General features: G+C 37.5%; 4 protein-coding genes across 8 annotated transcripts; 3 read left to right on the top strand and 1 right to left on the bottom strand.

Moving 5' to 3' along the window:
- Nucleotides 1-9,440: 9,440 nt before the first annotated feature.
- Nucleotides 9,441-12,003, top strand: zgc:162730 (uncharacterized protein LOC564559 homolog). Its single transcript, XM_055029037.1, has 2 exons — nt 9,441-9,573; nt 9,741-12,003. Exons 1-2 carry the CDS (start codon nt 9,541-9,543, stop codon nt 10,953-10,955), a joined length of 1,248 nt encoding a protein of 415 aa, XP_054885012.1. The 5' UTR covers nt 9,441-9,540; the 3' UTR covers nt 10,956-12,003.
- A 20,320-nt stretch (nt 12,004-32,323) lies between these two features.
- On the top strand, nt 32,324-38,142 carry zgc:114130 (uncharacterized protein LOC570332 homolog). The gene is made up of 2 exons (XM_055027760.1): nt 32,324-32,489; nt 35,350-38,142. The coding sequence occupies exons 1-2, from the start codon at nt 32,436-32,438 to the stop codon at nt 36,586-36,588; spliced, it is 1,293 nt and encodes a 430-aa protein (XP_054883735.1). The 5' UTR covers nt 32,324-32,435; the 3' UTR covers nt 36,589-38,142.
- A 7,183-nt stretch (nt 38,143-45,325) lies between these two features.
- Nucleotides 45,326-49,181, bottom strand: trappc6bl (trafficking protein particle complex subunit 6B, like). 3 transcript variants are annotated; one of them, XM_055027720.1, is made up of 7 exons: nt 49,159-49,181; nt 48,586-48,682; nt 48,203-48,270; nt 47,988-48,105; nt 47,581-47,664; nt 47,337-47,430; nt 45,326-46,076 (listed from the first exon to the last, which is right to left on the bottom strand). In XM_055027720.1, the coding sequence occupies exons 2-7, from the start codon at nt 48,679-48,681 to the stop codon at nt 46,045-46,047; spliced, it is 492 nt and encodes a 163-aa protein (XP_054883695.1). In that variant the 5' UTR covers nt 48,682; nt 49,159-49,181; the 3' UTR covers nt 45,326-46,044. The 3 variants fall into 3 exon arrangements, with proteins under 3 accessions (XP_054883695.1, XP_054883694.1, XP_054883693.1); XM_055027719.1 differs by lacking the exon at nt 49,159-49,181 and adding an exon at nt 48,946-49,126 and having other exon boundaries at nt 48,586-48,693; XM_055027718.1 differs by lacking the exon at nt 49,159-49,181 and adding an exon at nt 48,946-49,125.
- A 103-nt stretch (nt 49,182-49,284) lies between these two features.
- Nucleotides 49,285-52,127, top strand: bloc1s3 (biogenesis of lysosomal organelles complex-1, subunit 3). 3 transcript variants are annotated; one of them, XM_055028599.1, is made up of 5 exons: nt 49,285-49,348; nt 49,490-49,608; nt 49,679-49,865; nt 50,662-50,765; nt 51,590-52,127. In XM_055028599.1, the coding sequence occupies exons 2-5, from the start codon at nt 49,492-49,494 to the stop codon at nt 51,770-51,772; spliced, it is 591 nt and encodes a 196-aa protein (XP_054884574.1). In that variant the 5' UTR covers nt 49,285-49,348; nt 49,490-49,491; the 3' UTR covers nt 51,773-52,127. The 3 variants fall into 3 exon arrangements, with proteins under 3 accessions (XP_054884574.1, XP_054884576.1, XP_054884573.1); XM_055028601.1 differs by having other exon boundaries at nt 49,300-49,608; nt 50,665-50,765; XM_055028598.1 differs by having other exon boundaries at nt 49,301-49,608.
- Nucleotides 52,128-72,089: the final 19,962 nt, after the last annotated feature.

The raw sequence follows: 72,089 nt of genomic DNA on the forward strand, positions 1-72,089 counted from the left end.
TTGTCAGATCTTACAACAGATTCCCAAAATATGTCGTGTCTGTGTCATTTTAGGACATAGCTTTGTAACCCTCGCCCTGCTCCGAACTTTCCACAACATTCCCCCTGTTTTCTTTGGTCTTCGTGATGCTGTTTGTTCACAAATGTCTTCACAGAACATCTGGATTTATACTGAGATGAAATTACACATGGACAGTCGCTACAGTTTTACTAAACTGGTTACTTTATTATTATTATTATTATTTTATTTTATTTTGTTATTTTTTTTTGTCATTTTGAGCTAGGTTTTTATTAGGTGGTACCAGAATAAGAGAAGCTTAATAAACATTAACAAAAATTATTTGTAAAAACAATCTTAGAATCACGTGTCATTTTTCTTCCACTTCACAACTGCTGTCTTGTTAGTCTATCACATAAAAACATTAGAAAAAAAAATACAATTACATTTCTGGTTGAAACAAAACAAAACATTGCAATGCTTTGAATAATTTTTCCAGTCACTGCATCAGAAATTACTTTGATACACAGAGATTTGAAACTCACAGTTTCCAAGTTTCAAAATTTATATATATATTTTTTATTTCTCTTCCAAAATAAGACAAAACCTGAACCACGAGTTTGCCCTGGTCACTGAAAATGTCATATTCAACTCTTTACCAAATGGGAAATCCCCTCCATTTTTTTTAAATTCAGGATACCAGTCACAGAATTTGAAACGTAAGATTACATTTTACCCAGAGCTATTGCCGGATCTTTACAAACACTCTAAATATACCTTGCTGCCTGACAACTGCATGCATTGTAACACAACTCATAATTTTCTCCTGCAAAAAGTGCTTGAGTGTGTTTTTCTTTGGCTAGAGTTCTATTGCCAAATGTGCATTCATTCACACAACCCGATTATTTTCGTCTTTTTATGTTAGTATCTTCAAAAACGAACTTTCCCCTCTGTACATAAAAACAATTATTTTCCACCGCACTACTTGGGGTTACATTCAAGTAAATGACCCGTTATTTAATTTTTTTCTTTTGTGTCTGCTTGTTCTTGAGAGTGAACAAATAATTAATGTGTGAAAATTTATATGGAGCACAGATCAGAAATGGTTAATTTAGTTGTGACTTTATGTTTTCAGAACAGAGGAACATATGCACAAATTATGGGTTTTGCTTCTTTCTGGAAAACCACCACTTCTCACTGCCAGAGAAAAAGTCTTTTTGGTAAGCAGTGGTTTGAACCTTGGATTTCTCCTGTGTATGCGATTTGTATACAGTCCCTTTTTCACTGTTATGTACACTGATGCTAACTGAGAGGCCAGCAGGGCTTTCCATTTGGTTCTCCGTTCGTTTGTGATTTCCTGGAAAAGGCGTTAATATGTTTTTGGAATAATTTTGGTAGTCCGACATCTCCAGGCAATTCATCTCTGTTACAAGTTTTCTCCATTTGTGGATCAAAGCTCTGACTGTGGTTCACTCTGGTCCCAATGACTGTAACCTCCATACAGGCTCTAATCTTGCTGATCTGTTCCTGAATCTTCATCAATCAGAGAATTGTGTGTCACTTCTTTAGTTATGTTTTGCGTACTTCATCTTGCTGAGTGATGGTTCCATTAAAGTCATGACTTGATCCAACAGGCCTTGTATTATTTGGATTAAGCAAGATGTAACAAGAGAGTAATTACTTCTTCCCTTACAGCCATGCTGGTTAGAATAGTCTTGTTTCCCTAAAAATATAAATCATCATTTGAAAATAAATTTTCTCAAATGAAAATGTGATTGGTTCAATTTTCACTTATGCCAGTACATTAAAAGACTGGCATTTATTTATATTGTTAGCAAATAATTTTGTATGTCACTACACTACATTACATTTTCATTTGCGTTGTTGTCACCATGGTGCCTTGTAAGGAAAAGCTAAAAAAACAAGTTCAACCAGTTGAGCCACACTCTAATCTCAGTCACATGCTAAGTGACCTCTCTATCTTGTTTATGGAAACGTTTGACATTTTCAATGGGCCACTATTGAAGAACTGCATCATTCTGGTATTATTATTCTTCAGAAATGTTTTCAAAAGACATTTGTGATATTTACATTTCAAAATGTTAGTTGAAAAACATAAAATCTTTTATATGCCCCTTTCACCCTCTACATTTCTGCAGTAGTAGTAATTTGTTTATTTCTGTCATTCTTCCCCTTGGGTTTTCACCTATAGGATCAACTCAGTTTTGAAGTATCAGTGTGACACTATTATGTTGTATGAATCTAATGCTGCAAGTTGAATAGGGTTCACAAAAGACATGTCATCATGAATAAAAAAAATCTACTGTCACGTTATTGAAGCAGCAACTTCAGTAACAGCCAAAAAAGTCAGTTCAGTGTGAGGGGAACAAAGAATTGCTGTTGTGCCCAAAAGTCAATACTTTGTCAAACTAAAGTTGTATGGATGGAAAGCAATTATTTCTAATATTAGGGAAAGCCTTTGACACTGAAAAAAAATACTTTGAAAAAATCCCAACCCAAAATTACGTTGAGTATAACATGTTTCCTCTGATTATAAGAAAAATGAAAACAACTACGATGACAAAATCTGCTCATGTTTCTTATTATACAGACTACGGAAATATCTGATTTTGACTGCAACTGACAGCTGAAGGTTGTGATAAACTTGTAACCACGAGTTGTAATGTGTTTTTGTCGGCATGGTTCCGGTTAAAAGGTAAAACCACAATTACAGGACAGTTCCTGGAAGCATTGATTGGAAAGGATATTTGAACAGGATCATTAAATAAATGTGAGTAGACATGATCGAGTTCTAGAAAAACAGCCCACTCATTAAATACTACTATAATACATGAGCAGGAAATAACCCAGTAATCCTCTGAGAATAAGAGATTAAAATTAGTCATCAGTCATTAGTAATCAGACATCTGCCTGTTGAGCAACAGCTGCATGAATTGCCACGAAACCAGAGTTCAGAATAGATTTGGTTAATATGTATTTCCATTCAAGAAACACAAACACATTCAGTTCAATTCAAGATTAATTTATTGACTCATAAGGAAATTAAATAGCAATAACCAAAAAAGATAATATGGAAAAGTTAGTCATATTAAGTAAGTTAAAATTATTTTTGAAAAGTTTATTCACTTAAAAACTCAATTCACCAAGTGAAACACATATGATGTTGTAAAGCTTTTATTTCTGTTAATTATGATGTTTGTTGCTGATGGCAAATGAAAACACAACATAGAATATATAGAATATTCCATTAGATTAATATTTTTATGCATTTTTAAGCATTAATAAGGGCTTAATGATCTAAACAAGACTTAAAGATTATTTTAACATGTGCAATTAATTTCATGACACTCAATAGGATTCCTATTTCAATTTATTGAATATTGATATATTTAAGTGAACTCTTCGCAGCTGAAGCTACAGCATTTTTTAAAGAAAAGGATTGCATTTAATTAATTTTGTTGAAGCTTATTAACATACGTTCTGGGAATACATTAAATTGTTATATTTATGTCCAGAAATAAAAAAACATGTCTCTTTATAGATTTTGTGAACATGTAAATTTGCCTTCAACACATGTAAAATTGAAGTCCTTCTTAAGTTAATAATGAATGTCTGAGCAATATGATGACATGAAGTAGTCTGCAGCTCATACTGAAAACTGGCCACCTGTTAATGATCCTACACAGAAGCCTCCGTTTCGGCCATGTCTCATATAAATGTGCCAGGAGTCTGGAGAGGAGGGTACTTTCCCCCACTCCTAATGTCAACACAGGCGTCTCACTTAAAGCATTGACTCACTTTCCCTATTCTGCAACAAGAATACCATTTGTTCTTCAGTCTTCCCTGAGTTTCTGTTCTCGACTCATTCAGTGAAGTCAAAGATATTAGCAGCTCAGGCTTATCATATTTCTGACATCTTTATTAGCTTGACAAACCTGCTGTGCAGCTGTTGCTAAGTGACTGTTTAACCTGTGCTCATTTCGTGGTTCGGTGTTTGGCATATCACCATAGCAACGCGATGCAGGGTATGGTTAAATATTTGCCGAGTGTTAGTTAATGTAGACACAGGCTGGCCAAACTGTATTTACCAAGGTCTTCAGGTGAGAGTTTTGAAGGAGTTGAAAAACCAAAAGGAACCTGAAAGGTCAACTTTAACACTGTCAATGAGTCTAAAAACTGCATAACTTGATGTGAATTGTAAATATATAATAGCAGGAGTACAAAAAAATAAAAAATAAGAAAAAACAATGTTTGAACTATTGCTTAGTGAAATTAACAGCAGCATAAATTTTGTTTTGGCAAGAAAGGAAACCTCCAGGGCTGTTGAGTGTCTTCTTCAGTGTTGACTGAACCTACCTGTCATCGAGAGCCATGTGATGATGACTTGGCAGTTTGGACCCAGTAATGAGTCAGAGTCCTAAAAAGTTTCCCAGAGTTCCCCTCATATAGGTTCCCGTAAAGGTTTGTAGAGAAGTCTCAGGATAGAGTTTAATTTTAGATTTGTCAAAAATGTCATGTGTTGTTTTTTTTGTTTTTTATACTTTCTCTTTTTTTTTTTTACTTTCCTAACAGTTAAAATGATCCATGATTCCAGCAGATTTAGATTTTATTTTCATTCAATTGAGAAAATAAAGCTTTGTTCCTCACATTTACTCTTTCCTTACAACCACATCACCAACACTCAGGGCAATTACCAATAAAATTAGGGAATTGTTGAATATTATGCATGTCCAGGAGCTAAGTTTCCTTAATTTTTTATTAACTAAGAAATATTCTGTCCATATGCACATTTTAAAGATTACATAAGTTATTAGACATGAATGTTATGAGTTATTAAACTTAAAATAGAATAAATTCTAAAGTCATATGATCAATACAAAAGAAAAGTAACCAGTCTGTTGTGATCGTCTCTGCCCTGTAGAATCATTTGAAATCAGTTTTATAGGATGAAATCCTTAGTCTTACTGCACTATAACGTACATATTTATTTGGATGTACACTATATAGCCAATTTGATTTATTGTTTTCATAATAACACATGTACACATATGAATGCAAGGTCAATCTGAGCAATCGGCCATGCATATGACTGCAAGAAAAAAAATATTTCAAGCATTTAAGCAGAAGTATCTACCTTTTGACCTTTTTCCACTTCCCATTGCTGGGTCTGGGAACATATGGTAGTAATAAGATGTGGGAGATGGCATCAAAGCTTTCTGCATAATATATCAGCTGCTGCTGGTAAATGTAAAATGCGCTGCATCACTTACCAGAAGTGAAAAGAACTTAAACCTAGGCCAAAGTTTAAAAAACAGGATATGAAATTTGGCAACCTTGACCTTACTTTATAAGCAGTTGGGATGATCTAACCAGAGATAAGTTCAAATGGTGTTGAACCTGTCTGGTATATTTTTAACCCAGATTTTTAGGTATTTGAGTCAATTTTGTGTAAGAGCAGGTACTACGTGATCAAAGAGGGTGAACAAAGGCCTTTTGGTTAATGATCCAACCATCTTGTTTTATCAATGTGTACAGTCAGAGTACACTGATAAACGTCCATGAAAATTGGGTACATTTTGAAACCCAGTTAGAAAGTCTGCATCAAATGATAATATTTCTTCTTATTCATTTATGTTTGAGGGTAAATAGATATATACATATATTTTCAGTTTTATTTTGAAAACCTGCATTATTTTTGTTTCATTCAATCAACAGCAGAAAAGAAAGTCTAAGAAAAAAATCATTTCTCGTCATTTAATGTTGGATCTAAATATATATTAATCTTTTTGCTGAGAATAATAATAAAAATCTTAAATTAAAAAATAAAAAATCCCAGATAAGTAACAGGATTGCATTGTATCTCATTTCTCCAATTAAACATTTTTACGGACCAGCTCAGGCCTCTCATCATGCCCTGACCTGTCACAAGACTTTGCTGTGTAGAAACTGAGATGTCATCCAAGAAAAAGCCCTGTGGAAAACTTGGAAATTGAGAACCCTGTCACTTAGTCACAAGGAAAGAAAAACCTCACACTGAGCAACTTGCAAGTTGCTCAGTCACCGTCACCAAGAAAACTCTCTTTAGCTTACATTTCTCCGCATAGACTCTGTGAGTGCCACTCCCTTTTTCAGAGCGACTCCCTGCAACTGTACCAAAAGACGTAGCAAAACCAAGCAGATCAAACTAACCACACCAACATGTAAACACACATACACACATATGAATGTAATTTTGCTTCCTAAGTATCCCTGCCAATTTTCTGGCTTGGTGAGGGGGGGGGAATGCTTCTAAAGAAGGGGTCAGATTTTTCCGCACACTGTTGACAGGCTCATCTAATCCGTCAAGCTTATAATAAACAACGTTATTTATATCTGGCCGAAGATATTATTAGCTGAACATGAGAAGCTAGTCTGGTCCCGGCCATGATGTCAGTGCATCATCATGTTAAGGTGAAGAGCATGTGAAGTCGTTTCATGTATGTAATTTTCTATTTAGTTACTAGTCCATAAACTGTTGATCCGTTGAAAAACTTAAGACATAACAAAATAGTTGTGTTTGAACAAAGTGCTGTGATTAGTCCCTGGGAGTTTAACGATGCAGAAAATCAGGGTTCAGTACGTACTTTGATACTAAATTCACAACTCAGTTTGTCATCAAACCCCTTTAAGGAGCACATTTAAAACATGAACCCTAACCCTGTTACTAAGACTGATAGTTTGATTTGTAATACTATCAGTACGTATAAGTACTACTATAAATAGTTTGAAGACGGTTGTTACAGCTTTGATCTGACTTGTTAGCACAGGGATACGTTAAATAGTACAATCATGGTTTCCTCTTCAACTTTTTTGTTGTTTTTGCTTCATATAAGGTCATGTATGATTACATACAGATGTATTATAAAAGTGTTAGACATAAAGATATCTACATAGTTTATCCTTGCTAAACAATAACATTATAAAAATATAACAACTTTGTTCCATGCATCATTGGTTGACGAGGACTTATAATATTACAAAGCCTTTCTACATCTGGATCCAAGACCTTGTTGCTGCAAGGCAACAGGGCTACTAACTTTAATAAAGTTTAGTAGAGCTAGACTTGAATAATAGTTCGGATATGATATGGATAAGATGCTGCATGTAATGTTCTCTGATGACATATTCAAGAAAGTAGATGATGAGTCTTCATAGCAGAATTACTTTGTTCTTTTAATTTAAACATATACTACATTTGCTCCTAGGTTATTTTTTTCCAGTTATATCAAAATTGTTTCTTTTGGTTCTGCATTTAAGAAACTGTTAGCTAAAATTATATCCCATAATTCCTCGCTTCTTCTCAAACCAGAAGATGGCATCTGACAATATGACAATAGATAGGTGTCAAAGATAAAAAGTAAGGTAAAAACTGGTTGCACTAATAAGACATGTACATTAATCTGGCTGCAGTTTCACACGTTTCTACCATTTTATCATTATTAGTGACTTATACACTTGCACAACATTGCTTCGAATATACGTGCCGTCATTGCCAGGATTCAAGATGACTCATGAAAGCGGGTGACACATGCAAGAGAAGCAGCAGTGCGGAGAAAAAAAAAAACATTTTAATTATTTGTTATGAAATTAGTAAAACTGGAGGAAACTGACAGCTCCATTTTTGTGTAATTTATTTAGATTTTGTGTGGCCTCACACAGCTGTAGTTGTGTGCTTGATACATCCAGTGTTGTAGCAGAACAATGACAAAACTGTTAGCATTTCCTGTCAGCCTGGGATTTCCATTTTATTTAAGAATTACCTGATTAATAACTTTGGAAGACTTAAAAAAAATGTGACAATGTGTATTTATTATAATGTGTATTTATTGTAGTTACAGAAAAGTGTAAATAACATTTGTCGTCAACATCAGGTAAATGCAGAGTACAGCCTAAAATTATTCACCCTGATTTGAAATAGCATTTTGATTTGAAGTAGCATTTTAATGTTAGTAACATGTTTCTTCTAACTGGAAGCTATTTTATTTATTTGGAGTCAAACAGTCTGAGTCTTGAATATGACAGTCAGTGCAGGCAGATAAAGATGTGTTTATTTTAAATTGATAATTGAGAGGTGTATGAAATGAAATGACCTAGTAATACTTAATAAAGCATAGACAAAGCTTCTTTTTCTGAAAATCCTGATTCACCTTTTAAATTGTCTTCTCTTTTGAGAAAGATATCTCATTTCCTACGAGAAACAAAATTAATCAGAGTAAAAAATAAAATAGAAATACAGGGGTACAAATAATTTTTAGCTTTACTGCTCAAAGTAGAGTAAATCTGTTCAAGTACTGTGTGGACAGTTTGTATGATTTTTTTCTGTAGAAATGACACTTTTACAAAACATCTGAAAGCACAGTGTTTGTGGTAAATACATCAATTGTTTTGTCACACTAAAACTCAAAGACTGACATGTTTCCACTTTGGGACATTAGCTTCAAAGCGAGACGTTTCCGTGTAAACAACTGAATATCTCTTATGTCAAAGAAAGGGTTTTTGTCAAGAAGGCTGGAGAAAAATCGATTAATATGTTGTTTTGTATTGTATTTGATTAGATTCTAAAACCAAGTCATTTACTTTATGTTTCAAACCTAGTAATAAAAATAAGCTTACAACAGCACTAATTGGTTTAAAACATAAATATCCTTAGCCACCAGTGTTCAAGAATTCTCTGATTAGATTTTACTCTCTTTTTTTGGTCTTTGCTGATATTTTTTCATTTGCTCCGATCTTGTTTTCTACCGCAGGTTTCTCCCTTTGACCAATCTGCACCTTAATTTGCGGCACTGATGTAATCATCACTGAAACCAGAAGACATAGTGGGGGTGCATGTTCTGGTAAACTGAAATGTACAGTAATACATTCTGCTTTCTATGAGACAAAAAAAAAAACTCTTAGAAACTATACATTGTGTGATCATTTATCACACTTCCCGACAGTATAGTATTAGTCACTGGAACGAGGTCGAATACTGTAAACATATAATTAGGTTTATGTATACAGAAAGATTCTATTTCAATTATTTTGGCATTTTCTTGAAGATTGAATGCTTCAGATTTCTAAATGGCTCACAGAGTTGGGAGGGATTTATCTTCCTTCAGGGACTTTGTGCGTGAGAACATAAGCACATTTGGTTTGCTCTGTGCCCTAAAGCAGACTGTCTTCGAGAGCTATGTAAATAAGCCACTTCGGCTTCACATGCCTACAAAACTGAAACATTTCACACAGCTGGCTAAAAATACTCAGTTCTCCTCTGTCTTTTTCTCTCTCATTTTTTTTCTCTGTTTTTCTGGAAGGGGAGGAGGAAGGGTTGTCAGAAAGAGGAACATGGCCTGTGGAAACCCCTCCCAAAGGAGGGGAGGAGCGTCTCCCTTAATATAGGAGCTAAGAAAGAGCAGGGTTAACACGAGTCTACACGCAGGCATTTAACACTGAACCAAGGATCAGAGCTCAGTCTTGTCGGTGCAGTCAAAGGGATACAGCATGTCCGATATGCTTGACGACATTTTGCCAAAAGTGAGTAAAAACGCAACTTTTGTGTTGTTGTTTTTTTTCTCTTTATTTACTTTTTGGTAAACTTTATAAAGTTCAAAAAGTATATTTATATTCATTTGAGACATTTTGTATTGCCTCACAGATGGTCTGTATGCTTTGTGGTAATTGCTTAAATTATTCTATTACAGAACTTTCTAAACTTGGCCCTGACTGAAGACCCGCTCTTCATACAGCTTAAGAACCCAGGGCAAAACCGACTGAACCGATCGGCCTCGTTCTTCTCTCCCTCCTCCCATCCTGCTTCCTCATGCCTCAGCTCGAGCTCGGAGCATGTTAATGATGACAATGGCAGCTCTATCTGGTCATCGAACATCTGGAGTCAGGCGCCGGTTTCCAACAAAAAACAGCTTTCCTTCCGGCCTGACCGCTCCATGAGCCTGACCGAGCCCAGCAGCTCCCTGCTTCCTTCAATCGGACAGCTGAAAGGCCTGGACCCGTTCCCCCCAAGCCCTGCTACGACAGTGGCCCCTCCACCAGGGTTCCCTCCCTCATCCAACCTCCCAGCCCAGGTACCACCACTACTTTTCTCTAACCGTTACAAGACTGAGTTGTGTCGTGGCTACCAGGAGAGCGGCACTTGTAAGTATGGCAGCAAGTGTCAGTTTGCTCATGGTGAAGCCGAGCTGAGAGGAATGTACCGCCACCCAAAGTATAAAACCGAGCCCTGCAGAACCTTCTACAACTTCGGGTACTGTCCGTATGGCTCACGCTGCCACTTTATCCATGAGGAGAAAATCAGTGGTGGTCCCTTACAATCTGCCAAATTCCAGCAGCAGCAAAGTTCCTCTGCATCTGGCAGCCACAACCCACGTCACCAGCTACGCCAGAGTGTCAGCTTTGCTGGCTTCATGGGTTCATCCCGCAGTTCCTCTCCTCCGTCATTCTCTTCAATCTTCAATGATCCTAACCTGGGATTCACCCGTGCGCCTTCAGTTTCCCCTCCACCTGCAGATCTCCTCTCCCCCGTGTTTGGAGACTCCATGCAGAGAGAGACATTAGCATTCCAGTTTGGCAGCCAGCAGACACGCACCATGACCGGAGACATTCCTCTCATCCTGGAGCCAAAGCCTACGCGCTGCGTGTGCAACCATGGAAATAGCTTTTCCAACAATAAATCTAGAGCCTTCCCCAGCACAGTGGACCAGGAAGGTGGCATGCTGTTTCCTGGTCTTGGCAGCACCGGGGGCTTCACCAGGCCCACTGGACTGCAGCGTTTCTCCTCTGAGGACTCCTTGGAGGACAGCTACAGCAGCAGCAGCTCCAGCGGGACTGAATCTCCAACTTTTGACGGGTCAGCCACCAAGAGGCTGACTGTGTTTGAGCGTTTGTCTCTGTCTGACTAAAGATAAAATTGGACAATGCAATCCAAAGAGACAGAACTGTGACACTTATGTAGCCTTTCTATTTCCTGACTATTTTTGAAACTCTTCAGAACAAGACAACTTCATAACACTTGTAGAAATGTAACTTATCTTTTACAAACTACACATGCTAAGATGATTTTAGAACTCAAATATTATCAGACTTTATTTTTATATTCAGAAATATGGCTTAGCCTATCAAACGTTTGTATGTGGTCTTCCAAGAGAATTACCTCCTCTGCAAGTCTTGACCTTACCAGCACATACTTTGGCTCACTACAAATCAGTGGTGATTGAAAAAAATGGCTTATCTTTTAGCGATAATCAATAATGCCTGTGCCTTAAAGACTTTTCCATCCTCTGTGCCACAAGCAGTATGTTTGATTCAGTAGCCTTAATCAGCGAGACCTGACGTGTCTATTGTATGCACTTTACAGCTAATTCAAATGGGGAAAATGTCCCAGTAGCATTCAACCAAAGCTTCATTTGTAATTCTGCTCAGTGTGTATGGAAAATGAGTGACTGTACAAGAATGCATGTAAGAATGTGTGAGTTTATTTTTCGAAACTTGGGGTGCAAGTAAATATTGCAGAATGCTGAAGGATCAAAGTATGCTAATAGATGGTTGAGTTTAGAACTGAATATTTGTATCTTGACATGCTTTTATGGTGTTTGGTTCTGTAAAACATTCTGTTTTATTTGCTCCTTTGCACACCATCTGTAGTTTTGTTTTTTTTGTTTTATTTTTTTCCCCCCTGTTTGTTTGACAGCCTGGTTCAGGGAACACCACAGTATTCCATTTGGTTATTGGTTGGCTCTTGTTGTTAACTTAAACTAATGTATTTATTATATTTATTCATGTTTTAAAAAAGAAACTATGTGTTTTGTACTTTTATTTATGGAGAGATATTTCCAACTCTGTGAAATAGCAATGTGAGAGAAAAAAAAAACAGAAAAAGAAAATATTCTATTTTTAATTGCCTGAAAAGCAAACAATAAATTCCTAAATAAAGAAAAAACTTCTTGTTGATGTTTTATGGACTTTGCATTTTGGGTTTTCTGCACATCACAACAAAATGAAATATATAAACCAAAATAATATTGTGAATTTATACAAACTGAAGGAAAGCATAAGTTAATTATTTTGGATCAGTTCCATTAGATGTCTTCGTCAGCCATAAACACACCAGTATGAAAAAAGCTAAACCTTCAAAAGGGAGGGATATCCCTTTAGAAAGTTGCACTTTTTGGCTGCCATACTCTAATAAACATGGGATTTTATAAATAAAATATATAATCCAAACAGTTTCCAAGAAAAGGCAGAATATTTGCCTTTCCAGAATTTTGTTTTGTCAAAATTCATCTCTTATAAGGATTGTTTCATGGCTGTGAGATATGATGATCTAACAGATTAGCTAGTTGAAATATATATCTTTAATATTTCCGAAATCTTTTATTGCTATCATAATTTATTTTCTCAAGATTTATAAAAGAAATTGCAAAATTTTTAAGTTGCATCAGATGCTCTCTCAGAATTTGCTGGTTCTCTCCAGGAAATTAACCTTGCAAGTAAATTGCAAAACATATTCATTTGCTGACCTTTTTATTCAGATTTAGTAGTTGTGCAACACTGATTGCGCTTGCCAAGAAAAGCAACTAAAAACAATAGCAGTAACCTCCTCTCCACTAATGGCTGATACAAGAAACTATTCTTTTTCCACCTCATGTTCACTGAACTTATTCAGGAAACTGAAGACATTCCTAAACTGTACATGAAGCTGATTTACCAGAACAGCTCACAATGTAAACTGCAGCAGTGAAATACATCCATCCCTTTCAATACTTACAAATGTCCTAAAACATAGTTAAATACTGCAAACATGAAACAGGGAAAGCAACGGAATTGCACAACATGCCATTTCCCAGGAAGCTGCTGTCATTTCCAACCTTGATTGATCTATGTTTTGCAATCTAAGTGTTCTAGAGATTGTGCAAGACACATTTATATGTTAAGCAGAAGTTCACAAAAGTACCCTGTTGCAACTTCCACTTTAAATTCCCTGTGAGATGATGTGTTGTGCAACAAACACTCCACCACCCTCTCAGAGTTTGGGCAGCTGATAGAATGAAAGAAAGGCTTTAAAAACCCTGCCACTAAAAAGACTTTGGAACGTTGGCTTGTGCACCATGCTTGAATTTATCTGAGATTTTCTCAGATAAATTCTGAGAAATCGTTATGTTTTACAGTGTGCGATATTAGCCTATGTATTGTATGCGCACATGACCCTGACACGTGACCTTTGACAGCGATTTGAAAACAACCTTACATTGTGGGCAGATAAATCATGTATGTGGAAACTTTTTCTGTGGAAAATATCAAACTACAAAACATCAAAACTCACCTAAATAGACTGAAATCTGACTATATTCAGTGTTATCTAGACCAAGAAGGATCAAATCCGATGTTTGCCATGTAGCATGGCCCTCATCCTACATAATTATATTATTACATAAAAACTGAAAAAATATTTAAACATGTGGTGGTTTTGCCCAACATTCAGGGTATGAAGAGGTAAATGTGCTTTGCAAGAAAGTAAGACAAAACCACTGATAATATTAAAAAAATTTTTATTGTAACTTACTATAGACTTTTAATATGTAACCAAGGTAGAACATACAAGCGTAGAGCATGCTGTGCAATGCATGTTTGCATGATTCTATTACTTTTTTTTTTACCATGTTTTCCTTGATGCTATTGCATTTGCAATCACTTTGCAACTTGCTGTATTGCTCTTTGCTAGTAAATAGAATGAAAACATCAATTTAAATTAAAGCTATAAACATCTTACTCTAGCTGCATCATGCCATCTGCTGAGCTCAGAAAACACCGGAGACAACCAAATTTGATTTATTTCCATTGTCTATGCTTTACAAATGCATGAGGATTGCAGATTTTCCGAAGAAGCCTATCGAAACTGGACCCTGAGTACACCTCAACATAAGCCACAATTGTGCATTGTGTCTTTAAACCCAGTTCCCCTTTCTAGCCATTGCAGGATGTGTTGCCATGGTGATGGACAATGACCACATAGTGTAAACAGCAAAGCCAGAATGAAAAAAAAAAAAAAAAGCAGGCATGTGTTTGTTTGTTCGCAAACATTAACTCACCAGCCAGCTCACGGGACGAGGCTGGTTAAACGCCCCGTGGAACAAAAGGGCAAATGTCTGAAAGATCAGCAAAGCTGGACATTTCAGGAACCTGGTGACAGCAAGTGGGTCAAAAGAAGCATTCTTTTATAAAGTGCTGCAAGTTAAACTATTGACAGCAACATGGATTTTTTTTTCCACCAAATAGTATTTTTAGCTATTGATCGACTTCAGCTTTTTCTCCCCCATGTTACATTTTGCACCGCATAGATTTTTAACATAGATTTAGCAACTTCCACACAGAAATTGTTAATGATCAACCTTCTGTCAAAACAGTCTTTCCCAAAAGTCACTTGATCTAAAGACTATAAATGGACTCAGACATTTATAAAGCTATTGTCCTTTATGCAGTCCAACATTATCAATGACACTACATGACAGAGTTGTCTGAATAGGCTGAAGTAAAAGTTTGAAACAGATAGATAATTTATACACTTGAATCTTAAACCAAAGTCCCAAGAGCTTAATCACAGGAACAACTGGTTTATAAGACATAAATCTCATAAAATCTTCCAAGTTGTGAAGGATTAACATTTTTTCTTCTCCCATTGGATAATGAGGGGATTTTCAGTCAGCAGTTTATTAGGCTTTGCTGTTGATAGTTAGAACCTAGTAACCAACTATTTGTCTGTATGAGTCTATGCGTGCGTGTGTCTGTCTACTTGCAGTGTTTGCTTAGCATGCACTCTTTCTCTCGTGCTCCCACCATGTCTGTCACAACCTGCGGATTAAACATTTGTGGTTGAGAAATCCTTTAGCTCTAAAACATCGTCAGCCATTCAGAGTGTGACGGAGTCTGTTATGTAAGTTTTACCTCTTGCTAACTAGGTCATTGGAAAACACCACTATTTTTCCTGGAAAAGAATAACATGGAAGGGGTCAGAGCACGCTAAAATACTAAGAAACTGCTCAGTTTGTTAGCGCACATTTCACTTGGTATGATCCTGCTATTTTTGAGATGCTCTTTTTTAATGTGTGACATTACCAATGGAAAGACAAATCCTCTGTCATTACAGGTGGCAATAATAACCAAATCTGACATATCAAATTACTTGTCATTACGCTGTGATGTTTGATTTCAATGCTTTTTTAATGTTCTATGTTGTGCACCTGGAAAAGGTGAGAAATGACAAGTGTTGAGTCACTTCAGCGAGGTGGGTTTGGGCAACCAAATAAGTGGGTCACAGCTTTAAAAGGGAGGGGAACGGATAAAGGTAAAAAGATTAGCATCAGCATTTGGAAGTGTAAATGCTCTTGGATTCAGTGTCTCTAGTGAATTGTGGCTTCCTGTTTGGTGTGCAAATAGAAATTCTTGAGCAAAATTATTTCATTCTGCCGACAGATTGCTCAAACAATAGTTGACGATTTGCTACGCCTTTCGACTGACTGCCAAAAACACAGTTTATAAGTTGCTAGTTGTCTTATCTTTGTGTTGGCGTATCAGTTGATAAAGGAAAAAAATATTCAGAAAGAACTAGTATGTAGTATGTAACAACTTTTTCAGAATCATCTCTGAAACTTTTAATGTAATTCAAACTTTTGATAGATTCATGTTATCAAAAGTTGTGACAAAGTGCTATGAATAAAATTCCTAGAAATCTGATTTTAAAAATACTTTAAGTTGGCTATGACACAACATTGATAAATTATTTGTCTTTTAAAGACTTGTTTTAAATTGAATTGAAATAATGCATTGTCCCCAATAAGCAATTCATTTGCAGCAGTCTACAAAATGTACACGCAATAGCACACACTCACAAGGAAAGATAAAAATAAAAAATGAAGCACATTTTTGCACGACAAAACAAAAACAAAAAACAGACATATGATCATTTAATGTTGTGTTGCTTTGGAGTCCCTGATGATAGCTTTAACAGCAGGGTATCAAATAATGTTGATATTATACAACATAGATACACATAGATAGACCATTGTCTCCCAATGTGATTTACCAAAACACAAAACCATTTCTCTCTTACAGTAAAGACTGGCCTATTTATCAGGAAAGTCAGAGGAGCTGCATGTGGGCTCCAGAGAAATTATGGATAACTGGCAGAAGTGTCAATAACTGTGAAGTGGAGGAGAAGGAAGAAGGAAATGTTTGTGTTGTGACATCAGAGTATCGAAGGGGAAGTGCAATCCTTTTATAGCCATGTTCTATCACTTAGTTACATTCCTCAGCTACAGGCTCCAGTCCACCCCTCCTCCTGTGGCGTCCTCTAACTCCACTTGTGTGACGCAAACACAACAGAAAGCAGACACAGGAGATGGAGGAGGAGGAAGAAAGTGGAGGAGTAGAGCAGTGTGTGAGGGTGAAGGCAGAGCAAAAATCCCCTAACTTCCCCCCCTGTCTGTCGACCGTGTTTAGCACTTCTCCTTTCCTGATGATCCACTCTTCCTCTCTTGAATTTTTACTTTCACTAGTGGGTCTTTTTGGTACTAAAGGTACCCTTGGAGGGATTTATGACAATCTCCCAATTACAGTAACATGCTTTAAATTCCGATGTCTTTTAAAGTAAGGCCTCAGGAAATATTTTTGGCATTTTAATGATAAAGCCAGAGACTGAACATTTCAAGTCTCGCTAATGTGGTTTGCTTTTAAGCACCATGCAAGATGATGAATTAATAATCACGTATAGGTATGCTAAAGAAACGTGCAAAAGTAGGAAGTTGTAAGTGACAGTACATGTTATTAACTTAAGTTGATTCTGTTTGGTTTCCTTATTTAATAAAAACAAGAAATAAAGTATGAATGAACCACTGTGAAAAGCACGAAACAATACATCTGTAGACTTTGGTGGACTCTAAAAACCCAGATTTGTTCCGTGAATTAGAGTCTTTGGTCAGGTTGCTGAGTCATAAATGGACGGATGCTATAAAGACTATATGACCAAGACCAAGTTTTATTGCACTCTTCCAAGAGTTTATGTCTTGTAAATCAGAAATGTGGGTTAAACTTTGATCAGGCTAAATAGACCCATAATCATAAAGTACTTTGTGATAAACTGACTCTGAACCCATTGCCAAGATAAGTCTGATGTCATGTCCATTGACATACGGCTCTGGAAAAAATTAAGAGCCCACTGCATTGGCAGTGGGCTGGCAATGCACCTCATGGTTATTCCACCAAATATTGTTTCCTGAACTCTTCCTGAGTTAGAACATTAGTATTCTTGCATCTGTTTTGTTTTTTTGACCATATCTAATTTTCTGCAAATACATACTAATTAGCTGTCAGTCGTTTATAGAATAAAGGAACAATATCCATTTCACTCAAACATATATATTTCAAAGTAAAATCAGAGAAACTAACTCTTATTATTTTCCACAGCTGTTTATTATTGAATTGAACAACGCCTATTAGTTGTCCAGTTCAGTGATATATTAGCTGTTATAGCTTTATGATGTGCAGCTGCAGGCGCCATTATTATTCACTGAGTCAAAACAATCATACTTTTCATTGCAATGTGGGATAGTCATACATCCCACATACAAGAAATAATGGTCACAGCACCCTTATTTCTTGTATGATTTCTATAATATTTTGTCTGAAAAAATTTTAAACGTTTTAATATGTAAAACATGTCCCTCCCTGGAAATAAATCTATGAAGAGTTTGGTTTCTCTTAGTTCTGTTAAGATGCAAGAGAGGTCTAAATACATTTCGGTTTTATATTGGACAATTAATTTAATTTTACATAATTGTCGCTGTAGGAACCATAGTTTGTTAAATACGTCATGAGATATTTGATCCTTTTTGATTATTGTTATGAATTTGTCACTTCTTGAACTTTCACAACTTACTGTGGCTGCATAGTGCGACAGTGAATTCTTCATGTTACTCTCTTCCTATTAGGGATACTCAACTCTCACACATTTGTTGCTCTGGCAATCTCATGACAACTCCACTAGGCGACAGTGAAGAAATAAAAGGTGTATCAGCAACGTCAAAACCAAAAAAACATGAAAATTTCCCAAACAAAGAACAGAACATAAAACCCACAAACAGAACAATCAGTTTATTACAGTGTTATGTTTTTAGACTTGATGTCGATTGTGCAAATATTGGTAAGTGGTGGCGTGAACAGGAGTGGTGGTTGGTCAGCTAATTTCAACACCTGATCTACTGATGATCTGTCATCGTCACATCAGAGGGTGTGGGTCTTAGTCAACCAAAGCAAAACACATGGAACTGGGGTATAGGTCCATGATACGGTTGTCATCAATCAAGCTGAGATAAATTATCTGCTTCCTAAATTTTTATTTCTTTCTTTCTTTATTTTTTTTTATTATGAAAACTTTTTTTTCTAACTTGTGAAACGTTATAGTGTTAGACTTTATCTAGCTTTTATAATGTTGACCATTAATAGCAAAACATTGCACCAATTTTTAGATTGTTTGCATGAATGTGTGCACGTTGTCTTTTTCCCAACCACCAATATTCCCAACTCAATGTATATTTGTCACACAATGTCACACGTGATGTCCAAATTATTAATCTATATCAGTGGTCATACCTTTAACTTTGACAAAAGGTCATGAGTCTTTTGTCTTTTAGGGGCAGTATGATGTAAAATCAACTTTTATTTAGCATTGCATCATGTTAACATGTTATTCCTACATCAAAAACGTAGTTTGGAAGTTTTCTTGATTCTCTCATGCATATTTGAGAAATTATATTTATCTGTGCAAAATACCTTAGGGTACTGCTTTTGAGTTTGAAGCTGCTATTCTAAGCTGCAATTTCCAGGCTTATCAACTTCTGCCTCAGAGCAACCATCTTTCACAATTCCCTGACTCAGCTCCTTCAAACTAGCCTGCAGCAATTAGCAAACATCAGCTGAAGCAGTGTATTTGCTAAGCTCATTACATGAGCTACTGGTAATGACTCCCTGAAGGTGGAGTGAAAGAGCAAGAGTTTCTTGATGACACAGAGATCCAATTTCAAGGCATTACATTAATAAGTAATATTTGAGATCTACAACTGAAGATAACATAGTTATTGATTGTGCTATAAAATGGCACTATGTGGATGGAAAACATATAGCATAGTAAAACATATAGTATTGCCCCTTTCTGGATATCTTAAAGTGGTTCTGTGAGACTAACAGAAATAGTTCTCTTTTTGTGATAGAAAAACATTGTATTGCGTAGTACAAAATTAAAGAAACGGTAGTGAAAGGCTAGCCATGCTAAAGTGATGTTGTCAGGGCCGTAATATAATTTAAAAATCTTTTGTGAAAGTGTAGACATTTTAACTCTGCTAATATAGTGTATCAAATAGATATGTTTACAGTTTAGTTGTTTCAAATAACTAAATTTAGCTGAGTGCCTCTGAGCTCTTTCGCTTTCCATGGCTCAGATAATTACCTCTTTACTACACACTATGATTGAAAAGATAGATAGATAGATAGATAGATAGATAGATAGATAGATAGATAGATAGATAGATAGATAGATAGATAGATAGATAGATAGATAGATAGATAGATAGATAGATAGATAGATAGATAGATAGATAGATGGATGGATGGATGGATGGATGGATGGATGGATGGATGGATGGATGGATGGATGGATGGATGGATGGATGGATGGATGGATGGATGGATGGATGGATGGATGGATGGATGGATGGATGGATGGATGGATGGATGGATGGATGGGATGGATGGATGGATGGATGGATGGATGGATGGATGGATGGATGGATGGATGGATTGGATGGATGGATGGATGGATGGATAGATAGATAGATAGATAGATAGATAGATAGATAGATAGATAGATAGATAGATAGATAGATAGATAGATAGATAGATAGATAGATAGATAGATAGATAGATAGATAGATAGATAGATAGATAGATAGATAGATAGATAGATAGATAGATAGATAGATAGATAGATAGATAGATAGATAGATACGCCTATCCGCCCTAGGAACATTTCTGTCTTTTAGCCTTTTATAGCCTGATGTGTTTCTTCTGGGTGTTGGGCAGAAAAAGAAAGTCCCGTCAGCCAGTTTCACATCTATTTCTGTTATTAAAACAGATCTTTCATAACACACCGGCCCATACATGTACACTGCACACTTCCTGTTTCTAAAGCCTTAACTGGCACTTCTCCTTTTTAGACTTTGCACTTCCTGTTTTTATTTCCTTTTCTTATGATCGCATGAAAATAAATTAGGTGGGTTTATTGACAGCAGATGTGTGACACACCAGAATAAAAACAGCTTTCTGTGTAAAGGGGCACATGACTGAATGTTGCAGACATTAGTGCTGGAGAGGGCTGGTTTGGTCTTAAAGTATAGAGCGCTTTTTGTCTTGTTATGCAAACTTATGGTTTACAAACTTGAAAGATTTCAGCAAGAAAGATTTCATTTCCTATTTCTTTGAAAAATTAGAGTGGAGACAATGCAACAAAGATGGAAAGTATGTATTAACATGTCACTGCTGCACTATTAGTCCTTACCAAAATGTTTTCTCCTTGTAATTTTCAGCATCTCTTTGACATTTTCCAGAACCTGGACCATAATACATTAGCAGTTACTTCCCATGTTGATTCTACCGCCTATTATGTGAATAGTACTCTTATATGTGGTGTTTTGTTTTACCTGGATTTGTCAATACACTGGTGTGGTAAAAGTGGAGGACCCAGGATGAGTTGGCAGAAAACAGCAAGTAAAGAATATTTGAATGTTTAATCCTTGTGGAAGGCAAACCACAACATGGCAACGGAAACAGGAAAAATCCACCATTCACCAAAACAAAAACTGCAGAGGCCTGTTTACAGCTTTGAAAAATTGTATCGACCTGAAAACCAGGAGCAACAGAGGTCTCACAAGCCCAAAGGCCTGGCACAGAACAGAGGAAACTGGGCTTAATATTTACCAAGGGAATAAAACATTTACCATTTACCAAGGGAATAAAACATTTACAGCACAGGTATTGTTGTTGTCAAATCAAAACCAATATTCAAATGAGAGTATAAAGAAAATTTGCAACACACAAGTTACAGACAATAATAATACCTTAAAGATTAATTATTATGAAAGCATCTGTTACTGTTTAACCGCCTGAAAATCATTCCAGTTCTTCTCTCCCCAACAGGTCAAAATATCATCATGCTGTAGAATCCCACTTGTACATATCGACTTGAGGAGTCGATATGCGCACTTTGTAACAACGCCATCTGTGTGCAGCATATGTGGTGCCTTTGAGTTGCAACATTCCTTTTTGACAAGCCAGAAAAAGTCAGTTGGTACTTTATACATATGATCATTAAGAAAATATTATTCAAAGACATTATTTAATTAAAGTAGTGTATCATCACATCAGCTCCATGCAGCTATTGATAATAGTCTTTAAAAAATGTTCAAAGACTGACAGTGACTGCTTGCCATCAGAAATTATCAGATTGTTAATCCAAGACTTTCATTTGTAGAGTGGAACGGTTGTTCCCTCCAATGAATTAAATTGTTTTTTTTTACAAACTTGTTTCTGCTAAAAAGTGTGGCCCAACTCAGTTGTAAAGGTTTCCCCAATACACATAACAAATTCCAAATTGTTTATTATGTTCCAATTCATCAGATTATTTACTCGAAAATTTACATGTGAAAATGAGTATCATGAAATTCTTTGTACACACGTCATTTACAGATTAATTGGAAGTTATTCAGCAATTTGTTTTACATGTAAGTGCCAGAAAATGATAGATAGATAGCCATACACATAATGAGATTATCAGTGCAAGATAAAATCCCATAACACAGAATGAGAAGCACTCTGCAGTCGCCTGATTAGCACTTGCTGTTTCTTGAATTGATATGTATATATCTTAGGAACATCTACAGCAGGCACAGCTGTGAAGTATCTAGAAAATATAATTGAGATAGTGGTTGTTGTCTAAAGTAGAGGTAAACTTCAATGCATATTTGAAAATAATTTTTTTCTATCTTTATGTTTGATTTTCAATATGATTTCAAACATCTGTCTGCATAACTTCTGTGTCCAAAATGATCTGTAATATAAATCCTTTCTTTAAAAGACACAATGCTGATAGAGCACAATTTTGGCTCCGTTGCCTTTTTGTCCATGCCTGTGTTATTTTAGGCCTGTATTTTATATTTAGGCTAAAATCAGCATTGGGCTTGTGGCTGCCCAGTCAATTCATGACACAGCATGGACATCGAAGACCTGAGCACAATAGGCTTCTTTGTGAGCTTGGACGTGTATGAACATATAAAGAGTGGTGTTTGAACAGGTGGGCTGAAAAAAGTGAGTGGTGTGTGTAGGTGTGTACATGTGCGTTTCTGGTGGGTTTGGTTATTAAAAAGGAAAGGAATGGATACAGCATGTGTGTATTTAGCCTTGGCTGACCTCCCAGGAATACATACCACAGGGACACTAGCAGCGCCGACACCAGCAGAATTCCTTCCTATAAAAATAAGCATCGTCGAAACAGAGAAAACAGGAGGGGAAAAAAAATCAGGAACGAATGCAAACATAGGGGTTAATGGTGAGCAAACAAAGTAAGCTCGTTACAATGAGTTATTATGCGTCTAAGCAAAATTAGAAAAAAATAACATGATGTACTCGTTTGGAACGCATTGTCATCTTTAGGCAACAAAACCACAGTCTGTATTTTTATGAAATCAATGTGCCATCTGATGCTTTATGATTATCACAGATTATTGATAAGGTCAATTTAGTTAGTTAACAGTCTGTGCAAGACTCGTAATTTTCTTCCTCCTCTTTTATTATCACACTTCACTGATAAAATGCTGTTACTATTGGTATTACAGTGTCAAACGTCTAACTTTCAGCATCATAGCAAGTTACGCTGCAAGTGAGGCATAAATGTGATAGATTAACTATTTTAATTTAATTGGTACACAGTCAGACACTACACATAAAAAAAAGCAAAGAAAGAAAAAAGAAATTATGTGCTTTGTTGTCGGGGAATGGCTTCACTTTGAAGAGTGGTCGGCATGGGGGTGTGCTGTGCTGGGTGGTGTCAGGGTGGGTGCATGCCAGGGATACTTGGATACCTGTGGGTCTGTTGTGTGGGACTGAAGCAGGGGCTGTGTGCGGACCTCATGCTGTGTCGATGTATTCTCATCGTCTTTTTTGGGGCAGAGCTCCCTTGTGGGGGTTGTCTTCACCACTAACAATTGAATTCACACAACATATGTAATAGTACAGTTTCATGCAAAAGTAAGTGCTTGTTGTAGATGCTGACAAGGCTTGTTTGGGAACAGTCACAGTCCACATCAGCAACTTTGCATCCACTACTAGACGCACGTAGTGTGCACTCACAAATGGGCTGATCTATTGGGAAGTGACTGGCTGAGCGAGGTGGATCACAATTACAGGTAGTGACGGCTGTAAAAGAGGAAACAAAAGATTTTATGACTCTGGGCAGAGCCCAGCCACAATATGGCTGCGGTCTATTCAACAGCTAAGAAAGCTAATGTGACGTTTGGGGCTTTTCCTGACAGTTGTTCCGCAGGTGTACCCATAATTTCTGTTGCTTTTGGGATGGTCTTTGGCCACACATTTTGTCCAGCCTCACAGTTTCACAACTCAGGCAATTCATCATGACTTTGTATTTACTGCTCTCCTTATAGCTGTTCTAAAACTAACAGACAGACACATCCCACATGCAAACTCAGAAATAAGAAAGACATTTGGTCACTCTGGTCAAAACAGACATATAAATGACTACAAATGTTGCTAAAGAAGTAGGATCTCAGAATGAGCCATCACGCCTACAGTAAAAAAAAACACAGACACGTTTTGTAATAACTGGGAAAGTCTGATAACCCTTTTTCGTGACTGCATTTGTCACCAAAGTCAGCTAATAATTTTCTGAGTTATAGTGTAAGGTTTTGTTGACCAACTTCCTTGGTCTTGATCTTACTGAAAATATTTACTGATTCCAGAAATCAAACTTACAATGGAGTAATTGGGGACAAATCCTGTGCTAAAGCAGATCCTCTTGTGTGGTTGTGGTAAATTCATTACTTTTGGGACGTCACATCAGACTTCAAATTACTGTAAGGCCAGGAAAAAAAATGTCTGCAAGGTGAAATGAATATGGCCTATAGAAACAATAAAATTACTTAAACAGCGTCTGTCTGACAGCCTGAAGTAGGTAAAAAGATTCCTAAAAGTAGTACATCGCTGAATTCTAATTGGCTAATCATCCTGTGTTTCCCAGGCTATGTCAGCCATGTTTCTCAGCCATGTTTTTATTTTGGAAAAGAATATAGTTAACATTTCTGAATCAGCTTTGTCCAATGTAGGCAATTTGCATAAAATGCAAGACTTTTAGACTGACATGAAAAAACAAAGTCATTCCCATACTTTAGTCACTACCTGTAATTGTGATCCACCTCGCTCAGCCAGTCACTTCCCAGTCACAGGATAGTACAAAGTATGGAAAGCACTGAGGGAGGAAACTGTTTTGCAGTAACACTTCCTATGACACATCCAGCACATTCCTCATATAGATTCATTTCCAAGAGCGAGCTCAGGCTAAATACATTTTCCCCTTCATGCATATGTAAACCCTGCATGGATGTACACAGCTTTCACATTTTTTTAACAAGCTGTCTGGTTGCTGATATACAAAATTAACCAAACAGATCACAACCCTTTGCATGTGAATCTACCAATATTCTATAACTTTTAAAGACATAATCCCATCAATATAATTAGTCACCCCTAGACAGCTCAATGAGTATGAGTGAGAATTCCACGACTCACCTCTGATGGGGCATGTTTAGTTTCATGTAGACACTTGAAACTGAACATGCCCAGGATCACCTGACTTCGAGCATTGGAGATGCAGCATAAATAATCTGTTGACAGCTGTCTCTTCTGTGTTTATGGTGCTCCCTTATTGAGCAAAAACCTTCTTAGTTAATAGTTCTAAGAAAACCCTTTGATGGCATTCAAAGAGAAAACTTAGCTAGTGAGATACACTCAAATTCTCACATTTTTATGACTTAAACATTTAACTTCATAGATATAAACTCTAAAAAGAGTGCTCTAGCATAACAACTGTTATGCTTCTGTAACCCTGTTAAACACCACAGTTAAGTATCAAGAAAATTATGAATATACAGCCATAAAAGGGTGCAAAATTGATCGATCATTTTACAAAGTGGGAAAAAAGTCATAAATGTCACTTGAAATCTTTAACTATCTTCCGAATTTGGCAATTTTCCATAAATGTTCTGATACATTGATGATGTCCACCAGTCCTGGCAGGAAGTCAGTAGTCTAGCGGTAAAATGTTTTGGGAAGTTTTCCACATAAAAATGACTGACAGTGCAAATTAGCACAGTGATGTTTTTTTTTCTTTTTTTCTTTTCTCATCTGTGTTCCTCTTTTGTAAATACAAGTGTTGCAACATGTCTCCTCGTGACGCTTGTTCTGCATTTGCCCGCCCGTCGGTATGCAAACATCTTACATCACTTCTCACTCTTTATACGTCCGTGATCATTTCCTCTCTCATTCTATGAAAGATGCAAATTACTGATAAAAAAAATTTACAGGGGTGCATTTTGAAAGTCAGCAGCAGAAAGTTCAAGATGTTTTTATGTACATCTGCTCGGCGAACATAGAGACAAACAGCTCGTGCTACATTCCTTTTCTCTTTCATAACATTCTCAAGGTGGTGTCACGCACACAGCCTCAGCTTTTAAGCTTCCTAACATACATAACTATTATTTAGGAAATTTTAAGGCTTTCTCTCTCTTGCATCTGCCTTACCACAGTCCTCAATCCACTGTTCTTACACAGATTTCTGATGTATTCCATTTTTATAGTAAACGCCAATGAAAACAAGCTGAAATTTGACTTTAGCTCTTTGGTTCCATTTTTTTATATATGTTTTCCTGTCTCCTGAGCAGCGTTTGTTACCACACCATTGTACACTGAGCAGATGACCATGCAAAGTGATAAATCATATTATGTCTGAGTGTTTTATTGTGGCTTTAGTTGGATCACTAAGAACTGCAAACATTTACTAGCTGTCTTCCAGGTATTTAAGTTCCCAAAGGTCCCCCTATCTGTCAGAGTTTCCTCTGCAAATGTATCAACCTGAGCCTTAGTTCATGTTACACAAATTCAGCTAATAAAGATGTGTTCATTTTGTGGCAAAGAAAGAGTCTAGGCATGAAAAAGTAATACATGTGTAGATGGAAGATATTTCTAAAGGGAAAGCAACTGACCTAATCAGTTTTTCACTGTGGGATACGCTAAGCACTAAAGTAGTCATGGAGCAGCACCTCCCTCTGCTGGAAATTTAAGAAGAATTTGTCATTTTTAAAATATTTTTTCTACATAAGTACACATTTACACACACACACATGCACGCATGCACGCAGACATGGACAGCTTTCCAACTCCAAAAATATGTGCATATGTATTCAGCAGCCTTTACTTTGATACCGCTAGATAATACCAAGTCTTATTAGCGTGTAATGTCTGTAACAGTGTAATTTAAGGAACAAATCAGGCACGTCATGGATAGAAGACAAGATTAGACATCTAATGGAGCACTGTTCAGTCCATTTTTCAGAACTTCAGAGTATTGGGAAAAATATCCAGATATGTAAATCAGGCTGAGACTGTAATTAGAATGAAAATCGGTCTAAACAAGTGTTGACACACATCACATATTATTCTCCATACTGTTGCTGCTCATCTGTGCTGCCAGGATTTTGTGTATTGTTTGTTCATTAAAAGCCATCATTATTGCATCTTTACCACCTCAAACCGCCACTCATGTCAAGAACCTTGTTTTAATTTTATCAAACTAATACAACGCAGCCATTGTTTAACATTTCAGAGAAAATATTTTACCATATGCATGCTTTGACATTAAAAACTGCATGACTGATCATTAAAAAAATAATGTCTACATTGAAGAAATGGGAGGTCTGACCACTTTGATTAGAATAGTTGTTGCATTTTTATGTCTCATAAAATTCCCCAAAAAGCATATAGTAGTTTGCAGTGATGGAAACTTTTACTTTACTATCACTTAAATTGAATTTATATCATTCTTTAAACATTTTTAGTCAGATCTGATTTGGTGAGTTGCAAATACACTTCAATCCAACAGAGGGCAGAAATACACAGCAACCTCCACAGAGCTCTTTTGCCCCAAACCCCCATCCCATTATTCAAGGCAGACATCTTTGTTTTCATACAAATTTTGCATATTTCAATTTAATGACTAAAAAAATTCATTCAAACTTATCTTGTTGAAGCAACTTATTTAACATCCCATGCACAATACTATATTTTGTTGCAACTGTTGTCAGACAGATGCAAGAACAACAACCAGAATGAAGAATCTGAAAAAACAAACAAAAAACAACAACAACTCTGCATGCTTTGGTTTTAAGAAATTCATGAACTGAGAGATAAAGTAAATTACATGTATCATTCTGGAAGGGGTTGCAAGTAAATTTCTCTAGCTTCTGGACTCCAGTGAGAGTCATTACACGCAAATGAAGAAAACAGAGGCAAACCCTCTTGGGAGTATCCAGTATGCCAAAATTACTCCAAAAGTGTGCCAACAGTTCACTCCAGAAGTCATAAAAATAACCCAAAATAAAGTCGAAAGCAATGCAGGCATTAGTTAAGGTCAGTGATTCAACAATGAGGAAGAAACTTAACAAACACAGCATTCACGGTTTCAAGGCTAAAAATACTGCTGACCAAAAAGATTTAAAAGCCCATTTCAGATTTGTGAAAACATCATGATGATCCCTAAGACTTTGAGGAAATATTCTGTAAGCTAACAAGAGAAAAGTGGAACTTTTCGGAAGATGTGTGTCAGGTTTCATCTGTACTGAAACTATCCCAGCAGTTATTAGACTCTGTCTATGCACACTCAGTCTGCTTCAAGTCCCTCAGAGAGAAAGCTAATTGTAATTGTCTGAGCAAAGTATACAGCATCAGCTGCTTTTCTCTTCACTACACAAAACATCAACTTGGCCTCAATGCCCTCAACAGCTTCTTCTTACAAACGTTTGTCACTGTTATCTTGCTTTCTAAGTTATTTTACTTTTCTTCCTTCTTAATTGAATCCACAGGACTGAATTCCAACAGCAGGAGACCAGAAGAGCAAGGAGGTTGTGTCAGAGGTCTAAGGTTGTTTTTTGACCTTTGACCTCTGAGAAGAGGCCTATTGTGAGGGGCTTTTAGAGGTTTGTGTGTATCTGGGTCCAAGTTTTTTGGCTTAATATACATGCAAAGAGACATACTTTTGGTGTAAAGATATCAGAAATTTATTTATTATGTTATGCCAGAGTAAAATACATTTACGTTGATATACTATTTTTTTAATTTAATTCAAACAGATTATTTTTTTCCTTCCATGAAGCCCACAGCCACTAAACAACCTGTTGATCTACAAGACTTTTGGTAAAGGATTTTCTGGCCTGAGACGACAAAATGGAAAGGTCATTTCCTGTTACATCTCCTGAAAAACTCACACGGCATACCAGAAAAAAAAAAAAATAATCATCATGTAAAACGTGGTGGTGGGAGTCATGCATTTCTTTCGAACATTACATATCGAAAGAAATCAGAAATTCTATTGGACAAAGTCCAACCAGTATATGAATAAAGAATTGCGTTGTCAATGTCTGGACTTGTATTTGATTCAGGTGATTTGCTTTGACTTTCAACAAGATGTTCATGTTACTACACCATTGAAAGGGCTGAATTATTTAAAAGAGAGTGTCAAAATTTCTCTGATTTCTCACACTTATTGCGAACACTTGAATGCAGTTGTTTCACCTAGCGCAGCACAACTGGTTATTAGATTTAGGAGATGATTACATTTCCACCTAGGGCCAGTTCCTTTTCCCTCAGCATTAGAAAACATTTGAAAATTGTGTTTTGTATTCACATTTGACATCTTCATCTGATGTAAAAATTTGATGATCTGAAACATTTAAGTGTGGCAAAAAGTGAAAACGGAAGCAATGGGGACACAGCAACAAGTGAGAGAGCAGTGAAAACTGAATAAAGTAGTGAGAGGTGGGGAGCTAAAAAGCAGATGTTCAAGAGGTCTACCACCCCCATCTTCATCATCGTCATTATTTCACTGGTACTAATAGCCACTTATCTGAAGATGAATGTGCTTGGCTGTGTAGGAATGACTTCACTTGATAAGTATTGTTCCAAAAGGTTCTGACTAACACTTAGTCATAACATAAGGCATTTCTTTGGCATTTCTTCAGTATTGTTAATGTAGTCTAATGTGGTTTAGAAACATATATTTCCACAATGAAACGCAGTCTCTTCAAGGTTTGTTTGTTTTGTTTGTTTTTTACTTTACCTTTGAGTCTTACCAAAAAACAAATAGATGTGTCAGCAAATATCTTTACTGATGACTTGGCCTGTCATTTCAGATGAGCAAGTTTATGAGTGCAAAAACTAAATGTGTTCCAGGATACAGTTATGCATTTTGTTTATTTATCTGAAATAATAGTGACAACTTTTGCACATCCAGTAAGAAAAAACTCACTCCTTCCTATACGTTCAACAATCCTTTCTCTTTATTTTCCTCCCATTCTCTTAAATAGCCCCAATTTAGCCTTCTCTCCCCATGTCTGTTCTCCTAACAAGACCCACCGAACCCACCATATACTGTTTTTTATGCTGTGTGTGCATGGAGAAGGAGTCTTAGAAGGTGGGTCATTGGTTTGCTAGTTGAGTCAGCAGCTCATTGAGCTCATTGTACTCAAAAGGCCCTCCAGCCCAGCTGGACTCAACAAGAAGCAAGAACTCTCTTTCAATTCTCTCACCTCCTCTCTCGTCCCCTCCCCCCTTTTTGTTGCACTTCACTCCCCTACCCACTCACACATAATCCTCCAACTCTTACCCAGAGTAATCCCAGACTCACCAAACTTTATTTTTCTTCTTTACGGACGTAAACCCACTTAGCTTGTTTACAGCCAAGGCTTGTTGATTTACTAAATAAACACATGGTACAAGTTTTTTTAAGGCGCAAATGTCCTGTTGTTTAGAAAGACACTATAATAAAAAAAAAAAGCTTTCACAAATCATAAACCTTCATTTCTAATGTTGGAAAGCTAACTAACATTACATGTGATATTATTAGCATACAATGGGGAGTAGGGAAAGTATTCAGACCTCTTTAAATGTTTCACTCGTTGCAGGCATTTGCTCAAATCAAAAAGGTTCATATTATTCCTCATGAATGTACACTCAGCATCCCATCTTGGCAGAAAATAATCAGGAATATGTAAATGTTTGCAAATTTATTTAAAAAAAAAGAAAAACTGACATATCACATGGTCAATTTTTTTGACCATGTGATATTCGTTTTACACCAGGGATCAGCAACAATCCAAGTAATTCACATATACATGCAAATTAATCCATAAATGAAGTGATAGTCTTCAATTTGTGGCACTCTTTATGTTTCAAAAGGAAATCAGAGCAGAAAGGTGGCTGATCACATCCTTTAGGGTGTGGAGATTTGACCAGTGGGACACACTCATCTCTGGAACGGTTTAACACACACTTTCAGACATTAACAAACACAAGCATGCCCACCCAAATGCACACAGAGACACACGCACTTGATGGGGACCAGTTGGCTGGGGTAAAACAAAGTTTTTTGGATGGCTTTGTTCTCAGCTGACTACATCTTTCGAGGCGGCTTGGAGGTCTGAGTTGAAGTATTAGGGATGTTTTTAGTAGAACATTTAAAGACACAGTCGAATGCTTTTCAAATGTTACATTTATTTTTCTTTGACAATTTCAATGTGCAGGCCGAAGAAAAAAAATATTAGAATAACCTCATACTTTGAAATGTTGTCACAATCATAACATTGTTTGTCTAATTGTAAAGTGAGTTCCCAGTTTCTTTCATGATGCCTATACTCCTTTGCTTGAGTTGTTGCAAACTAAAATAGCCCTCACAAAATTTGAGACAATTCTTATGAAGCTTGTGAGCGTACTCCTGTAAATTCCCAGTAATGCCAGAGATCTGGTAGTTTCCCTCCTAGTGAACCTGTCTGGATGTGTCTGTTCTGCCTTTGTAAAAACAAGCCTTATCACCTCTGATGGTGGTAAGATTAGGTTTTCTGTGGCTTCTTTTCTAGTTAGCCACAGTACTAACTAGAAGTCACGTGGTGTTTTTCCAAGACTGAATTGTAGGTTTAAAGCCAGTGGAAGCTCCTAGGTACAGTGATGTAAAGTTTTAACTTGCTATAATATATATTTCCTTTGCCGACGTTCCAAGAGAAAAAAACAAACTCATCTCTGCGTGTGAAAGTGTGACTTATATTTTCATGGCTCAACTCAGCTGCAGTGGAAATTTTCACACATCTGCCTTTGCCTTTGAAATCAAAGACATTGCTTGCTTTCATCTGTCTCAGACTGTCAGGCTGTCTCCAGAGGCAGTCATCCCTAACCATATGTCCAGGTGTCTTATCTGCCTGTTTTCTTCTGTTTCTTTCTGGTGTGAGACTACGTACTTCTACATTTCTTCAGTCTATTTCAAGTAGCTCTTTGTTTTCAGGCTTCTTGGTGTGGCAATGCTGTTATATGGATGGGACGCCCTCTTTGAGAGAGAAAAAATCAAAAATATACACTCATATGATAGCTTATCTCAAAATCAGTGAAAAAATAGATAAATATACATATATTTTATTCAGTAATATTTTTTGTTTTTTGGGGGCAAAAGTGGCTCAGGAGGTAGGAACTGTGGCTACAATGTTGCTTAACACCATCAGGTGTGAATGTGGAAGTGAATAGAATAATTAACTATAGTTTAAAGCTCTTTGGAGCCCACAGGCTTGATAAAGCACCATACAAATACAGACCACCATTGTTTTGACAAGGCTATGCTAACACGACTATTGGAAGAACTGCTAACATGATAGTCAATGACACTCAAGAAAGAGTAATGCTTAATACAGTCTCCTTCATAAGAACCACATCGCTCTGAAAAAAAACATAAATACACATTTTTGTTCAAGGGGTTTTGCTTCTCCGATTTGGTGTCCTGCATGCGCTCAGACTCCAGTGGGAGGAGCCAAACGGCGCTGTTAGGTTTTAAATCCACACGTGGTCTCCGTCCCAGGGCTTGTTTAGCAGCAACTGCTGAAAACTTCTGACGAAACTCATGCCAACGCACTGCACACGTCCGCCGCAGCAGGGGTAAACTGGACCACACAGAGGCGAGGATGCCATCTCACCCTCTCAACCAGTTTTCCGAACTGGAAGACATAATGAGCAAGGTAAAACGAAGCAAGGGGGCGGAAACGCGCAAAAGAAAAGTTGAGCGGAGGACAAGTTGGTTAGCTAAAACTCTGCAGGGTGCTAACATTAGCTTTTTTTAGCTGCTCCACGAACTCTACAAATAGTTTACTCGCTTGGGGCTTTGGGTTTTCTTTCCTTGCGTTGCAAAAAGGTCGCTTTCGGGGTCCACGGCCGGTTTCAGTCCTGTTGCTGTTGGTTGTTTTGTCTGCTAAGTCGAAGCTAGGCAGTCGGAGCGTTGTGGCGCCTGTTCAGCAACCTCTTCATAACAGCGGCCTATCGGCAAACTGAGCGACATTCTTCCAACTTTTCATGCTTAATATAGCGCTCAATCTATTCCCCGCCTTTTCAGACTGAATTTGAAGCTAAGAGGCCGATTTAAAGAAGTAACTGCCAGCAAGTTTATTCAAAACAGCGAAGTCAAACTGAGTTGTAACTTAGGATTTTTCCTCTTCGTATTGAGCTGCAGTCACTGTGCGCCTGTTCATATTTCTGCTTTGCTTATGTTGCTTGTATTGTAGCTCGTTTTAGCTTCAAACCCAAGTTTCTCTGTTTCTTTAAGCTTATGTCCAGAGCAGCAGCACATACCTCTGGTGATAAAACTACTCTGAAAATGTTTGTTTTTCCTTTGGCTTTACAAACCATCCATTGCATTCTGCTTAGGCTTGTATTAACAATGTTTGTTGATTATTAAGAAAACAACTTTGTTCTCCTGTGTGCATTTCTTTTAGCTGAGGTGACTAAGATCAGCTTTTCTAATCTTTTATTGATTCTGATTTAAACAACATATTTTTTAAAAATTCTGATTTGTTTTTTAACCATGCAGTCGCTGGTCAGGATGAAGCACCCACAAATCATCCAGTTCCAGATATAAGCTAATTTTTGGTGCATCTCTGCTAAATGCACCATGTAAAACAATAATATCTCTTTCTTTCTCAATTTCTGACCCCCTTCTGCACTGAAGGGGCAGTTATTAGGGTTAAATTTATAACAACTGGCACTAATAAACTGGTGAAGTTTTGGCTTCAACTCTGACCTGAGCTAGAGGAAAGAACTGTTTTCATCAAGAGCTGGAGGGAGGCTCATGGAGTAAAGCAACCAATCAAAGTGTTTTGATCGCCATGTTTGAAATTCTATCTAAGCACAGCCTCAGTTAAGACAGAATGCAGTAAAAACACTAAACCTAACAAGGGGGAAAATTTGGATCATCTCAGGCGCAGCGTCAGCCCTCTGGTCCTGCAGGCGGTCAATTTAATTTTAAAATTGCATCGAGCTGCACTTGGAGTGATTTTTCTCCAGGAAGACCGTTTGTAACTCCGTTCTTAATAAGAAGGGATCTATCTGCGGGAATGTGGATGTGTACGAATCCTCTCTCTCTCTCTGCACTGCGGTTGTTCATAAAAATAGACAAAACACAAATGTACTGTCGTGGATACAGAGTGACTGCTTTGTTGAGGGAAACCTTAATGGACATTCAGAATCAAACCTTTTTAGTTCGCACCCATGTCCTGTTTACAGATGTTCTCCACCAAACTTGCTCTGAGGCCTGTTCGCTGTAGTTTATTGATTGCAAAGTTTCTGGGAATTTAACACTAGTTGTTAATTCAACTGCACAGGGATAGGTGCCTTGCTGCGAGAAGCTGTTGGACAGTTGGCTGTCCAGATGTGAATTTCCTACATCTGCACAGCTGCAGCAACACTTCACTGCTCACTGCCTTACCTTCTTTGCCAAGTAAACCAAGACAGGCTACTGGTTAATATTTAAAAAGTGCTTTAAAACACTTTAAATGGTGTTATTCAGCAAGTTGCTATAATGACTAGCTGCCATGGAGCAGTACCTAAATAACTTTAATAAAAAAAATTCAAAAGGTTTGCAAATATTTACGTTATAGAAATATTCATATAAATCAACGTAAAACATTAATCTACAGCAATGAACTGGTTTCTGAATAAAAGTGTTTATCTTCTAAATGTCAAATGACAACAGTAACATTTTCACTAAGTTTTTAATGTCGAACTAAAAGGTGCATATTGAAAAAAAATCTCTGGTTTTAGGATTTAATTTTTTTTTTAATTACACTTTGATACAGCTCAAATATTTACCCATACACATCTTGCCAATTTTGGCTTGCAGTTAATAATAAAAAGTCAAAATTTGGCAAAATTAGAAAATGCATTGCATTTATAATAGAGATTTTATTATAGAAGTTTGAGTCTAAACAAACTACGAAACGCATTAAAAGGTATTTGCCATGCATCCTGCCTATTGAGTGCTTGATGCAAAAGTTGAGTGGAAGGAAAACGTGTGTTTATCAACAGGCTGGATGCCTGTACATAATTAACCAAATATAACATTTTATCTATGTCTTGATAAGCTAATGCACACAACGGTCAGCCATTCATGCTCTTCATTTTGATTAGTAGATGTACTCAGCTGGTTAGATCAAATGCATGTTAAGAAAATACAGTGACATATCTGCTGTTGATGTAGAAAGAAAAACCTCCAGGTTTCTATCCTTTTGACCTGCTGATTCTTGTTAAAATTGGAAATGTACCATCTCTGATCTGTGGCTGAGTGAATTGTGCACATCAAGGATGCTTTTTTGTTGAAACACAGCAACAGATTGAAACCCTATGTAATGATTTCCAAAAGGTCTGCTTCTTTTGTGTGAAATCATTTTGGGTAAAAGTAAACAAAAACTAAATTGATTTGCAGCCCAGACCATTCAGACTGCCTCAAATCAGAAAGCGAAACAGGGTCAAAGAAATACTAATGTTGTGGTTAAACATTTTAACACGTTCTTTTCCTCTTTTTTTATTAATTTTTTTTATTTTTTACAGCATTTTCTCAGTCTTGACCTTGGAGAGCAGAACAGACCGCCTCCCTCTGTGAACCTGGCCATGACTTCTCCGGGTTACGCCAGTGATCTGTGCAAAAGCTCCTCGTTCTCTCTGTCCAGCCTCCCTGCTGATTCGTCAGACGGCCTGTTTCTGGCCTCCAGCCAATGGGGGCAGCCGTCAGAAAGCCCGTCATCCTCCCAGCTTGCTGCTAATTCCAACCAGTGGGGAAAGTTTGGTTTTCTCTCCCAACGTTCTGTGAGCCTGGTGGAGACGAGGAGCATGCCGGCAGCAAGCCTGGACTGGCCCAGCGCTGAACTGAAGACGTCCCAAAGCGACATGAGCCCCACTGCCATACAAGCCGCCGCTGCCTCTTCGTCACCCAGCTCCTCATCACGCTACAAAACCGAACTTTGCAGATCTTTCACAGAGAACGGCCTGTGCAAGTACGGTGGGAAGTGCCAGTTCGCCCACGGCCCGGAAGAGCTACGTGATCTAAACAGACATCCTAAATACAAGACGGAGCCTTGTCGCACCTTTCACACCATCGGCTTCTGCCCGTACGGGATCCGCTGTCACTTTATCCACAACAGCGAGGAAGAGAAAAAAACCGCCTTTTCTCGCTCGTCCTCGTCATTCTCCTCCACCCTTAATGTTTCTCACCAGCCAGCAGGTTCCTCCTCTTCTTCGTCCTTGCGCTCTCACAGGCCGCCTCTGATTAGGCACAGCTTTAGCTTTGCTGGCTTTCCTTCCGCTCCTCAGCATGTCCTCCAGTCAGTCTTAACTAGCCACACCCCCGCCCCCTCCACCACCGCCGCCTCGTTTACATGCGGCTCATCAGGCTCTCCCGCTTCCTGTGCCGATATCACCGACCTCCTCTCCAGCGCCTTCCTGGAGATGGACTCTGCCTTCGAGGTGTCTGGCGTTCAGCAGTGCCAGCCCTCAGCGGGCCACGTTGCCCAAACCGACCTGCGCTCCCACTTCCTGCCTTCCCCCGACTCGGGCTACTCCCCCAGTGGACTGTCGCCCACCAGCTCACCCTCCCTCCAACAAAGCCCCAGCAGTACCGACCATCTCCTGGGGTCGCTTGATGCCCGCTCTCTGTCTTATACTTCCCTGTCAGATCAGGATCAGGATGGCGGCAGCTCCACCAGCTCCCTCAGTAGCTCAGAGTCATGCGGGGGGAGCAACGACGGCAACGGGAAGCGCTTGGCGGTGTTCAGCCAGCTCTCTGTCCCATAAGATTGCTGCTGCCTTCTGCCTAAAAGCAGCAGAGGTTTTGAAATGAAATGTTCTCACCTTTAACCTCAGTATATTTTCGCCTGACTGACACATAAGACGTTCTTTACAAACGGCGTGGCATTACAGAAGACGAGGACTTGATGGCAGACTCAAAACACTTTATAGAGATTTCCCTGTGTAGATGTATGTGGCTAAATTATTACCCCAACACGCACAAGCCACACTGATGCTTAAACTAAAGAATACATATCACCGTAGTAGTTTTACTTCAACAAATGGGCTTTTATTCTTTACCTAAATAGTTTATATGTGCCATGAAGACAAACAGCCAAAAGAAATCCAAATCAGTGTGATATGATTGATTTGCTCAACCGCACTATCATTCACTTGTTGAAATGTTTCATGAATGGTTTGCAGTATGTGAAGCCAAAGAGGACATGTTTTTGCAGCTCAGACTTCCTAATTACGGTCAAACAAACGGTGACCAATGTTCAGGAGTTTGCTCCAATAACTGTAAACAGTGTTGTTTATAAGCTTGTGAAATAGTTTTTTTTTTTTGTAAATGTGCAGTCTGAGGTTATGTTTAGATTACTGGCCTTAAACCTGTAAGTCAGAGGGTTGTCTGTTTTTTTTTTTTGTTTCTTTTTCTTTTTGTTTTGTTTTTTATTTTTTACGATGTGCCTGTAATGTTTTTATCGGGTCCCGTTACGTTGTTGAACAAAGATTCTGATTTGTTTGGAGAGATGGAAATAGGTTGAGTCTCAACCTTTTTTCTTGGAAGCATTAATTCAGACTATCTTGGTATGCGTTGCCAGCTTGTGGGCGCCACTTGCATGCCTAACCAGCACGTCTAAGCTACAGTTTGAAGCATAAACGAAATGCCAGCTATTGGCATTTGGCTTTAGCAAATGTTTTAGGTGCTAATGTTGTTTTGAATTGAACTTTGACACAGACTTTGCTATTAGTGAGTCTTTGTTTTTGTTGGGTTTTTTTTGTTTTTCTTTTTGTCTTTCTTGCTCTCATCCATGGGTGCACCATTACATCTTCATCAAATGTTTTAGTGATTCTCATCTTGTTGCATCTCTCCATCATTCAGTGTTAATCCTTGCTGTTACGGCTTCATACTGTTCTTATAAGATCCACTTGAAATGTGTCCGTTGCCTTATTGAATTAGATCCGGCATACTGTAGACGTTTAGAGTACGTATGCTTAGTGTTCTAGAAACATTACTCGGCTGTTTTTTTTTGTTTGTTTGTTTTGTTTTGTTTTTTTTTTTTGCTTTTTTTTTTTTTTTTTCGTGTGTGCGTGTGTTTACAGTAGTTAGTTAGACGAACAGGCGTCGTGATGTTCCTGGTCTATTTAAGAATCGCCTTTTTCGTCGACAAGTTTGAGACCTGTTTAGAGATAAAGGTGAACATCTTTAGTAAATTAATTTCTTTAATTTATTTTAACGTATTTATAGAGGACTTCTCAGTTAATGCTTGTATCGAGTTTAATATATTTGGGTTTCTTCTGCCTTTTTCTACTGAAAATAAAGTTTTTCTTTTTTAAAAAATGTTTCTTTGTTTCTCACTTAACAGATATGCTAATGAGGCAGAACCTATGATTTCCCTTTGCTCCATCTTTTTGCATAATCTACATGTGTTGACTTTGTTGCAGGCTGCATGCATCTGCAGACTGCATGCGGCCATTGACAGGTTTTTAGGTGCAACAGGAAGGAAAGAAGGAAGCAGGAAATGACTTGACTGTCATATCTGTTTTCAGTATTGACTGCAGTTCTCCAGTGACCATGAATGGTTTAAGTTAAAATATAGAGATTAAGAGTAGAACGAAAATTTGTATTGTCTTGAATTTTATATTTAGTTGACTAACTTTTTTTTTTTTTGCTCTCATCCTTATTGGTCACAATATAAAGTTATCTGTGAGCATCCAGTGCAAAAGGACTATTGAACATTTCATTCTTAAATTTAAAGAGAAAAATATTTTAATACATGGCTTAAATGTTGAGACATATTTTTACTTTTTTATACCATTACTTGAACTTTTAAAGGTGAGATATTCACATTCTTTTTCTTGCAAAAGTGCATGTATGATGTAAGAAGTGCACAAGTTGAACAAGGATGGCTGATGAAAAGGATAACCATGATGGTTTTAAATCTTGTCATTTTAAAACAACAACCAAATACTTTGAATCCACTGTGTTTACAAGTTCTTTACTACTGAGCTTCTATAGTCTGCTCACAAAGGATTATTTATGGGTGAGCAGGAAGGAAAATGGTACATGGTGTCCCCCAATATAAATAACAGCATTATATTAATTTGCATTCACAATATGTGGAAAGTTTTTTTGCTGCAGTTTTTCTTTTAGCAAAAAAAATAAAAAAAAGCTTTGTCTTTGGTAGCACCACAAAATTTGAAAGTATTTTTTGTCAGGGATCTCTGCATCTTCCCCAGTATTCAATTTTTTGATGCATCCAGTAGGTTTTCTTTGAGGCTAACAGTGTAACTTTACTGCCTCTGCTAAAGAAGAGCAGAGAGAGCATGCTGTTGCCCACACCTTCTTTCATATTGGGGATGATGTTTGTTTTACACCTCATCATATGTTGTATATCAACAAAAAAAATTAAGTTCTTGTCATTTTTAGCTGATCATCTTCCACAGGCTTCCTGCATTCCTTTTCTTGCAAAATCAAATGTGTTATCTCGTGGGTTTCTTTCAGCATTGGCTCTCTTTATTCTTTCTGTACAATTCGAAATCAAACAGCCAAAAAAGATAAAATGTGAAAGTGAAACAAAAAAAACAAAAAAAAAAAAAACACCAAGGGGTTTATTGTGAAATTCACCTCAGTGAACTCAAAAACTACAACTTGAAATATTCAAATTGGCGAAAAAAATTTCATGGAAAAAAATAAACTAATGAACGAAAGAAGAATATTGCAAAGATTGGTAAACTGTTACTCATACTATACAACATAGCTGAATGCTACAATATAAATTATATAAAGCACAGCCTATCAGAATGAGAAAGGAAATATTGCACATTGTTCACATGATACTGCTATTGCACTCGTTTTGTTATACTGCACAAGTATAAACTTGTAATAAAGCAGTGAGTAACGAAACGAACAAGATCGTAACAGTAAGTTTGAGTCATTTATACCCATTTGTTCAAATATGAAACATGTATAAAGAATGTACAGAAATTTAACAGCTTGGTTTTGTGATGGCCTGGGATGGGGGAACAAGTTAAACCTGGTTGTTCTGAACTGCTGTAACGTTTTCCACAGGATAGACATTAAAACAAACCATATGCAGTGCGAGTGAAATCTTTTATGATCTTGGTAGATCTGTTCTGGCAACAGGGAGTTCTTGAACAGATGGAGGTTAAGCCCAGATGATTTTATGTATGTAGTGGAACTGCCACTGAACTGAGACGCTGCAGTTCAGTGTAGAAAGTTCAGCAGATGGACAGGTTTCTCTTTTAAGCCTTTAGAGTTGACATACAATTCAATTATAAAAATATGTTTTCTATGTGGAAATAAAATGAAAATGATTTTTTCCAACGTATATGGTTTTTCTATTAAAACACCAAGAAAACCAGAAAATGAGACCTCCGATACTGCATCCAGTTGAGAGATAAGAACTGGATGTACAGTTTAGATTTACATAGATTAAGAGAAACAGATTAAACTTTTTGTAGATTCCAAATAAGCATTAGTTTAGTGATGATAGCTGAGAAAAATTTTACAACCAAAACAAATTGCTATCATCAGCAAGAAGTACAAAAACCAATGCATTGGATCAGACCAGGGATGTCAAACTCAGTTTCGTTTTGGGTCGTATCAAAACTGAATGTTCTTAAAGGGCCAGTTCTGCCAGAATATATTACAAAACCAATTAAACTGTTGTCAATAAATAGGATTTTATGATTGTTTTTGATGCTCTTGGTAATGAAAACACAGATTTTATGGTGTTAATTTAGAAATATTTGTAAGAAATTATGATATCAGCACTAACATATGAATGCGTATGTTGAAAGTGACTTTTTATTACTGGTTATATAAATTACTATAACTTGATACCATATAAGGCTGAGACAACAGTCAGTTAAACCCAACGGTTCTTACCTATTTTGAGAAAAAAGTGCGATAAAATGTGGGGATCTGTTGATTTTGTGTGAATTTTTAGTATTTGTGAAAAACTGGAGGGACTTATTGATGTAATTTGAAGTCTGGAGGGCCACATAAAAAGCTACGGTGGTTCAGATCTGGCCACCGGGCCTTGAGTTTGACAGGGGGGATTAGACAAATCAGTTTTATATTCAAGAAATAAGTGTTCCCAAAATGGATCTTTGTTGGATCCCAGGACTTATAAGAAATTGTTGATCAGGATAATTGCCAGAATATTCTTCTGCAGGAACATTTTTCCTGCAGAAGGTGAGAGTTTTGGTAAAATTTTGTCATTTACCATAATGAATGCCTTTTTCTTCCCCACAATGAACTAGAGCTCAATTTGCAGATTGTATGATTAATGGCTGTCAAATCAACAATTTTACAGGCAATCAACAAGGATTTTTGCTGCTTTTCTAGACTTTCCAGGCCTCTAGGCTGTTCTTTGGTTAATACATTCTTTATCCTACCGATTAGCTTAGTTGTGCCATACTTTCATTTTCCAATGACTGCACTGTGCTTTTAGCCCAGGGACACAGTTTTACAACCTGCTTTTAACTTCTCCACAACTTTCACCACCTCTCTGCCCTGTTCCTTGATCTTCATGATGTCCTTTGGTCATTAATATTCTCCTGAAGTCTTCACACAGCAGCTGCTTATACTGAAGATTCATTACACACAGGCGGACTACATATTGATTACTTAACTTCTGAATGCAATAGTTTTAAATAGGAACATCAGATTAAAGAGTAGATAGAGAGGATGAAGTAGATATAAAACAGATGAAGGCCTTTTGGATTTTTACTTGTAAACACTTTGGAAAGCCATGTGATGCCGCCGTTCTTACACAATTATGCATTTGTCTCTGATGGTTTCTAACATAATATCCAAAAATAACCCAATATAACAGTTTGTCATTTTACCATGACAAAATACAGAGAAGCTCAGGATGTGTATGATATTTATTCTGATATTATTTCCACTTATACTCCTTTTTACTTTCTTCCAGCTCAGCTGTGTGAGGTGTGACCTAGTTTAGTCTTCTCTAGTCTAATGACCAAAACATGATTGAAGATTGTTTAATTTTCAGTTTTCAAGGTTTCTTGGTTAAAACATGGCAGAATTAGCCATGTTTGGCATAATATGTATAAAATATATTGGTGCCTATCATTAAGGGAATGGTTTTCTTAAGAATCCTCATTATTGACTCATAAGAAGTCTTTATTTTGCACACACTCAAGCTCTATTATCTAGACTCTGCAACAGCAGATGGGTTGGCCTTCCTGGGAGTGATTGGTTAGCTGTGCAGGGTTTAGAGGCATGTGTGTGCTTGTATGGGTATGTGGCATTGTTTCCTAGAGACATTATCCCACACTCCTGCGCTGCGGGACAGAGGAAAGGCAGGCAGATGGCTGCATTCAGGTCCACCACAGGTCAACATATGGGCCATAGAGACAAAGTTTGTGTTTGTGTGTCTTTGAGCCTGAGCATCCCGCCATGCATGAGTGGAAAAAGTTGAATGAAATAAGAAAGGGAAAAAAAGGTGAGGGTGGGGGAAGATGAAAACTGGTGAGAAAAGAGTTGTGGGAGAGTTTGAGAGGAAGAAACTTTGTGTCTTCCCATGAGATAATGCAAATTAAGCCCAACAATATGGGTGTACGAGGACCTGTTAGTGCTACCATGCATTTTATTAGCTCTGACCGGGGCTCATTTTCATTTCCCGAACTCAAACAGTTACCAGAGAGATTTTCTTTAGTGTTGTTTCAGCTAATCCCAACTAATATGATTAAAAGCAAATCATATATGAAAAAAAGCAAACAAAAAACAAGGTGTACAAAAGCACGATAATCGGTTGTTATCCCATTACCATCTTGCTGACATTAAGAATTTTGCAGTTCAGTGATTTCAATGTTCCAGGACTTTGTTTTAGCTAAAAATTGTAAAAATAAATAAATAAATAATAAAAAAAACTGGAGTAATCTGGTTGCATAAAATACCCGCCCTTAAGGTAATGCTTAGCATTCACACTTCTGTGGTAGAAAGTGTAAATGCTTCTGCAGGGATGATGCATCATCCCTGCTTGGCTCTGACATCAGCTTTCTAACAGTCACCTGAACGATTAGTTTTTTTTTTTTTGTCCCTCAAAGCTTATTTGTGTCTAGAGCTGGTAATTATTTCATACTTTGACAGAACCCCAGTCCCTCCTGAAGAAAAGAAATCATGATATCGTCACCAACATGGCTCACTGTGGGTAGAGTGTGTTTTTGGCAATGTTCACAATTGTGTGTTTTTGACAGTCGATGGTGGTGACACTAGTAGCAGTTTACCCTAATTGGAGTGATAACCAAAATTTCCACAAGGTTTTGGGAGACTTTAGCAAGATCTGGATGTTTTGTTTGAAATGCAAGACTATACTCTTTGGCCCAGATATATGGGGAATATTGGAGTTTGTGTATTTATTTTGTATCACTGTTAATTGATGGCAGGTGTTAACTATAAAAGTCTGATTGCTGAACATGATTTAAATAGTTTAGCAAAGTAGTAGTTTCAGGGGGCAATCACTTATGCAACCAGGACTTTTCTGTGTGTCCCACCTTTTCCTGCTTCTTGAGAAGTGAAGGACTCAGAGAAGCAGTCACAATTGATCAAACAAGAGATTTAAGGAACTTCAAGAGAGTCTATGAAGAGAAACCTCTACTCAAACCTCTACTCAATTTAAAGGGTTCAATAAGATTTGAACTAAAGATTTGTTACCCATAATACAGTCAAGAAAACCCTAATCTTTTAAGGGGAGGTATGTGCTCCTTGTTGTCAGAAATAAACAGGTGATGAGAAATTGTTCAGTCTGGACAGCATATTTCTGCTGAACGTTTCTGAGTGCAGCCCTTGAGACTCCTATGTTCAGGCCCCCTCTGTTCAGGCTCCTTTCTGAGTCTATTGGGCGACACAAGGGAGGGGAGCAAAGACGTGTAGGAAAAGGAGACAAAATGTCCCTGCTGAGCCGTAACTATTGTCCCTCAGTTTTATTAGAAGAATCACTCTTCATATAACCCTACTTCTCAGCAGAGGAATTTGTTTGCAGGTGAAAGGAAACACTGCCTGAAGACCACTATTACACTTTTGTCATCTTTTTCTGTTTCCTTCTCCTAACTCTCTGCTTCCAAGAACCTCCAATGAAAGTCTCTTTTCTTCCTTTCTTCTCCCTACAGCCTCTTTCCAGGCTCTCCATTTTCTCCATCTATTTTTCTTTTTTGCCCACTCTCCTAATCTCCTCCTCCACCAACTTTCTAAAACTCTACCCCCTCTCATTCCTCTCATTCTCTAATCCCTCCTCCTGATTATTTTCCTCCTCTCAAGAGAGGATTTGGGTTGTTTAATGGATTGCAACGAACAGAAAAAGACTGAGCTTAGCTGTATGGGAATACAGACAACTGAGATTCCTAGTCTGTTTTTCCTCCTCCTCTGTTTTTCTATGGTTGAGTAAAAGTTTCATAAGGGTTACACTGTGAAGATTTACAAGTGAAAAACAACTATTTATGGTATATTCAGCAATTTTCTTTAATTTCTCTTGAAAGCTTTAGATGGCTCAAGCACCCTTGTTTCTGAGACGTTCTAAAAGGGGAACACAACACAGCAATGAGAGCAGTTTGAGACAATAGCATTGAGAATAAAGAAGTAGTCAAGCAATAAAATCTTTATCATCCACACGTACAATTAAAAAAATACAAATCGAATGAAACAAGGCTTAAAATATTCTCAATTCACAAAATCATCTTTAAAACCTTGAATTGTGTATTGCCCATCTGACAAAAAATAAACCTATCAAGCAAAATGGTATTTTATGAGTTATAAAAATAAAGAACACATCATTCTTCACTGAAACTGGACATTTTTAAGTATGCGTCCCATGTCTTTCTCCCTAGAACCAAACCAAATCTCCTTTGGTGAATGTTTATGTTGCTGATGGAAAACCTGACAAGATCACAACTGGTGTTACTTTCCTTTAACTAAAAAAAGAACAAACTCTTGTCAGCAAAAATATGATTAAAAAAAGGAATACAAGCATTTGTGTAAAGTAAAACTGAGACGTGAGTAAATAATCCCTCGCACCTATGATGGCGTCATGTGTCGCCATCTAGTGGCTGAAAGAGGCTACTGCTTTAAAAAGATTTTTTGAATGTAGTTCTTCTACCAAACATGACAAGATTTTCATGGAGTGTTAACATTGTTTATTACATCAGTTTTATTAAGTTTATATAGAGAAGTCTTGTTTTAAGACCCTATGACTGAATACAAATACATTGTTATGGAACATAATGCAGTTCAAGAAAGAACTTTACAAACACGAGAAAACATATAATCAGGTTAGCATTCTAAATCTAGTATTTGGTAGAAATAGTACTTGTATAATCATTTTAGAATATCAGGCTCATTCCCAAACAAGATCTGATTCTAATTATACATTTTAATGCACGCTTGACTTGGGAACACAAGATCTAAATCCTTTTAAACCAACATGAATCCAAATTACTACCAATTGATTGCAGAGGCAAAAACACCAGACAGAAATGCAGTTCTCCCATGTGTTTTTTTTTATTTTTTATACCTGTTCTGTTCACAAACTTTATGATCACTGGGCACATACAGAAATCAACATTTAGCAAACAATTTGCTGTTTAAGCTTCATTGGAAATTCAAGTGAAATAAACATGATGCAAGTTTAGGACATTAACTTTGACAATCAAGGAACAAAATATAGGAGCAATTTCTGACACACTAGTTATAAAATTGACTTTTAGTTTGCTTTTTCACCACATCTGCTGATAAGCAACACTTTACGTTTAATATTTAGGTCAAGCAATTTTGTTCCCAAGCAAGGGTTTCCCAGTTAGTTCATTGAAGCAACCTCTACAAATTATGAATGTTTAGACAGATTTAGTCAGACATTTGCACTGGATAAATTGTTCTAACATTTAGCTGATCAATCAAATACTTTTAAGAACTGATAACTTTTTATATTACTCATTTTAAATGGACAAGCATTTCAAAAATGAAAAAAAGAGGAGAAAAGAAAATGCACAAAACCAAAAGTGAACTGAAGAGCCTCCAAAGTGGGCTGTTGAAGTCCAAACAATGTTTTGGAGGATCTGAGTTGACCCATCCATCACCCACTTGACCCATTTGTGATCATGTATTTCAATGTCCGGTATGATCAGTGGAAATACAGGTACATTCCTCCCAACACGTTGGCACCATTTATGTGTACCGGGCTAACCCAGGCAACCGCATCACAGCTTCTGGATGACCACCTGAAACTTACCTAGAAGAACAAGAGGCAAAAACAAGGGAACCATTATTATAATCTACACAAAAGTAAAGTGACAAAAATGGTCAGCACAGTTAATGAGATGATCTGGGCTTACTGATCAGTCAGAGCACATTTATCTTGGAGCAGTAATTATTTCTTTTTTCAAGAAAAAAAGACACAATCAAACTTCAGTGGTCTCATTTAGAAATGTCACGTTTATCCTGGTTATGTAGGTTGCAAATTCTGAGTCTTATCAGTTAGGGCTGTTAAAGGAGCACTTCACTGAGACATTTTAGGGGACAATGATTGGTTAATGACTCTTGTTCCAAAATGCTCTAGTTGATCTTAGCAAAGCATCAGATATGGTTGACCTTAAGGTTTCACTGAAAAGGCTGCACATTCTGGCTATTAGGACTGTACAATAAATCTCAAATATGTTGCAATATTCATATCACAAAGAACTATTTGGAGTGCAATAATATTTTTCAAATATTATGAAGTTGTGGTTTCACACTAAAGTAGTAACACTGCTGCTGTTAGAGTCTGACAGCAACAGAGTCTGATACTAGAAATTAATGACGTTGTCCAAAATGCTAAAGGTCACAGAACAATGGAAGCACAAATGAGAAGAGGAGGGAAGAAGAAAATTGGAATATGACAACTGATATTTTCATCAACAACATTATCACCAGCTCAAAATTTTCTGAAATTGTGAAGCTCTTTCAGACAAAAAACACAACATTCACAAAAACAGATTAAATCAGTTCAAGTTTTATTCAAGTAATCTGTTAAAAAAAAGTCACTTTTTTTTTCTCAAATTCCACAGTTAGAGAAAAAAAACACTGTCTGTTTTTCCCCCCAATGTTAGGCAGTAATGCTGCCTGTTATCTCAGAGTACATCTCTTAAATCAATGTTCATAACCTGTGATGTTCCACAAGGTTCAGTTGTGGACAAATTAATATAATCTTTTTACATCCTTTTATTAGATAGCTATATATAAACTGATCAGACAGCTATGTATCAGATGATGAAGCCCACCTGGTGAACAGGCTGCCCACTCGAGTCCATCATTAATCAGGCTTTTATCCAGAGGTGTGATGTAACTTGATATAATTAGATCCATTACCTCAACAAAAAATAACTCATAAGCAATTTAGTTGCTTGTGAGTTTTAGTTACTGTAGCTAACTATTTTAGTTACTGTTTGGATCTGTGAAAATATTATACCTTAGTCCTGCACAGAGGAACAGAAGTAATATATTGGACACTTACATGAAGGCATGATGGAGACCTCAGCTGTCACCACACTCTCCAGCCCAAGGTTAGACAGAGCTCCTCTCACCACACCACAAGAAAAAGCAAGATACTGGGAAAAAGAATAGATTGATCAGCTACAGCTTAGCTAAAATAAACTGATTTCATAAGCTGCGTGTCATAAAACATTTTATCTGCCTGTTTATGTTAGATTTAAAGTTAACAGCAGTGTACTTGAGTGTTCAAGGGGATAATGCTGTACCTTGGGGGCCTGATCCAGATACTGTTTCCCACCGGAAAACTGAGTCAGTAAAGTAAACTTGTTGTCCTGTAGAACATAGGTCCCCTGTGGTGCAAAATACATGGTAAGGCTGTGCTACATTTTATTCTGGTCATTCACATTTGCTAATGCTCTTCTGAAACACACACATTGTTATAATTTCCCTGAGTAATTAAAAAAAAAAAAAACTATTTTAAAAGATGAACTTTACAGACTTTTGGTTTTAGTTCAAATGCTGTTTGTCATTTATAGGAGCCTTGGGCAGAATTGGAGGCTTTGATTTCTGTACAAAGCAGTGTCTGGTTTGACACAATCTTCAGCACCATAAAAAACATTAATTTAATCATTGCTGTTATTTTTGAACCAGATTTTTTTCAATTATATTTTACCTGATGGTTTGTCCGGAGGTTATCCACTTGTCTCCTAAACACCTTAGTCCAGAAGTCTTTACAAATAAACTTCATAATATCCAACTCATCCTTAAAGCTGGGGGTGTCTCGTGTCAGTCTGCAAGCAAACATCAAATCAAATACATATTAGAAGGGAGATCAGTGGTCGGATATGCATCGACTGTTAAATATCCCTTATTATGAACATCACCTACCTCTCAATGAGACCTTGTCCCACCCTGAACCCCATCGCTTCTAAGAGAGATATACATGCCGCTCTGTCCTTGGGTTCAATAATATGTAGACATACAAGTCAATTCGTTAAAAAATGCCACAAAATATCTTGTAATTTGGTATTGTAAATGCTACACAGAATTAAGAGAGGAGAGAACAGACTAAGCAATTACTTAGTATGTATTAGTATCCAACATGTCCAAATGTTATTATCCACGTATTATATTTTTTGTGTTTTGCTAACTTTGCAGCTTTACATTTTATCTAAGCGTTTTTATTTTTGTATATATCAATGGATTAGGGATACGCAATTGCTTAAAGCTTTCTCTATATCAGAAAACACTATTTGACTAAATGAACAGACCTTGTTGTCCAGCTCTCCTTTATTCGACTGCTGTTCGTTGAAAATGTGCGAAACAATCTCCATATGGAGAAACTCAAACAAGGAGTCGTCTGCCATTCTGTGAAAATACTCAAAATTAACATAAAGCTCTATGAAAGAATGTCATATCAAGAAAATCAGATGTAAACATTAAAATCCTGTTTATCTGTTTAGCACTAGCTAGCTAGATTTGGTGAGCAACCGGTAATGACATATTTCTTAGCATAACAAAACGGGCTATACGAAAACGTGGTAGAGAAAAAAAACAATAGAAGGATCACTTATAGAAATTAACCACCACAAATATCGCATTAGATTCAAATTTTCACTACATTAGCTTACTTGTCAAACCTCCCGTACTCTGCTAGCCTACTTCTGCTTCTCAGGTTGCACTCGATATATCCGCCAGGGCACCCCGGAAAAAGTATGCAGGCGAGGTTAAATGTATTTTAATTAATTTATAGGGATTGTCAACAGGAGAAGAACCCTGTTTATGCTTCTGAAGACTAGGTATGTAATAAAAATTATCTAGTGATTGAATAGCCTCCCTGATACCAGATAAACAGCAGGTCCACATCCAGATGTAGCTTCCGAGTACGCCGGCGTCAAACACAAACCTCTGTAACATTTCAGGAAACCAATCAAAACACAAAGCGTATTTTCATGCGCTTCCCGTCTTCGATTTGATTGGATCTCAGAAAGAAAGCTACTTCCTCGCTCATGTGATTTGTTTTCGATAGGAAAGGTTGGATATTTTCTGAATTTGATTCTGTTCATATACCCATTGTGTAATGCAAACCCCCCATTCTTTATATTTACAATGTAGTGACGATTTCAAAGTGAGTAGTTTTTCCGCTCATCCAGTGTGGTTTTGTTGCGTCTCCAGCCATGTCCAGCAGCAGATACCCGATAGTGGTGCAGGGGGAAGCCTCTGAAACGGACTCCGATGATGAAGTCTACATCACTTCTCTGACTTCTCACCAAACTACCGCAGGAGGAGCCAAGGTTAGCAAATAGAAATACTAATAAACTTTGAGCATATTTTTTTTCTGAATGCGCTTTTGGACGCTGTCAGGTTCCTGGGGAAGCCTCGGAGACGGACAGTGAAGATGACCCTCAGCAGGCGGTCAGATCCTCTGTAATGGCTCAGGAGAGTGCTCAGATACTCCAGAGAGAGCTGCCCCCTCTTATTGTGGTCCGAGACAACCCCGATGTGCAGTCCATAGTAGAAGACAGGCCGAGCCCTTCACACAAGCCTTATGGTGAGGACCCATACATCCACAGCTCTGTTTTGATGCACAGAGGCAACAACACAAAATCACCAATCTAATCCCTGTTTTGATGCTGGCTGTGTGTGAACAGTGTTAGGAAAACATGCCATTGTAAAATAATGTATTAGTCTTAAGCTTTGTGCATCTCTGTACTTCATCTAATGTTTTAAACACCATTCATCGGTATCTGCTATGATTGGTGGTGTTGTTAGAATAACCTAGAAGTTCTTTAGCATGGTGCATTCAGTAACAGGAATTTCCCAGTTCATCCCAGATTAGGGTCGCTCAAGCTTAAAATTGTCCAGTTCAAGTCACCAATGAAATTCTCTGGGCATCTCCAACTCCAGCATTTAGCATTAGTTTGTTGGCTAACATTAAAAAGCCTGACGACATTTGCATTAGTCGTGTAATAAAGATGGATTCAGACACTGTCTCCTCTGAATCTAAGAGGAGTCTATGATAAGTTTCCTGTCTGATATTTAAAAATTTATTACACAATGTGGTGTAATAGTACTGCTCCAGAACTTTATTGGGGAATTTACTGAAGAAGGCAAAATCATTTTCACAGATACCACCATGTCAGTGGCATTGTAGGGGGAAGGACAACTTTAAAAGACATAAATATCAGATTAATTTCATAGAACTTTATTTGTAACAAATGGTTTTTATGTCATCAACCTAACCATATCACACAGGGTTTTTGTCCACTAAAGTTTCTTGTTTGGTTGTTTTTATCTATTAGGCAGTTGTCCAGTTTCAGTCCCTACTCTGTTTATAACTTTGTTAGCAGGAGATACCCTTCTACAGCAGAAGCTGCAGGAGTCCAACAGCCGGCTGTATACCGATGTGGGACAGAGGGTCCGACAGGTTTACGGCAGTGCCAGTAAGGAGGTATGCTGTGTTTCAACTTCAACCAATAATTTGTCAATGAATGACTTACTAGTTATCTAAAGTCTTTCTTCTTTATTGCACCACTTCTGGTATAATTTGTCATCTAATTAAGATGAAACAATTCCACACATAAATAATAAAGTCAAAATTATTCATAACCTTTGCAGTTTCAGATGTAAAATATTTTTGATTTAACTTGGTCTGGATAGGAAATGTGATGGGCATCTCTCAAAAGATAATAAAGCAAAATAAGATGAACATATATAAGAAAAAAATATTTTTTACTTTATGTGTAAAAATGCTTCATCAAAAAATATTTATTACTGCAATAATTACTGGAAAAATCATTTTTGGTATTATAATATTCAAGTCATTCTTACATTTGCTGACCAGCTTTTTCTGCTTCCACTGTGTTTCACAGTGATGAACTCTTCACAGTCTTTGAGGTTGTAAGGCCTCTTTGCCATCACCCTAATCTTTAGCTGAGATCATATTCAACTCTGTATCTTGACTGCGCCACTCCAAAAACATTACTATTTCTTTCAATCAGCAGAAGTATTCTGGTCAAAATAAAAAGTAAAATTCTCCCAGAGATAGGAATTATTTTGTGTTTTAATAAAGTAAAAGGTCTGACATGCAATGCTGACATTAGAGCTGATTGAATTTCTTTGTGCAATCTGTTTCATGCACTCAAACGGTGGGCAATAAAATATAGTTAAATTATGTGGCTACAATCAAACTAGTTTTAATTTCTACTGGAATCAAATCCATACAGTAAGAAGTACCTTCTCAGTTTATTGGTTAACTGTCTGTTTGTAAATTAGGTCCACAGTGTGACATCTCAGCTGAATGCGTCCCAGAGTGCCATCATCAATGCTTCCCACAGTATCAGATTAATTCTGGATGATCTGAAGGCTGTGTCCGAGAAGATCGACATTATCACCAGCTGCCAAATACTGCCTGATATTAACATCAACCCGGGTCATTTAACTTCACCTACACCCTAATAAATGCATTGCAACTGACTGAAATTATGACATATTTTCAAACAGCATCATACAAACACATATAGATTTAGTAATTTCAGAGTAAGACACAAAGATGAACTGTATATTGTTTTACTTAAGTGGATGCAAACTGTCCCTGCATAAAAAGTAAAAAAGTGTTTGGAAGTTGCTTTCTGTTGAATTTAACTGAAAGTGACTGTATGCAGTTTTCTGTTAATAGAAATTTAAGCGAACATGTTTTTTTTTTTTCTTCATTTAAAGCAAAAAAAAAAAGTCTACTTTTTTTTAAAGAATATATTGTACATTTAAAACCTGAAGGATTCTAAATAAAATGTTAGTCTCTGATTTCTATGAATGCTGTGCAGGTTTTTGATTTCTTTTTTTTTGTGTGTGTATCATGTATGTATTTTTGTTGTTTTTCAAAAGAGAATTCTAGGGCAGATGAATATTGTTGCTTAAAAGAAAACCATAAGCTAAAAATCAAACAAAATTGATAACCACAAAAAAACATCATAATACAAAAAAATCAGTAAGTGACCAAGACACATTCACATAAAGAGTCATTAAAATAAAACTCTGAAGTTCAAATTTATTATTTTGTAAGACAAGAAACAACACATGCTGTTGCAAATGCTATTACATTATCAAATATCACCACAATATAATATCATGTTTATGACTTCTGACTCTCACGCATTCACAATTCACTAAATACACACCAAATACATTTTAAACTGATGTTTAAATAAGACACAGTAGATTAAAATGACCAGTCACAATTACAAACATCTGCCAAACAACCAATTAATACAAGAAAATGTACTGCAACCCATCAGTAGATCTACTTATGTAAGTGTTTCCTTGTACTCTTTAAACAGGGGTGTAGATATACACCAACACTACCACCAGCAGGTTGAGAACGGTGCCTACAATACCCACAATCCCAAGTAAATGATCTGGGTCAACTCTGCACCACTCCAATGTTTGGCGCAGACTCAGAGCATCAGCTGCCTGAAATAGAAAGTAGAACATAGATGCACTTATTAAATGTCTTGTAGAATTGATGGCCCCATGCAAATAGCGCTGTTTCACCAGAGCCTTGCTGAAGTTGTGCACCACACAGTGGAAATGTGAGAAATGTAACAATTGTTTTTCTAACAGATTCTGAGGGTTTCTGAACATTTTTAATATGTCTTTGTATAACTTAGGCTAGTTTTTGATAACTTTTGTCAAAAGGTAAAAATTGAATGTCAGTTTTTGACGTCCTGGCTACCATGACCACCCTAAAAAGTATAATGCTTTACATTTGAGCAATCAGGTAGCAAATCCTCAGCTTAATTCCTCCTTATCACTTATTTTCTGAGTTGTTTTCTAGTTCTCTTCTTCATACTCTGTGTACAAGGTATTTGTACCTCTTGGTAAAGTAGGTAAATATAAGCAGTGATGCATGATGTCCACCTTAATGGACATATGATTAATGGGAAATCCCAGCTCATGAAAAATCAATTAAAGCAGACATGGGATGGAAGTTTATTGTGCACTTACGCTAGTTATCCAGTAGATGGTAGTGTGTAGTGTTATAAACCAGAAACCGTTGAAATGCCTCTGTATGAGTAAATCATTCACATTCACACATGACCAAGAAAAAGGTTCAGAGTGTAGTGACCTCTAAGAAAACTGTATCCCTCTTTCTCCTCCTCCCACACATATTTTTGCGATACAAACCATGTCTTCTATTAACAGTAATCCATAGCGGATCTTTGGAAACCTTGTCACAACATGAATGACACAGTTTGTGCTCATGTATTTTGTTAATCAAAAAGAACAAAATACAAAATACAGCTTACATAAAATATTTAATAATTTAGCAAAATGTGATTTTCAACATGCATTGAAAATCCCAAAGTCACAAAGTCTTGTGTCAGGCATTTATAATTTGATAAAGGAACAACTTTCAGATAGAGTTCACTCACATTAGATAGCTGTTTCAAACCTGACCTCTCTGGTTCTACTTGTCAACTTTCCTCTTCTTTTCAATCTACATTATAATCTAGGTTGTCTTATTTAGGTAGATGGGCTGTGAAAATTAGTTTAAAAAGAAAAAAGCTAAAGTCCTCAAAATATTTTGAAGCTTATATGCACAACAAATCTGGAACAAACTTCCAGAAAACTGCAAAACAGTCAAAACACTAAATATTTTTCAAAATCTAGACTAAAAACCCACGTATTTAGAGTTGCTTTTGAAACATAATTATGAAACGTTAATCAATAATCTGATGTGTAATGATGGCAATATGTAATGTTGACTGTGTTCTATGACTTCATATTTTTGTGCTCTTATGATGTAAATCACTTTGAAATGCCTTGTTGTTGAAAAGTGCTATACAAATAAAATTTGATTTATTGATTGAAAGATGCTTAGAAAACCTGGAGAACAACCAATACAGACTATTTAAAAAAGCACAAGAACCCCTACTACTTGGGGAAATAAAGAATAAATAACTTAGTCCAGCATATTCCTGGCCAATTAACTTTAAAGGATAAACAAATTATTTGAAACTTTAGTTTTTGGATAATGTACCTTAGATCTAGCACTTTATCTGAAAACTATCCATGTTAAATGCAACATTCTGAGTTTACCTCAGTAGTGTTCCTCCGTCGTCTGTCTTCTCTCTGCACTGCTGTGGGCTCCATGTCTTTGCCTTCAAAGCTTTCCAAATTGAAAGTAGTAGAAAGCAAGAGCTCAGCAACTCCCAATAAAATGCGGTCTGATTGTTTATGCAGATTATGATGAACAAGAGTGAGCGCAGCTTGTATAGCTGTTGGAGTTGAATTCTGTGTTTTCGTACCCCAGGCTGAAGAGGCTCACAGGTCTGTGATAAATGAGGGTTATGAAGGGATGCAGGTCTGTCTGATTGTGCAGCTAACTGCACAGAGTGCCGCTCAGTGCAAAGGGACTCCTCAGCTGTCCTCCAACGGCTTTGGCATAAAGTCACATTAAAGTTGGCTCATAAATGTCTGTGTGCATCTTTTCCAGTGGGAGTGGACAACAGTGGGGATCAAAAGGCCCCCACTGTTTCAGGAACTCTTCTGGATGTGTGTACATATGTTTAATTACTGCTGAACAATGAGGTGAGCCAAGATTATTTTATGTCAATGAAACTTCTTGAGTCACTGCTTTGTAAAACTGCTGCAATCACAGTCTAGACAGGTTTGCAGAGTTTTCCTTCTGAAATAGTTCAAGTTCAGTCAGATTGGTTGGAGAGCTTTTCTGAATATTAGTTTTTCAATCAGAATCCACATAAATATAATAAGACATACAGGATTCAAAAGCAACCATCCATTTTAAAATAAAGTTTACAGGGAAATAAACATCTCTTTCATCATGTTTTTTTAAATCTCACTCTGATGTGTGTGATAATGTTTGTGTAACTATCCGTCAGTCCCAGCTGTGCTGATCGAGCTTCAGGCTTTCAGGGCTTTTTGAGAGACTAAGAAAAAAAAATGCAAAAGTAAGTCTATATCTGACAGAGAAAAATAACACATTGCAAGTTTTTCACCCAACAGATGTGAAACATGTGACTCTTATCTAAAATTTAGATTTAATTGAAACCTGCAGAGGTAAATAAATGCTTTTTAGTCTCAGTGCAATCTTACGTAACTAAAATCCACCTTCTAAAATCAAATCTACAGACAAATTTTTTCAGCTTTAATATGATCATTTAAAATAAATGAATAAAATAACTGAATAAAGTGAAATAAATAAATTTAGTTTCCAAATAAGTGTATAACTCAATATTTCTCAAATTCAACAACAGCTTATTTCAAGCATAGAATACACAAAAACAGACCAAAGCACTGATGTGCCCAGGCAAATGAGAACTTTCCCCCCCCTGTAAACAGAGAAACATAATCAAACTTTATTCCTCCTCAGAAACCTTTTTGGACTGCCTGGACACTGAAAACAGCATAATTGCTTTTTTGACTGTAAGCTATTTTTTTTAATTCAGTAATCCAGAAGTTGCAGTTTAATTGCTATACAGCATACTCTTCATTTATTGCCACTCCTGGTAAAGTTGTGTAAGAAACATTAATATAAATTAATCTTTTATTAAAGTAGCATAGTCTCATACTGAAAAGAAATCACTTTCACTCTCTACCAATGAGCTTTAGAGATTTGCTTTTACTTCCCTTACAAACGCCTCACTGTGTGTTGTGTCAAGACTAATTTGGGACTTTGCCTGTCCATGTTTGCTCCAGTTTTTTGAAATTCTTTAGTTAACGCTCTGAGTACAGATATGGGAAAGTTTAGACGGTTTTCTTGCAGCCATCTTCTTACTTGTCAAGATCACGATACCTGCACCTTACTTGATGAGCGGCTAAGAAAAAAATAACCTCTGTGGCACAGCATATTAAATTTCAAAGTAAAACAAAATCATAGTATTTAATGTTCATGGACTTTCTGATTAGAGATGGGATATTCTTCAGTTGTTTCCGAATTTATTGAACCTGTTTAACAACCAGGTTGCAGAGTCTGGCTATTGTTTCCTTTTTCAGATGCACATACAAACTTCTTTTCTTGTCCTTTAAGAGTGATGGAGAACAGGCTGGAACAGGCCTGGTTTCTGCTTAAATCACATCTCATCCTCATTAGCACTATTAACCAAGTCAGCATCACTACTGAACATTGTGTTTATGTTTTAAATCAGGTACGCTGAACAATTATGTTTCTTTGGTCAGTTTTTTTTTTAAATTCAAATGTAAGTTAAGTGTAAACTACTACAGCAGAAAGTTCAGTCTTCTCAAAGTTAGTAATATGAACAAAGAAAGGGTTGGTTTGTTCCTTTAAGGCTGGCTGCACTTCCGGGGTAAATTCTCACGCTCAACAGGCAAGTAGGACATAATATCTTACCGTTTATAAAGAACATCTTCTCTTGTTCTCTTGACAGTGGCTTTAGGCTCACATATAAGGGATGGGGTTCATGCTTGAAATGGCAATCTAACCAAAGTCTAAAATAGTAACAGAGCAAACAATTCACCAGGGCACAGAAGAGGGAACATGAATGTTTGCGGTACATAGCGGAGGCTAGCGCTGAGCAGACATGGAGGACACTAGGTTGTGAAATCAGACTGGATGATGAACTTTAGCAGGATTCAGGTCCTTTCTTAATAGCCTACTATGATGCATATAGGTCTGTGTGTGTTTGTGGTGCTCAGAGGGCAGTCTCCATATTAGCCAGGTCAGTGAGTCTCTCATGGGGAGCCGCAGGACACATTGTTAGTTTATATGGCTGGCTGAACATGGCTGCACACAACAAATCAGGTTTGCCAAAGCAACTGCTTCAAGCTAAGCCTCCACTTTGGGTGATAATCTTGTTTTCTGTTGTATTCAAGACAGCTTAGGTAAAACAAGGGATTAACAAACCAGAGCGACAGGGATGCATGGATCAACCCGGATGAGTTAAGGGAACATTTAAAAAAAAAAAAATCAAAACAACGGATTTTTGATGTTTGTCGACATCCCTTCTGCTTTAACCCAGCGTACGTTTCTTGCAGCATATCTGTCACTTGATCACAGACCTTCAGTTTTTTGCTTTTAAACAGCTAAACATGTAAAATTGCCCTTCATATTTTCTCTGACTGCGCAGCTGTTCTCCTGCAGGGTTGTGCGGTGTATGTAAAGAGGTGTGGAGACCGCTCCTCTACACCTTTTTATGTGCACCACTGCTGCTCTTTCTAATTATCTAGTTTGCTAGCACATATTCTGTGATGGACTATATTTCAAAGGAAAAAGGAGCTGTGCTTTGACAATCCAAGTGATGAAATGCCTCTGCACGGCTCCCCAGCAGAGAAAATAATCGTTTTCAGTCCGTTCTCCCTCAAGGAGATTCAAAATTTCTTCATCCAAAATTCATCTCGTGTTGGAAATGTTCATCTGGTGGCCCTGGATGGTACCACCGTCATATCAAATAAAGAAATTGAAAGTTTTAATTCCAATGTCTGCATTTTACATGGGTTAAAGTTTCTCATCAATGTGTCAGTATTGTTAAAAAAAATAAAATTCTAAATGCAAAATAAAAGGCAAATTTCATAAAAAGAAAAAACAAAACAACAAAAACCTTAAACAGAACCTTTAATGTGAACTATAAGAACAGATGTATAGATTGCCATGAATAAAGTTTTGGTACAGTTATATTCAGAAAAGAGGCCGATTAAAACAAAGAAAAATGACTGTAAGAGCTTGGCAGCTCCAAACAGAAAAATGACCCTCCTTTTGACGTTTGAGACAGACCTGAATCCTGTCGGCTTTTGGTTAGTTGGTTTAAGCCATGCAGCCAATAGTCTGCCTTCAGTTTTGGTTTGATTTCCTCTCTCAAATTGGCAGTCCTCTGTTTTATTCCACTCATCTCTGTTTTTTTGCTTTAGACACTCTATTTTCACATTTTGGAAATTCATTGTTGAAAAGAGCAGTGGTAGCTTTTGATTTGGCTTCATGCCCAGAAGCATGTGGTGATGGTTTTCTAGTAATTATTTGCATATGTTATATTGATTAGAGGGCTGCCTTACTTCCACTTTGTTGTGGTACTAGTAACAGATGGAATATGTAATTGTAATAACATTTCCAAACTGGACTTATTGCACATGTGATGTCCAGTCATGGTGCCTTCCTGAAATTCACCGAGCTCCTAAGAATGTCCCATTCTGTCACAAGTAGGGCAGCGGCAGTCTCTATGCTCAGCAGTTGGATTTTAAAAATACAAAAACTTACAAAATTTTACTTTCACAAAATACTTTGTATAATTTGCACAGTAAAACATTCATGTTTGTTTTGCATTGATCAAGAGGCACAGGGGAACTTAGAGATTATAAACAGCCATTGGGGGCTCAGTGTTTACAGATTAAAACATAGCTGTGGGGGGGTGTCATTGTTTTTGTAAAAGGATTCAGCACTCTTTCTTCACATTTGCCATGGCAATCTCTCTCCACAGATTACTTCACAACTATATAGAGCTCACAGTTGGGATTCTATGTGCAGGATTTTTCTACACAGACATGAGATGATCCAAGTTCTGATCTAAACTTCCAGAGATGAAAGAGTTAATGCCATAAGTGATGAAACTGTTTTTATTGTGGCACATGTCATACTGTGTGAGTGTGGGTGGAAGAGATGTATGACAGCAGTCTCTAGAGGAATTATTGGAGGACCTGAAGGCGTTTTGTCTGGAGCTTGCTTGTGATAGAATGGAGGAAATTACAGGCCATGCAATAGAAATGTGCTTACGAGTTGTTACAGAGTTTAATTATCTTAAAACAAATTAAACTGGAGTCTGTTTCATCTAGAACCTCCAGGACACCGGCGCCCGATGCCTGGAGTGGGGGCCTCAGTTTAGACTCTAAGACTCAAATTACAACAACGTCCAAATCCAGTCTTATCTCTTTGAGATGGAAGCTCAAATTAAGTCTCCATGGAAAAAGAGAACATGCAAACTCCGTGCAGAAAGACCCCAGGTCAGGATTCAAACCCAGGCACTTTAAAAAAAATACTACACCAAATAGGATTTGGAAGGTTTTCTTATCCTCATTCTGAGAGAAGATGATGCTGGAGGCGAGCTAAGTTTATTTTGTTCTAACAAAACAACCTGAAGCCATTTAATGTTAAACAGATTGTATGATTAACAATTGCGAATAAATAAAGCACACACTTTTGCAGAAGAATGTGCATATCTGTCAGAGCTGAGGTTTCTAGCTGTCATACAGGAGACCAACCTTCCCAGGCCGCATGTCTGAGAAAGTTGAGGTCCTGAGAAAGCCCAATCTGCCACACACCAGACTTCATTAAGTGAGTGATTAACAGGCTTCTGCAGCACTTGAAGGCACGATGGCCGTCAAGTGCATTGAGTCATTAGAATCAGGTGTTCTGGAACAGGGACACATTTAAAATATGCAGCGCAGTTCTTCTTGAGGACCGGGATTGCTCTAAGCCAACACTCTAGACGCAGGGGTGTCAACATCCAGTCCTCGAGGGCCAGTGTCCTACAACTTTCAGATGTGCCTCTACTGCACCACACCTGAATAGAATAATTAGGCCATTAGCAAGGCTCTGGAGAACTGATCCACACAAGGAGGAGGTAATTAAACCATTTCATTTCAGCGTTTTTTGTACCTGTGGCACATCGAAAAACTGCAGGACAGTGGCCCTTCGAGGACTGGAGTTTGACACGCCTGCTCTAGAGTGAGTCAAGTCTTAAGTCTTTGGTTTTGCAACATAACTCCGACTCTTAAAGCAAAGTCACGATCTCTACCACTTACCAAACAGTATAACACTGATTAGTAGCACACAGGGAGAAGTTAATTGATTCATTGTGTCCATCTGTGGATTGGTGTGAAATAACAGCAACGCCAACAGGCCTAAAAAACAACTTGCATATAAGTGTAAAGAGCAGCATACTGCACTGCCTGAGCAGCTTAAAAAGTTGACATCCTGTTAGATTTTAAAAGGTTTCGGTGTCACTGAGCATTAAATTCATGGTTTATCATTCATATTCAAGTTGTCACAATAACTGAATATTGTCAGGAAACAGCCAACAACAAAATGAAATGACTATAAATTAGATGCATTGAAACAGGCTGTTTTGACAGAATAATTTTTATTTTTATGGACATCTCTGTAACTATACATGTACATATTTACACCTTTACATATGAAAGTACATCAAATCTCAAAACATTTGTTCTTTGTGAGCTTAGTCAAAAAACAGCGTCATGTTGTCAAGTCGTCTGATAAATTCTCCTTTTTGCTGATAAATTAGTTTTTATCAATTGCTCACGAAGGCAAACGTGAACAATCGGGTAGTTATTGCAGACATTTTTCATTTTTGCTTTACCAGAAAAACACTTTAAAAATCTGATTATTATATAAAACTTTGGCAAATGGATAATGTCATCTACCTTTGATTTTCTGTCTATTTCTAATAAACTAATAAAATAGTTTGCATTTAAATGAAAAATGAGAAATTGTCATGCATATCAAGGCTTTTCCTCTGGGTGGAGATATGAGGCTGAATGCAGAAAATAGTATTTACTTCAAAAAGGAATCTGTTATGGCCAAATTTTTCCCACCAGGCACTTGTTTTTTTTTTTGTTGTTGTTGTTGCCAGATTTCAACATTAATGAATATTATACAACTTGGTTGTCTAAATTTGCTCATGCAGTCAGTGTCAAAATGTTGGAAAATCAAAATCATGTCATGCATCAAGAGAAGGCTTGCTTAGTTTGGTTACATCCTTTTTACTTCTAAGCTTCTTTCTAGGTTTTCTGGTAAAATTCAGGTACATAAGAAAAAGGTTTCATGCATAGTAAAAAAAAAATAGTGACAAGTGAGAATTTTAGTTGATAAAAAAAGAAACCCATGCTGTGTGTGTGTGTGTGTGTGTGTGTGTGCACATGGTGTCTGTCTATTTGGGCAGCAGATGGTCAGGATTCACCCTCAGGGCTCTCTCCTCTTATTGGTCCACACAGCACACACTGAAACTGGTCCCGAGGGAAAACTTGAACTGCATTTTGAGACAGCTTGGACGTAGCCATGGTAATAGATCAGCTTTTAAAAGCTATCAATATGCAGATATTTAAGCATTATTAGTCAACACTATAAAGGTGCAACGGTTCTTTTTTGCTGCATAAGCTTTTAGTGCTTTACTTTGTTACATACTGTATGTCAGTTTTGAACTGAATTTTTCATCTTTTGATAATTCAAGAACTGAAAGTTCAAAGTGCTCAAGGTGACACGTAAAAATTAAATCCATATTGTAAAGCCATCTCAACATAAACATATCTATACGTGTCATTTCTGAGGATTGATTTCAAGGCATTATAATATTTAATTTCCTAATCAGCAGTTTATATCCACATCATCAGCATGAATGTTATGCTAATTTTGCAGATTTTCCTGGAATATTATTTTCTGTATGTTATTTCAATAGGAAACAATTTTTTTCAAAGGATTAACAGCTCAAGTCTGACTTTGGCGTTGACGTTCAATAATCCACATTGAGTTGCAATTATACATAGAAGTTTAAATGTGTCTTTGTACACCCACACTAATATTTGGATAAATGTCCAGTAGTATGTTGCAGAGCAATATTTATTTATTTATTTATTTATTTATTTATTTATTTTTGGTATTCTAAAACAATTGTCTGCTATAATTCTGGTTATTTGAGCATTTAACTTTGAAAAAGAATTTGAATAAATCATTTTCTTTCCTGGTTTTCTTTGAACATAGTCCATACACTGTTAACAGCGTTCAAAACTGGGCACTTCAAAATGATCAATGTTGGCTGACATAACGTGTCAGAGTTTCAATCATCTTCTTGAAGATTTGAGCTAAAATCAAAGAATGCATTAGTACCACTGTCAGCTACACCAACCCTGCGAGGCTGTCATTTTGAAGCTTACGAGGTGGTACATTGTTTGAAACTCTCTTTGATCATTCTATACCTTTAGTCTCTCAAGCTTTTCTTTATTAGGCCTCTGGCTCATCCATGTGGGCAAATGCAAATTGCTTTTATGCTTTAAGGTATTTTGCAGACAAGGCTTCTTTCTTGTTCAGCACTACATCTTAGAGCATTACCACAGTTCACTATTTAGAGTTACTCGCATACTGTAGCATTTTTTTATGATTGGCATAAGCCTTGTTTTTTCCTGATTTCCTCATGAACAAAGATTGACATGAATTATGCCAGTGGCCACAGCCATACTTTTTACTGAGGTACACTTATGAATGAAATCTAGTGCATGTGCATCCAAACTTTTAGAAATCACTAAAATTGCATGTAAGACTACAGGTTGGTTAAATAACTTATCAAATAAAGTCATTGGAAGCCCTAAATTAATTGGGCATTCATGCTGATTATTATGTAAAGATCTAACTGCATGATTTCAGGATTTTTAGCATTGTTCAGCCTTTAAAGCTAAGAGTGAAATGAAAATTTCAGTTTTTCTGACTCTTGTTTGTTATTCTGCTGCTGCAAATGTAACATTGAACAGAGCAGCAAAAAGCAGCGATCATACAAGTAATCAACAAACCACATGTTCATAGAAGTAAATCCAAACGAGGCACAGGCAGTATATCTGTGAGGATCTTCCAGACTTTGCAAATGTGGAAGAGATCTTTTGAAATTTACCTCTGAATATTATGAAAATTCAAATGTATAAAATAGATGCATCCGTTTTTTTTTTGGACTATAGTTAAACAACTACATGTATATGTTCTAAACATTCACATGAATATTTGCAATGTTCTTTGTCTTTACCCTTTTGAACCTTCAACACCTTATAAAAATATATTGTTGTCACTGTCAGTCCAAACATCGTTCAGCGCTGGGATTCTGTTCTCTGGATTTGTAGACCAAAGAAACTCAAAGGAGAAATTGAAGAGAGACACTACAACGCGTGACAACAATTTAACAGAATTTTTAAAAAGTCCTAGCACTTATCCACACGAGCCAACATGTTAAATTGCACATAGACACATGGGCAACTGATTTTTCCTTGACAATAGATGAGTTATTATGTCTTCTCAGGTATCTGGGTGAAGAAAAGAACCACCAGGATGAAGTGTATATTCAGCCCGGTCTGTGTTGCTTTCCTGTCAGCTGTGTTTAGGTCTACTTCAACATTAGACATGCGCTGCTTAGACCTAAACTCACATCTGTTTAGGTATGTCGCTCCAGCATAGTGAAATGGGTTCTTTACCCCCTCGTTAGTTTTGCAACAGGTAGTGGGCTCCGTTACAGCATTTTTCCGTCCTCCTTTTTCAGCTGTTGCCTGCCTCTCGTCTTCGACTTTGTTATAGAAGCTGTTTGAGGTCAGCCAAAATACTCTGCTGTCTAAATCCAAATGGCTTTGCTTCAATTTCAGGGCCTGCTCTCTCCGATGCTTCTCCTCCATGTCTGGTTCTCTAATCCAATCAAAGAAACATGACAGAATAAAAATATCTACCACTCTGTGGCACCCAACATTAGCGGAGAGATCTTCAATGATATGTTAGTTTTCTGCGTGGATCAAATCACCAACAGAATTTTGTTCCATTTTTTTTTTTCTGATTTCAGTCTCAGTAAGCATGTAGAAGAAATTGAAAGCTAGCTTTTACTCCAATTTTGATCCAATTTTGTAAAAAAAAAATATTTCATTGAGGCCATGCAAACATAGGTAAACAGTATACTGACCATACATGAAGCTCTGGATGATAAAAATACAAACTGTAGAGACTAGGTTGACACAGAGAAGTCCAAACAAAGAAAGTGTCGCCCTGCTAGAAATAGCTTCTTTACTTACACTCTGTATGTCATTGCTTTTTCATTAAAATACCCAACACTTTCATATTAGCTCAAGTCCACTTAAATTCACCTGATATTACTTATGAACCAAGCAATTTTCTTAAAAAAATTTTACAATTGTGGTTGCAATATGAAAATTTGAATGATTTGAAGATGTGCAAGAAATCTCATAACCCACCATAAGAAGAAGACAACTTGAAATACGTATTTACAAAGCTCCATCAAATGGAGGTGTAAATGTACACAAAGATAAGCAGTAGCAAGTTTAAGACAATCCCAATAACTCCCAGCACAGCCAGGAATCTCTCCTCCTGCGTGCTCAGGTGCGGACACGTCAGTTCCATGTAAAACTGTCTTCTTGAACTCCTCAAAATGACAAGGAATGGATATTTTTGGAATGGCTATGCTTTTTTAAATTACACAAATGTACAGTTTGGGTGTTATTTGACTCAAAGCGTTCCTCTACTGGTTTAGGTTTTGGTCAGATGTAATGGTGTTATCTTCTAATTTTCTCAAGTTAGCTAAAAGCTCTCTTGTTGCTCATATGGGATTGTAACATTGGCTGGCAGTTCCATTGGCAGTGATGATCTCAACTCTTTCAAAAATAAAGAGTTGGGGGGAAAAAAAGCGCAAAGCTTAGCATTTCCACAGCAAAGATTAGGCCTCACAGTCAGATTTCAGAACAAAAACCTATGAAGTCAAAAAGCTGTTTTTCTGTAATCAGTCTTGATTATCAAGGTATTAGAGATGTGAATATTTATAAAATGTGAAAACACAGTTTTGGTTTAACACCCTGTAGTTGCCCAACATGGTGTAGAGGAGTTAGTGTTCCTTCAGATGTCTAAACTTTGCATGTCGACAGCCAGTGAAGCAACCCTCTAAACGTACGTGGCAACTTCCAGAGGCAGGGATGCAGAGGCAGGAAGAGGCTTTGGCACCAGCATCTTTCGTTGAGGTCCTGTGGGAAGCCTCAGGTGACTGAGGTGTAGATGTAGACGAATATAACCACTAGCAGATTTAGGATGGTCCCAATGATGCCCAGCACAGCTAAAATTCGCTCTTCGCGGTCATTAGTTGAGTCATCCTCTCTGGTGTGAGCGCTGCAGACATAGTGGCTGCCGGGTATCATGGTTACCATCACAAAACCCCACCACCAGAGGGCGCAGTGCCTGTTGGACAGTCAGATGGAGTGAGATTGGTAAAAAAATAAAAATATAGGAGGTGACAAAGAAAGGGGAGGAGGATATAGATGAAATAAAGGATTCAGAAGAGAGAGAAGGAGAACTTAGGTTAAATATTTCTGAGAAAGAACTACTTTTATTAACAAACATGTCTGGCTGACTCTAGGTAGAAACTTCTGATCTGATAAAAAGATTAATTAAACATTTCTTCTTGTCATACTTCTCTCAGGTTATCAGGCCTTTAAAAGCTTCCATAACCACTGAATTCTGTTGTTTTCATTCAATATTTCTAACCCTACAACTTCTCTTCCAAATAGAGCATAGTTTTGTCAGACATTTTCAATACTTCATATTAAAGTTTCTTAAAAAGTACGTCATTTAAAAAAAAACATTGTCAGATTATTTGTAAGGCTTTTTCACTTTTAGTTCTAGATCAGTGATCTCAAATTGCAGTTCTTGAGACCAGAGTCCTGCAACTTTTAGATTTTTTTTTCTCCCTTGTCCTACATGCTTGAATTAAATGGCTAAACTGCATCACTAACATACGGTCAAGCTCTACAGAGCTCTGTTAATGCGCTAATATTGGAGCCAGGTGTCCTGAAGCACACCGACACCTAAAAATTGTCCTCAAGAGACCGGCTCTTGAGAACGCTGTTCTGGATCCTTTTAGTCCTTTGTGCTTTATTATCAATCTTCCCACAGCTGCACTGCTTCAAATCAACCACCTGTCTTTTGTCTATAATCAGGCTCCCCAGTATTTAAGTCCCTCATGTTTTATCATTTCCTGCTGGTTTCTTCCATGACATGAACTGTCCATTTTTGCCTTTACTCTGGTCCTTCTGTGGGTCCCCATCTGAAAGGCATTTCAATAATACAGTGGTCAGTTTTGCTGTTTTTGGGTTCTTTACAAACTTTAGATCAACATGGCACCTTCTGCATCAAAATTTGGAAAAATGAAATCGCTTGTCAACAAAATTTCAAAATTATGTTCATTAATCACCTTCATCCGCTGTTTTTTTTAAAAAATATATATCAGTTGTTTTTGCTTTAGTTAGGTCCTTCTTGTGTAAAGATTTCTTTATATTCTTGAGAATAGATAGATTTTTGGACACATACAGACTGAATGCCATACATGTATCTTGACTTCTACACTCCCTTCTGGGCACAGGCTTCAACACTGGACCACTGCTGCATCAAATATGCATCAAGATATTGGACCAACACACTGTCTCTCCTCTCCTACTCTCTCCCCCCTCCCTTCTTTTCAGAAACACATCATAATGAATTGCAGCAACTCAAGCGTTAAGTCAGTTCTAATTAATATTTCAAGACAACCCGTATAGTCAAGCCTCTACCACTCGTCTTCATTACTGTAATTAGGAGCAGTCAGATGTTCTAATTCTGTGCAAGCCTATTTCCCTTTTATTTTTTAACTATTAAAAATCTACTGTAAAGCAAAAATGCAAGACATTTTTTTTCCTGTAATGAATGACCCTGTAATGAATGACCCTCCATGACAGTCTCTATAAATATCAACCTATATGTCTATAATTTTAAATGACATTTACAAAACACCACAGGATGTCTTCATTAGTCTTTCACCATCAAACAAGAAGTGGCTATGTTTGTAGAATTTGTAAGCAGAGATTAGACATGCTTTCTGGTTTACACGTTTCTTATAGTATGAACGCAAACAGTTGGTTCAGCCTTTTTTTTTCTCTCAGAAATAATGACAAGATTTAAGCAACATTGCTTGTTAGTTATTAGTCCTGCATAATTTTTCCTATGAATGACAAACTGGAAGTATGCTTAGCCAGTTTTGAATTAAACAAGGGGAGTAGTTGCTGTGCAGAGCAGTAGAAACTGGGGAATTCCTCATTAGCTTCCCCACTGACCATGCAAAGGCAAGCATTCTGCCCCATGAAACTCATGCATATTATTCATCATGGTTGGAGCAGATAGCTTCTCTGCCTCTTCTTCCTGTCAGATCACATTATACCCAATATGATTTCTATGAACATCATTTATTTGCAATGTGTGCTACCAAAAAAAAAATTGTAAGAGAGAAGTCGCATGGGAAGCCACAAACCATCATGAATGTAAATCTCACTTCACAACTTGCCAAATGCATATCCAATATTACAATATTATTGTTTAATTTATGCTCATAGTTGCGACATCAGAGTTTTTTTTATCAGTGTTTTGCAGGTGCAATCAGTCATCTAAGGTTATGAAATGATCTCCGCAAGCTTCATAAATAAAACAGTTTGCTTTATTTATTATTCGTGATGGAGTACAGAGTTATGAGTTTATGGATTTACTCGGAATGTGATTCAAATCTGCAGTAGTACAGTAAGCGAAGCATAAAAAGTTTGCCTCGGGGCAAAGAAAACTCCACAGTTTTGAATATGTTTCTCTAGAAACAAGTTTTTTTTGGTTGGGATTTTGGGGTATTTCTGAGAATTTAACTGAATCATAAATTGCAGTCTTGTTAATATTTAATAAAAGTTTCCCATCTTTGATATTTTGTTTTTCAAGTTTTCAAAGTGCTTTGAAAGCAAATCAAACATTTTAAGGAGTACTGCTGTCGGGGAACACATAGGCAGATTTGAAGAGATTTGTCCTAAAAGTTAGTTTTGCCTGCTGCAGAAAATTGTTCTTAAAACTTGTCATTGCTAGAGTATCCATGAAAGGCCTGGAGTACCGTATGCATCGACACAATCTCTGAGAGAAAGAATAAATCAGGCACACATTTTGAAGGAAGTTCTTTTTGGAGATTGAATGGAAAGTTTTGGCCAACATGTAGGAAGTTGTGTGGCAGACAGCTAACACAGCACATCATCTGGGATACACCATCCCTGTGAAACATGGTGGTCACAGCATTATCCTTTGGGAATGTCTTGTGTAAACTAGTTAGAGTCAATGGAAAGCTAGCAGGAGTTAAATAACCAGATTCAAAAATCCAAGTTGAAACCTGCAAAATACTTGTGCCTGAGGCAGAGGTTCACGTCCCATTAGGACAGGGGTGGGCAATTCCAGGCCTCAAGGGCTGGTCTCCTGCAACTTTTAGGTGTGTTCCTACTTCAACACAAGTGAGTCAAATAATAAGGTCATTAGCAGAACTCTGGAGAACTTGACTGCATTTAGGAGATGATTCAGCTATTTGATTCAGCTGTGTTGGGCCAGGGAGACGTCCAAGAGTTGCAGGACACCGGCCCTCGAGGACCAGGATTGCCCACCCCTGCACTGGGACAACCAACTCATTCACCCAGAACTCCAATAAAAAAGCATTAGTTTAATATTTATGAATGGCACAAAGTACAGACCTAAATCCGTTTGAGAATCAGTGGTGGGACTTAAAAGCAGACATTCTTCATAATGTGGGAGATTAAGCTATTTAACAACGAATGATGGGCAGAGTTTTTTGTCCTCAGATGAACTAAACGGGTAGAAACTTATCTAAAGAACTAGTTATTATCACAGTCAAAGGCTCAAATGTAGTATTAGAAGACTTGAGAGGGAGAGAATATCAAGAAAATGATTAAGTGTCCTTCATATTCCTGCCTCTCGCTTATTGAAACTACAGGGAGTTTTATTAGAATGTGTGCTGTGCCCCGCCATAAGTGGATACCTTTTCCACTGCAGCAGACCCACTTCATTAGTGTTGGACACCACACAGGATGTACATCAGAACAAGCTGAAACAATTCTCAAACAAGAGCTCACATAACAATTTTGTTCCTTTCGCTCAAGGAGAGCAAAGACATCTCTATCCTTGCAGAGAACTTTTTGGGCTTTAAAGTCAGAATTTCTGAATGCAAAAGGAAACTTTGTGAAGCACATTTGCTCTGTAAAATGGTTTCAGACTTGTCCAGAGCCTAGATTCCTACTTGCACAAGTAGCTCCACATCTGCACATCTGGTTAAATTAAAAGGAAAACAAACAATGACTAAACATGTCAGAAAATAAAGACAACTCTGAATGTACCTTACAAATGTATACCTTTCACACTGTAAATCCTGAAAAGCATTTGGTCTACTTTGTGTTGATCTGTCACATCAAATTCTAATGAGACATAGAGACGTTTGTGGTTGTAAAAGAAGAAAAAGTTCAGAGTGGGAATTATTTTGCAGGGGAATGTATGTCCAATCTCAGTGTTCGACTTTTTCAATCAAGACCCATGACCTCTTTAACCCTGGCCACGTTCCAAGGTACACCATGCCGCTATCGCTCTGCCAGATGAGAACGAGAAGGTCAAACATAAACAGTCTATCTGGGCTGTATTATTAAGCTGCTCATCAGGCAATGATCCAGGAGAGGACATACTGTCTGGAGTCATTGATTGCTGCTGCTATTGATTTTACAGAAAGTCTAGACTCTAGACAATAGAGTTGAGTCTTCACAGAGATCACTGAGAGACAAAAGCACCGAACAAGCTGCTTCAAGACACTTCTAAGATGCAATAACCTTCAGCATCTATAGCAGAGAGGCACCAGCTTTTCCGCCTCCTTCCTCAAGCTCACATACACACACTCCACTGATTTAGATATGGTGTGGGAGCGGGATTCTTGTGACACTAGAATGTTCCACTGTCTCATTACGAGCTCGGCTGGCTTGCTCTATGAGCCTTCAGAGCCAGTGGCCATCAAGCAACTGTCACTTCTCTTCAGCCACAGCTCTGCTTGTTCCATGGGAGCCCATGACTTGGAAAGGGGCAATAAAGGGTGGAAAATGTGTCTCGTGTAAGATTGAGTGATTTCATAATAGACTAAGAAAGGGGAGAGTACAACTTTGTGTCTTCTTGCCATGTATCCCTCGATTAATTAGTGAACACCTTCAGGAATCCTCCCACTCTGACTCTCTAATGTTTGCTCCCAGGCAGGAGTGTCATGTGACCCGTGGACACCACCATCATGTGACCTAGATTAAACAGTTTGAATCACAGTGTGGAAGCATAAAGTGTCACACTCCAGACCCTGACATCCTGAGGTTTCTACAGTATTAAATCACCTCCATCCAATAAACCCCCTGAACTCTGTCGTCTGTATCGGACCTGAGGAAAAATGACTCACTGACACCTATGCAAGGACACTGATCTGAAAGTGTGGCATAAAGGGAGTAATGTGTACTCACCACACATCACACCAGGGTGGCCAAGGAGTCCTCTGTTTCTTCTCTTTATCTGAGCATTTTCGTTGTGTTTCCCCCCTCTGTGTCCTTTGTGTTTCCGTCGCCTCCTCTTGCTCCTTCTCCTTTTCCTTCACCTCCCTTTTTCCCTTCCACCCGCTGCTGTTCTGGTCCAGGTCTGTCACTGGCGAGGAGAATCCATGCAAATGCTCTCGCAGTCTGACACAACTGTCTTCAAAGCTCAGTGTGAACACACACTAATCGATAGTCACACCCACATATGTGCAAAGGAAACAGTTAATCCATAACGGCTGCCCCACATCAACACACAGCTGGTTTGTCCACAGCTGAACGGAGTGTGTGACACTGTCGTCCTGCGTAATCGCCTTCAAGTGATTCCAGACGGAGACTAGGCAGTTTCTAACTTAACACCCTGGTGACATTAACTGTCTTAGAGACAAAAGCAAAGAGCACAAGTTCACCACCCGTCCAACGATCCGTTGCGCCGAGGCTGATTAAAGAATGTGCTCAAGAGGTCCTCCGCTTGCCAAATCTCTGTAATGATGCCATTTTCTGAGATCAGGAATCGCTCCAATCAGTCCAGGACAACATAATTATGACATAAGCCTCAGGGATGTCAGTTAATCTCACCTGACAGAGATTCAGAGTAGCGTTTCAGTCCAGCATGTTCATGTCTATTATCCTCAAAGAAAAGAGGAAGGCGATCACATTGTTTCATGGAAATGGATTCTTCCTTTCGATGTTGCTGTTCCACGTCAACATCCAGCTTTTCTGTTTTTAGTCATTCCAGTGTCTACAAGGGGTTTCATAGCTGGCCAAATGTCATCCAAGAAGCCAACTCTGGCTACTTTGTTGGGATCTTGTGTCAATGTGAGGCAGCAGCATTCTTTATGGCCATCGTGTGACGCAGGTTGTCTGAACTTTAAAATCCAGTAGAATAAAAAAAAGCAGTTGCACAAGTTCTTTCCAGATTGACTTGTCAAAAATGTTTAAGACCTTATGATGTATTTGTATCACAGTTGAGATTCCCGGTCTTCATGATGAATAATCTTCCTTTTTTCAACTCTTTCTGTGTTCTTATTGAAATCATTACGTTTGGTGTGGCTTAAGTCACTTTTTCTCTACCTTTGTCTCCTGTGGTCAGTCTTAAAAAAGCTTTCTCTCTCATTTGCAGACCTCTGGTTTGCCTTCTCCCTTAAGCTGGGAGATAGTGACTCTGGACTTCTCCAGTGGGAAATGAAGTAATTGTTCATTAACACAGCCCTCTAGACCTTTGAAGCTCCCCATCCACAGTCCTTTCTGCAAACCTTCACTCAACCTTCCCTCAGCCACCTTCAGTCATACTAAACACTTAAGTTCCTAAACTCACCCTCCAGCAAGCTGATTCACTTGGCCTATTTCTCACTGCCTGCCAGCACGGCAGCCTCCATCCTCACGCCGTCCTTCGCCTGTCCGGTGACAGCTTACTTCTGCTCCAGCCCTTTCTGTATTTGCTCCATATTCCTCCTTAGCAATCCTTTAGAACTGCCTCTGCTGCTCCTCTTGCATGCAGAATACAGTGTCTCCTCGCTGCTGAGCTCTGAGTCATACAGCTCACTCTCTCCTCCCTTTTCCTTTCAGAAGCTTGCATTGCCCCCCCCCCTACCACCAC

Source organism: Poeciliopsis prolifica, unplaced genomic scaffold, assembly GCF_027474105.1.
Source record: "Poeciliopsis prolifica strain line A6 unplaced genomic scaffold, Auburn_PproV2 SCAFFOLD004, whole genome shotgun sequence".
Taxonomy (NCBI): Eukaryota; Metazoa; Chordata; class Actinopteri; order Cyprinodontiformes; family Poeciliidae; genus Poeciliopsis; species Poeciliopsis prolifica.

Bases quoted from the DNA above. Each gene is read 5' to 3' on its own strand.
- zgc:162730 (XM_055029037.1), top strand. From the start codon at position 9,541: ATGTCCGATATGCTTGACGACATTTTGCCAAAA. The intron at 9,574-9,740 runs GTGAGTAAAAAC...ATTCTATTACAG, and splicing joins TTGACGACATTTTGCCAAAA to AACTTTCTAAACTTGGCCCT.
- zgc:114130 (XM_055027760.1), top strand. From the start codon at position 32,436: ATGCCATCTCACCCTCTCAACCAGTTTTCCGAACTGGAAGACATAATG. The intron at 32,490-35,349 runs GTAAAACGAAGC...TATTTTTTACAG, and splicing joins TGGAAGACATAATGAGCAAG to CATTTTCTCAGTCTTGACCT.
- trappc6bl (XM_055027720.1), bottom strand. From the start codon at position 48,681: ATGGCAGACGACTCCTTGTTTGAGTTTCTCCATATGGAGATTGTTTCG. The intron at 48,271-48,585 runs GTCTGTTCATTT...ATTGAACCCAAG, and splicing joins AAGGAGAGCTGGACAACAAG to GACAGAGCGGCATGTATATC. The intron at 47,665-47,987 runs GTAAAATATAAT...TTTGCACCACAG, and splicing joins ACCTCCGGACAAACCATCAG to GGGACCTATGTTCTACAGGA.
- bloc1s3 (XM_055028599.1), top strand. From the start codon at position 49,492: ATGTCCAGCAGCAGATACCCGATAGTGGTGCAGGGGGAAGCCTCTGAA. The intron at 49,866-50,661 runs GTGAGGACCCAT...TAACTTTGTTAG, and splicing joins CCCTTCACACAAGCCTTATG to CAGGAGATACCCTTCTACAG. The intron at 50,766-51,589 runs GTATGCTGTGTT...TTTGTAAATTAG, and splicing joins ACGGCAGTGCCAGTAAGGAG to GTCCACAGTGTGACATCTCA.